The following is a 71,522-nucleotide window of genomic DNA, read 5'->3' as shown; positions in this document are numbered from 1 at the left end:
GTTGTGGGATATTGATGAGACATGAAACATTTTGAAGGATATTTTTGGAATTTTGTTGAAATTAGAGGAGATTTTGTGGGATGTTTCTGGAATTTGGTAGGGTTTTGAGAAGTTTTAGGGAATTTGGTGTGAGATTTTTGCCATTTTATGGGATTTTTCCTTAAATTTAGCGGGATGTATCTGGAATTCCGTGGGGGTTTTGTGGGATTTTGAGGGATATGGAGGAGACTTGAAGAATTTTGTGGGTTTTTTCTTAGATTGTGTGTAAATTTGTGCAGATTTTGTGGGATGTTTCTGGAATTTGGTAGAGTTTTGAGAAGTTTTAGGGAATTTGGTGGGAGTTTTCTGCAATTTTATGGGATTTTTCCTTAAATTTAGCAGGATGTATCTGGAATTACGTGGGGGTTTTGTGGAATTTTGAGAGATATGGAGGAGACAAGAAGAATTTTGTGGGTTTTTTCTTAAATTGTGTGGAAATTTGTGGAGATTTTGTGGGCTGTTTCTGGAATTTGGTAGAGTTTTGAGAAGATTTAGGGAATTTTGTGGGATTTTTCTGGAATGTTGTGGGATATTGATGAGACTTGAAGAATTTTGAAGGATATTTTTTGAATTTTGTAAAAATTGGAGGAGATTTTGTGGGATGTTTCTGGAATGTGGTAGAGTTTTGAGAAGATGTAGGGAATTTTGTAGGATTTTTTCAGAATGTTTTAGAATTTTTCCTTAAATTTTTTGGGATATTGAGTAGGTTATTTGGTATGTTTCTGGAATTTTGAGGGATTGGTTTGGAATGTTATGGAAATTTGAGGAGTTTTTGTGGGATGTTTCTGGAATTTGGTAGAGTTTTGGGAAGTTTTAGGGAATTTGGTGGGAGTTTTCTGCCTTTTTATGGGATTTTTCGTTAAATTTTGCGGGATGTTTCTGGAATTACGTGGGGGATTTGTGGAATTTTGAGAGATATGGAGGAGACTTGAAGAATTTTGTGGGTTTTTTCTTAGATTGTGTGGAAATTTGTGGAGATTTTGTAGGCTGTTTCAGGAATTTGGTAGGGTTTTGACAAGATTTAGGGAATTTTGTGGGAGTTTTCTGCAATTTTGTGGCATTTTTCTGCAATTTTGTGGGATATTTTCGGCATGTTGTGGGATTCTTCTGGAATGTTGTGGGATATTGATGAGACTTGAAGCATTTTGAAGGATATTTCTGGAATCGTGTGGAAATTGGAGGAGATTTTGTGGGATGTTTGAGAAATTTGGTAGGGTTTTGAGAAATTTAAGGGAATTTGGAGGGAGATTTCTGCCATTTTATGGGATTTTTCCTTAAATTTACGGGATGTTTCTGGAATTAAGTGGGGGTTTTGTGGAATTTTGAGGGATATTGAGGAGACAAGAAGAATTTTGTGGGATTTTTCTTAGATTGTGTGGAAATTTGTGGAGATTTTGTGGGCTGTTTCAGGAATTTGGTAGAGGTTGGAGAAGTTTTAGGGAATTTTGAGGGAGATTTCTGCAATTTTGTGGGATATTGAGGGAATTATGTGGGAGTTTTCTGCAATTTTGTGTGATTTTTTCAGAATGTTGTAGAATTTTTCCTTAAATTTTTTGGAATATTGAGGAGGTTTTTCTGTATGTTTCTGGAATTTTGTGGGATTGATTTGGAATGTTATGGAAATTGGAGGAGATTTTCTGGGGTATTTCTTGAATTTGGTGAGATTTGTAAGAATTTTGTGGAATTCAGAGGAGACTTGAAGAATTTTATGGGATTTTTCATAGATTGTGTAGAAATTTGTGGATGTTTTGTCGGCTGTTTCGGGAAATTTGGTAGGGTTTTGAGAAGATTTAGAGAAATTTGTGGGAGTTTTCTGCAATTTTGTGGATTTTTTTGCAGATTTGTGGAATTTTTTTGGAATGTTGTGGGACATTGATGAGATTGAAGAATTTGGAAGGATATTTCTGGAATTGTGTGGAAATTGGAGGAGATTGTTTGGGATATTTCTGGAATTTGGTGCCATTTTTAAGAATTTTGTGGAATTTTTAAGGAATTTTGTGGGATTCTGAGGAGACTTGAAGAATTTTGTGAGATTTTTCTTAGATTGTGTGGAAATTTGTGGAGATTTTGTCGGCTGTTTCTGGAATTTAGTAGGGTTTTGAGAAGATATAAGGAATTTTGTGGGAGTTTTCTGCGATTTTGTGGCATTTGTCTGCAATTTTGTGGGATTTTTTCGGCATGTTTTGGGATTCTTCTGGAATGTTGTGGGATATTGATGAGACTTGAAGAATTTGGAAGGATATTCCTGGAATTGTGTGGAAATTGGAGGAGATTTTTGTGGGATGTTTCAGAAATTTGGTAGGGTTTTGAGAAGTTTTAGGGAATTTGGTGTGAGATTTCTGCCATTTTATGGGACTTTTCTTTAAATTTTGCGGGATATATCTGGATTAACGTGGGGGTTTTGTGGAATTTTGGGGAATATGGAGGAGGCAAGAAGAATTTTGTGGGATTTTTCTTAGATTGTGTGGAAATTTGTGGAGATTTTGTGGGCTGTTTCAGGAATTTGGTAGAGTTTTGAGAAGTTTTCTGAAATTTTGTGGGAGTTTTCAGCAATTTTGTGGCATTTGTCTGCAATTTTTTGGCATTTTTTCGGCATGTTGTGGGATTCTTTCGGAATGTTGTGGGATATTGATGAGACTTGAAGAATTTTGAAGGATATTTTTGGAATTTTGTGGAAATTGGAGGAGATTTTGTGGGATGTTTGAGAAATTTGGTAGGGTTTTGAGAAGTTTTAGGGAATTTGGTGTGAGATTTTTGCCATTTTATGGGATTTTTCCTTAAATTTAGCGGGATGTATCAGGAATTGCGTGGGGGTTTTGTGGGATTTTGAGGGATATTGAGGAGACAAGAAGAATTTTGTGGGTTTTTTCTTAGATTGTGTGGAAATTTGTGGAGATTTTGTGGGATGTTTCTTGAATTTGGTAGAGTTTTGAGAAGTTTTCTGGAATTTTGTGGGAGTTTTCTGCAATTTTGTGGCATTTGTCTGCAATTTTTTGGCATTTTTTCGGCATGTTGTGGGATTCTTTCGGAATGTTGTTGGATTCTTCTGGAATGTTGTGGGATATTGATGAGACTTGAAGAATTTGAAAGGATATTTCTGGAATTGTGTGGAAATTGGAGGAGATTCTGTGGGATGTTTCTGGAATTTGGTAGGGTTTTGAGAAGATTTAGAGAATTTGGTGGGAGTTTTCTGCCATTTTATGGGATTTTTCCTTAAATTTTGCGGGATGTGTCTGGAATTGCGTGGGGCTTTTGTGCAATTTTGGAGAGATATGGAGGAGACTTGAAGAATTTTGTGGGAATTTTCTTAAATTGTGTGGGAATTGGAGGAGATTTTGTGGGCTGTTTCTGGAATTTGGTAGGGTTTTGAGAAGATATAAGGAATTTTGTGGGAGTTTTCTGCAATTTTGTGGCTTTTTTTGCAATTTTGTTGGATTTTTTTGTAATGTTGTGGGACATTGATGAGATTGAAGAATTTGGAAGGATATTTCTGGAATTGTGTGGAAATTGGAGGAGATTGTTTGGGATATTTCTGGAATTTGGTGCCATTTTTAAGAATTTTGTGGAATTTTTAAGGAATTTTGTGGGATTCTGAGGAGACTTGAAGAATTTTGTGAGATTTTTCTTAGATTGTGTGGAAATTTGTGGAGATTTTGTCGGCTGTTTCAGGAATTTGGTAGGGTTTTGAGAAGTTTTATTCAATTTTGTGGCATTTTTCTGCAATTTTGCGGGATTTTTTCGGTATGTTGTGGGATTCTTCTGGAATGTTGTGGGATATTGATGAGACTTGAAGAATTTGGAAGGATATTTCTGGAATTGTGTGGAAATTGGAGGAGATTTTCTGGGACGATTCTGGAATCTGGAAGAGTTTTGAGAAGATATAGGGAATTTGGTGGGAGTTTTCTGCCATTTTATGGGATTTTTCCTTAAATTTAGCGGGATGTATCTGGAATTACGTGGGGGTATTTTGGAATTTTGAGGGATATGGAGGAGACAAGAAGAATTTTGTGGGTTTTTCCTTAGATTGTGTGGAAATTTGTGGAGATTATGTGGGCTGTTTCAGGAATTTGGTAGAGTTTTGAGAAGATTTAGGGAAGTTTGTGGGAGTTTTCTGCAATTTTGTGGCATTTTTCTGCAATTTTATGGCATTTTTTCGGAATGTTGTGGGATATTGATGAGACGTGAAGAATTTTGAAGGATATTTTTGTAATTTTGTGGAAATTGGAGGAGATTTTGTGGGATGTTTCTGGAATTTGGTAGGGTTTTGAGAAGTTTTATGGTATTTGGTAGGAGATTTCTGCCATTTTATGGGATTTTTTATTAAATTTAGCGGGATGTTTATGGAATTGCGTGGGGGTTTTGTTGAATTTTGAGGGATATTGAGGAGACAAGAAGAATTTTGTGGGATTTTTCTTAGATTGTGTGGAAATTTGTGGAGATTTTATGGGATGTTTCTGGAATTTGGTAGAGTTTTGAGAAGTTTTCTGGAATTTTGTGGGAGTTTTCTGCAATTTTGTGGCATTTGTCTGCAGTTTTGTGGGATTTTTTCCGCATGTTGTGGGATTCTTCTGGAATGTTGTGGGATATTGATGAGACTTGAAGAATTTTGAAGGATATTTTTGGAATTTTGTGGAAATTGGAGGAGATTTTGTGGGATGTTTGAGAAATTTGGTAGGGTTTTGAGAAGTTTTAGGGAATTTGCTGTGAGATTTTTGCCATTTTATGGGATTTTTTATTAAATTTAGCGGGATGTATCAGGAATTGCGTGGGGGTTTTGTGGGATTTTGAGGGATATTGAGGAGACAAGAAGAATTTTGTGGGTTTTTTCTTAGATTGTGTGGAAATTTGTGGAGATTTTGTGGGATGTTTCTTGAATTTGGTAGAGTTTTGAGAAGTTTTCTGGAATTTTGTGGGAGTTTTCTGCAATTTTGTGGCATTTGTCTGCAATTTTTTGGCATTTTTTCGGCATGTTGTGGGATTCTTTCGGAATGTTGTTGGATTCTTCTGGAATGTTGTGGGATATTGATGAGACTTGAAGAATTTGAAAGGATATTTCTGGAATTGTGTGGAAATTGGAGGAGATTCTGTGGGATGTTTCTGGAATTTGGTAGGGTTTTGAGAAGATTTAGAGAATTTGGTGGGAGTTTTCTGCCATTTTATGGGATTTTTCCTTAAATTTTGCGGGATGTGTCTGGAATTGCGTGGGGCTTTTGTGCAATTTTGGAGAGATATGGAGGAGACTTGAAGAATTTTGTGGGAATTTTCTTAAATTGTGTGGGAATTGGAGGAGATTTTGTGGGCTGTTTCTGGAATTTGGTAGAGTTTTGAGAAGTTTTCTGAAATTTTGTGGGAGTTTTCAGCAATTTTGTGGCATTTGTCTGCAATTTTTTGGCATTTTTTCGGCATGTTGTGGGATTCTTTCGGAATGTTGTGGGATATTGATGAGACTTGAAGAATTTTGAAGGATATTTTTGGAATTTTGTGGAAATTGGAGGAGATTTTGTGGGATGTTTGAGAAATTTGGTAGGGTTTTGAGAAGTTTTAGGGAATTTGGTGTGAGATTTTTGCCATTTTATGGGATTTTTCCTTAAATTTAGCGGGATGTATCAGGAATTGCGTGGGGGTTTTGTGGGATTTTGAGGGATATTGAGGAGACAAGAAGAATTTTGTGGGTTTTTTCTTAGATTGTGTGGAAATTTGTGGAGATTTTGTGGGATGTTTCTTGAATTTGGTAGAGTTTTGAGAAGTTTTCTGGAATTTTGTGGGAGTTTTCTGCAATTTTGTGGCATTTGTCTGCAATTTTTTGGCATTTTTTCGGCATGTTGTGGGATTCTTTCGGAATGTTGTTGGATTCTTCTGGAATGTTGTGGGATATTGATGAGACTTGAAGAATTTGAAAGGATATTTCTGGAATTGTGTGGAAATTGGAGGAGATTCTGTGGGATGTTTCTGGAATTTGGTAGGGTTTTGAGAAGATTTAGAGAATTTGGTGGGAGTTTTCTGCCATTTTATGGGATTTTTCCTTAAATTTTGCGGGATGTGTCTGGAATTGCGTGGGGCTTTTGTGCAATTTTGGAGAGATATGGAGGAGACTTGAAGAATTTTGTGGGAATTTTCTTAAATTGTGTGGGAATTGGAGGAGATTTTGTGGGCTGTTTCTGGAATTTGGTAGGGTTTTGAGAAGATATAAGGAATTTTGTGGGAGTTTTCTGCAATTTTGTGGCTTTTTTTGCAATTTTGTTGGATTTTTTTGTAATGTTGTGGGACATTGATGAGATTGAAGAATTTGGAAGGATATTTCTGGAATTGTGTGGAAATTGGAGGAGATTGTTTGGGATATTTCTGGAATTTGGTGCCATTTTTAAGAATTTTGTGGAATTTTTAAGGAATTTTGTGGGATTCTGAGGAGACTTGAAGAATTTTGTGAGATTTTTCTTAGATTGTGTGGAAATTTGTGGAGATTTTGTCGGCTGTTTCAGGAATTTGGTAGGGTTTTGAGAAGTTTTATTCAATTTTGTGGCATTTTTCTGCAATTTTGCGGGATTTTTTCGGTATGTTGTGGGATTCTTCTGGAATGTTGTGGGATATTGATGAGACTTGAAGAATTTGGAAGGATATTTCTGGAATTGTGTGGAAATTGGAGGAGATTTTCTGGGACGATTCTGGAATCTGGAAGAGTTTTGAGAAGATATAGGGAATTTGGTGGGAGTTTTCTGCCATTTTATGGGATTTTTCCTTAAATTTAGCGGGATGTATCTGGAATTACGTGGGGGTATTGTGGAATTTTGAGGGATATGGAGGAGACAAGAAGAATTTTGTGGGTTTTTCCTTAGATTGTGTGGAAATTTGTGGAGATTATGTGGGCTGTTTCAGGAATTTGGTAGAGTTTTGAGAAGATTTAGGGAAGTTTGTGGGAGTTTTCTGCAATTTTGTGGCATTTTTCTGCAATTTTATGGCATTTTTTCGGAATGTTGTGGGATATTGATGAGACGTGAAGAATTTTGAAGGATATTTTTGTAATTTTGTGGAAATTGGAGGAGATTTTGTGGGATGTTTGAGAAATTTGGTAGGGTTTTGAGAAGTTTTAGGGAATTTGCTGTGAGATTTTTGCCATTTTATGGGATTTTTTATTAAATTTAGCGGGATGTATCAGGAATTGCGTGGGGGTTTTGTGGGATTTTGAGGGATTTTGAGGAGACAAGAAGAATTTTGTGGGTTTTTTCTTAGATTGTGTGGAAATTTGTGGAAATTTGGTGGGATGTTTCTTGAATTTGGTAGAGTTTTGAGAAGTTTTCTGGAATTTTGTGGGAGTTTTCTGCAATTTTGTGGCATTTGTCTGCAATTTTTTGGCATTTTTTCGGCATGTTGTGGGATTCTTTCGGAATGTTGTTGGATTCTTCTGGAATGTTGTGGGATATTGATGAGACTTGAAGAATTTGAAAGGATATTTCTGGAATTGTGTGGAAATTGGAGGAGATTCTGTGGGATGTTTCTGGAATTTGGTAGTGTTTTGAGAAGATTTAGAGAATTTGGTGGGAGTTTTCTGCCATTTTATGGGATTTTTCCTTAAATTTTGCGGGATGTGTCTGGAATTGCGTGGGGCTTTTGTGCAATTTTGGAGAGATATGGAGGAGACTTGAAGAATTTTGTGGGAATTTTCTTAAATTGTGTGGGAATTGGAGGAGATTTTGTGGGCTGTTTCTGGAATTTGGTAGAGTTTTGAGAAGTTTTCTGAAATTTTGTGGGAGTTTTCAGCAATTTTGTGGCATTTGTCTGCAATTTTTTGGCATTTTTTCGGCATGTTGTGGGATTCTTTCGGAATGTTGTGGGATATTGATGAGACTTGAAGAATTTTGAAGGATATTTTTGGAATTTTGTGGAAATTGGAGGAGATTTTGTGGGATGTTTGAGAAATTTGGTAGGGTTTTGAGAAGTTTTAGGGAATTTGGTGTGAGATTTTTGCCATTTTATGGGATTTTTCCTTAAATTTAGCGGGATGTATCAGGAATTGCGTGGGGGTTTTGTGGGATTTTGAGGGATATTGAGGAGACAAGAAGAATTTTGTGGGTTTTTTCTTAGATTGTGTGGAAATTTGTGGAGATTTTGTGGGATGTTTCTTGAATTTGGTAGAGTTTTGAGAAGTTTTCTGGAATTTTGTGGGAGTTTTCTGCAATTTTGTGGCATTTGTCTGCAATTTTTTGGCATTTTTTCGGCATGTTGTGGGATTCTTTCGGAATGTTGTTGGATTCTTCTGGAATGTTGTGGGATATTGATGAGACTTGAAGAATTTGAAAGGATATTTCTGGAATTGTGTGGAAATTGGAGGAGATTCTGTGGGATGTTTCTGGAATTTGGTAGGGTTTTGAGAAGATTTAGAGAATTTGGTGGGAGTTTTCTGCCATTTTATGGGATTTTTCCTTAAATTTTGCGGGATGTGTCTGGAATTGCGTGGGGCTTTTGTGCAATTTTGGAGAGATATGGAGGAGACTTGAAGAATTTTGTGGGAATTTTCTTAAATTGTGTGGGAATTGGAGGAGATTTTGTGGGCTGTTTCTGGAATTTGGTAGGGTTTTGAGAAGATATAAGGAATTTTGTGGGAGTTTTCTGCAATTTTGTGGCTTTTTTTGCAATTTTGTTGGATTTTTTTGTAATGTTGTGGGACATTGATGAGATTGAAGAATTTGGAAGGATATTTCTGGAATTGTGTGGAAATTGGAGGAGATTGTTTGGGATATTTCTGGAATTTGGTGCCATTTTTAAGAATTTTGTGGAATTTTTAAGGAATTTTGTGGGATTCTGAGGAGACTTGAAGAATTTTGTGAGATTTTTCTTAGATTGTGTGGAAATTTGTGGAGATTTTGTCGGCTGTTTCAGGAATTTGGTAGGGTTTTGAGAAGTTTTATTCAATTTTGTGGCATTTTTCTGCAATTTTGCGGGATTTTTTCGGTATGTTGTGGGATTCTTCTGGAATGTTGTGGGATATTGATGAGACTTGAAGAATTTGGAAGGATATTTCTGGAATTGTGTGGAAATTGGAGGAGATTTTCTGGGACGATTCTGGAATCTGGAAGAGTTTTGAGAAGATATAGGGAATTTGGTGGGAGTTTTCTGCCATTTTATGGGATTTTTCCTTAAATTTAGCGGGATGTATCTGGAATTACGTGGGGGTATTTTGGAATTTTGAGGGATATGGAGGAGACAAGAAGAATTTTGTGGGTTTTTCCTTAGATTGTGTGGAAATTTGTGGAGATTATGTGGGCTGTTTCAGGAATTTGGTAGAGTTTTGAGAAGATTTAGGGAAGTTTGTGGGAGTTTTCTGCAATTTTGTGGCATTTTTCTGCAATTTTATGGCATTTTTTCGGAATGTTGTGGGATATTGATGAGACGTGAAGAATTTTGAAGGATATTTTTGTAATTTTGTGGAAATTGGAGGAGATTTTGTGGGATGTTTCTGGAATTTGGTAGGGTTTTGAGAAGTTTTATGGTATTTGGTAGGAGATTTCTGCCATTTTATGGGATTTTTTATTAAATTTAGCGGGATGTTTATGGAATTGCGTGGGGGTTTTGTTGAATTTTGAGGGATATTGAGGAGACAAGAAGAATTTTGTGGGATTTTTCTTAGATTGTGTGGAAATTTGTGGAGATTTTATGGGATGTTTCTGGAATTTGGTAGAGTTTTGAGAAGTTTTCTGGAATTTTGTGGGAGTTTTCTGCAATTTTGTGGCATTTGTCTGCAGTTTTGTGGGATTTTTTCCGCATGTTGTGGGATTCTTCTGGAATGTTGTGGGATATTGATGAGACTTGAAGAATTTTGAAGGATATTTTTGGAATTTTGTGGAAATTGGAGGAGATTTTGTGGGATGTTTGAGAAATTTGGTAGGGTTTTGAGAAGTTTTAGGGAATTTGCTGTGAGATTTTTGCCATTTTATGGGATTTTTTATTAAATTTAGCGGGATGTATCAGGAATTGCGTGGGGGTTTTGTGGGATTTTGAGGGATATTGAGGAGACAAGAAGAATTTTGTGGGTTTTTTCTTAGATTGTGTGGAAATTTGTGGAGATTTTGTGGGATGTTTCTTGAATTTGGTAGAGTTTTGAGAAGTTTTCTGGAATTTTGTGGGAGTTTTCTGCAATTTTGTGGCATTTGTCTGCAATTTTTTGGCATTTTTTCGGCATGTTGTGGGATTCTTTCGGAATGTTGTTGGATTCTTCTGGAATGTTGTGGGATATTGATGAGACTTGAAGAATTTGAAAGGATATTTCTGGAATTGTGTGGAAATTGGAGGAGATTCTGTGGGATGTTTCTGGAATTTGGTAGGGTTTTGAGAAGATTTAGAGAATTTGGTGGGAGTTTTCTGCCATTTTATGGGATTTTTCCTTAAATTTTGCGGGATGTGTCTGGAATTGCGTGGGGCTTTTGTGCAATTTTGGAGAGATATGGAGGAGACTTGAAGAATTTTGTGGGAATTTTCTTAAATTGTGTGGGAATTGGAGGAGATTTTGTGGGCTGTTTCTGGAATTTGGTAGGGTTTTGAGAAGATATAAGGAATTTTGTGGGAGTTTTCTGCAATTTTGTGGCTTTTTTTGCAATTTTGTTGGATTTTTTTGTAATGTTGTGGGACATTGATGAGATTGAAGAATTTGGAAGGATATTTCTGGAATTGTGTGGAAATTGGAGGAGATTGTTTGGGATATTTCTGGAATTTGGTGCCATTTTTAAGAATTTTGTGGAATTTTTAAGGAATTTTGTGGGATTCTGAGGAGACTTGAAGAATTTTGTGAGATTTTTCTTAGATTGTGTGGAAATTTGTGGAGATTTTGTCGGCTGTTTCAGGAATTTGGTAGGGTTTTGAGAAGTTTTATTCAATTTTGTGGCATTTTTCTGCAATTTTGCGGGATTTTTTCGGTATGTTGTGGGATTCTTCTGGAATGTTGTGGGATATTGATGAGACTTGAAGAATTTGGAAGGATATTTCTGGAATTGTGTGGAAATTGGAGGAGATTTTCTGGGACGATTCTGGAATCTGGAAGAGTTTTGAGAAGATATAGGGAATTTGGTGGGAGTTTTCTGCCATTTTATGGGATTTTTCCTTAAATTTAGCGGGATGTATCTGGAATTACGTGGGGGTATTGTGGAATTTTGAGGGATATGGAGGAGACAAGAAGAATTTTGTGGGTTTTTCCTTAGATTGTGTGGAAATTTGTGGAGATTATGTGGGCTGTTTCAGGAATTTGGTAGAGTTTTGAGAAGATTTAGGGAAGTTTGTGGGAGTTTTCTGCAATTTTGTGGCATTTTTCTGCAATTTTATGGCATTTTTTCGGAATGTTGTGGGATATTGATGAGACGTGAAGAATTTTGAAGGATATTTTTGTAATTTTGTGGAAATTGGAGGAGATTTTGTGGGATGTTTGAGAAATTTGGTAGGGTTTTGAGAAGTTTTAGGGAATTTGCTGTGAGATTTTTGCCATTTTATGGGATTTTTTATTAAATTTAGCGGGATGTATCAGGAATTGCGTGGGGGTTTTGTGAGATTTTGAGGGATATTGAGGAGACAAGAAGAATTTTGTGGGTTTTTTCTTAGATTGTGTGGAAATTTGTGGAGATTTTGTGGGATGTTTCTTGAATTTGGTAGAGTTTTGAGAAGTTTTCTGGAATTTTGTGGGAGTTTTCTGCAATTTTGTGGCATTTGTCTGCAATTTTTTGGCATTTTTTCGGCATGTTGTGGGATTCTTTCGGAATGTTGTTGGATTCTTCTGGAATGTTGTGGGATATTGATGAGACTTGAAGAATTTGAAAGGATATTTCTGGAATTGTGTGGAAATTGGAGGAGATTCTGTGGGATGTTTCTGGAATTTGGTAGGGTTTTGAGAAGTTTTATGGTATTTGGTAGGAGATTTCTGCCATTTTATGGGATTTTTTATTAAATTTAGCGGGATGTTTATGGAATTGCGTGGGGGTTTTGTTGAATTTTGAGGGATATTGAGGAGACAAGAAGAATTTTGTGGGATTTTTCTTAGATTGTGTGGAAATTTGTGGAGATTTTATGGGATGTTTCTGGAATTTGGTAGAGTTTTGAGAAGTTTTCTGGAATTTTGTGGGAGTTTTCTGCAATTTTGTGGCATTTGTCTGCAGTTTTGTGGGATTTTTTCCGCATGTTGTGGGATTCTTCTGGAATGTTGTGGGATATTGATGAGACTTGAAGAATTTTGAAGGATATTTTTGGAATTTTGTGGAAATTGGAGGAGATTTTGTGGGATGTTTGAGAAATTTGGTAGGGTTTTGAGAAGTTTTAGGGAATTTGCTGTGAGATTTTTGCCATTTTATGGGATTTTTTATTAAATTTAGCGGGATGTATCAGGAATTGCGTGGGGGTTTTGTGAGATTTTGAGGGATATTGAGGAGACAAGAAGAATTTTGTGGGTTTTTTCTTAGATTGTGTGGAAATTTGTGGAGATTTTGTGGGATGTTTCTTGAATTTGGTAGAGTTTTGAGAAGTTTTCTGGAATTTTGTGGGAGTTTTCTGCAATTTTGTGGCATTTGTCTGCAATTTTTTGGCATTTTTTCGGCATGTTGTGGGATTCTTTCGGAATGTTGTTGGATTCTTCTGGAATGTTGTGGGATATTGATGAGACTTGAAGAATTTGAAAGGATATTTCTGGAATTGTGTGGAAATTGGAGGAGATTCTGTGGGATGTTTCTGGAATTTGGTAGGGTTTTGAGAAGATTTAGAGAATTTGGTGGGAGTTTTCTGCCATTTTATGGGATTTTTCCTTAAATTTTGCGGGATGTGTCTGGAATTGCGTGGGGCTTTTGTGCAATTTTGGAGAGATATGGAGGAGACTTGAAGAATTTTGTGGGAATTTTCTTAAATTGTGTGGGAATTGGAGGAGATTTTGTGGGCTGTTTCTGGAATTTGGTAGGGTTTTGAGAAGATATAAGGAATTTTGTGGGAGTTTTCTGCAATTTTGTGGCTTTTTTTGCAATTTTGTTGGATTTTTTTGTAATGTTGTGGGACATTGATGAGATTGAAGAATTTGGAAGGATATTTCTGGAATTGTGTGGAAATTGGAGGAGATTGTTTGGGATATTTCTGGAATTTGGTGCCATTTTTAAGAATTTTGTGGAATTTTTAAGGAATTTTGTGGGATTCTGAGGAGACTTGAAGAATTTTGTGAGATTTTTCTTAGATTGTGTGGAAATTTGTGGAGATTTTGTCGGCTGTTTCAGGAATTTGGTAGGGTTTTGAGAAGTTTTATTCAATTTTGTGGCATTTTTCTGCAATTTTGCGGGATTTTTTCGGTATGTTGTGGGATTCTTCTGGAATGTTGTGGGATATTGATGAGACTTGAAGAATTTGGAAGGATATTTCTGGAATTGTGTGGAAATTGGAGGAGATTTTCTGGGACGATTCTGGAATCTGGAAGAGTTTTGAGAAGATATAGGGAATTTGGTGGGAGTTTTCTGCCATTTTATGGGATTTTTCCTTAAATTTAGCGGGATGTATCTGGAATTACGTGGGGGTATTGTGGAATTTTGAGGGATATGGAGGAGACAAGAAGAATTTTGTGGGTTTTTCCTTAGATTGTGTGGAAATTTGTGGAGATTATGTGGGCTGTTTCAGGAATTTGGTAGAGTTTTGAGAAGATTTAGGGAAGTTTGTGGGAGTTTTCTGCAATTTTGTGGCATTTTTCTGCAATTTTATGGCATTTTTTCGGAATGTTGTGGGATATTGATGAGACGTGAAGAATTTTGAAGGATATTTTTGTAATTTTGTGGAAATTGGAGGAGATTTTGTGGGATGTTTGAGAAATTTGGTAGGGTTTTGAGAAGTTTTAGGGAATTTGCTGTGAGATTTTTGCCATTTTATGGGATTTTTTATTAAATTTAGCGGGATGTATCAGGAATTGCGTGGGGGTTTTGTGAGATTTTGAGGGATATTGAGGAGACAAGAAGAATTTTGTGGGTTTTTTCTTAGATTGTGTGGAAATTTGTGGAGATTTTGTGGGATGTTTCTTGAATTTGGTAGAGTTTTGAGAAGTTTTCTGGAATTTTGTGGGAGTTTTCTGCAATTTTGTGGCATTTGTCTGCAATTTTTTGGCATTTTTTCGGCATGTTGTGGGATTCTTTCGGAATGTTGTTGGATTCTTCTGGAATGTTGTGGGATATTGATGAGACTTGAAGAATTTGAAAGGATATTTCTGGAATTGTGTGGAAATTGGAGGAGATTCTGTGGGATGTTTCTGGAATTTGGTAGGGTTTTGAGAAGATTTAGAGAATTTGGTGGGAGTTTTCTGCCATTTTATGGGATTTTTCCTTAAATTTTGCGGGATGTGTCTGGAATTGCGTGGGGCTTTTGTGCAATTTTGGAGAGATATGGAGGAGACTTGAAGAATTTTGTGGGAATTTTCTTAAATTGTGTGGGAATTGGAGGAGATTTTGTGGGCTGTTTCTGGAATTTGGTAGGGTTTTGAGAAGATATAAGGAATTTTGTGGGAGTTTTCTGCAATTTTGTGGCTTTTTTTGCAATTTTGTTGGATTTTTTTGTAATGTTGTGGGACATTGATGAGATTGAAGAATTTGGAAGGATATTTCTGGAATTGTGTGGAAATTGGAGGAGATTGTTTGGGATATTTCTGGAATTTGGTGCCATTTTTAAGAATTTTGTGGAATTTTTAAGGAATTTTGTGGGATTCTGAGGAGACTTGAAGAATTTTGTGAGATTTTTCTTAGATTGTGTGGAAATTTGTGGAGATTTTGTCGGCTGTTTCAGGAATTTGGTAGGGTTTTGAGAAGTTTTATTCAATTTTGTGGCATTTTTCTGCAATTTTGCGGGATTTTTTCGGTATGTTGTGGGATTCTTCTGGAATGTTGTGGGATATTGATGAGACTTGAAGAATTTGGAAGGATATTTCTGGAATTGTGTGGAAATTGGAGGAGATTTTCTGGGACGATTCTGGAATCTGGAAGAGTTTTGAGAAGATATAGGGAATTTGGTGGGAGTTTTCTGCCATTTTATGGGATTTTTCCTTAAATTTAGCGGGATGTATCTGGAATTACGTGGGGGTATTGTGGAATTTTGAGGGATATGGAGGAGACAAGAAGAATTTTGTGGGTTTTTCCTTAGATTGTGTGGAAATTTGTGGAGATTATGTGGGCTGTTTCAGGAATTTGGTAGAGTTTTGAGAAGATTTAGGGAAGTTTGTGGGAGTTTTCTGCAATTTTGTGGCATTTTTCTGCAATTTTATGGCATTTTTTCGGAATGTTGTGGGATATTGATGAGACGTGAAGAATTTTGAAGGATATTTTTGTAATTTTGTGGAAATTGGAGGAGATTTTGTGGGATGTTTGAGAAATTTGGTAGGGTTTTGAGAAGTTTTAGGGAATTTGCTGTGAGATTTTTGCCATTTTATGGGATTTTTTATTAAATTTAGCGGGATGTATCAGGAATTGCGTGGGGGTTTTGTGAGATTTTGAGGGATATTGAGGAGACAAGAAGAATTTTGTGGGTTTTTTCTTAGATTGTGTGGAAATTTGTGGAGATTTTGTGGGATGTTTCTTGAATTTGGTAGAGTTTTGAGAAGTTTTCTGGAATTTTGTGGGAGTTTTCTGCAATTTTGTGGCATTTGTCTGCAATTTTTTGGCATTTTTTCGGCATGTTGTGGGATTCTTTCGGAATGTTGTTGGATTCTTCTGGAATGTTGTGGGATATTGATGAGACTTGAAGAATTTGAAAGGATATTTCTGGAATTGTGTGGAAATTGGAGGAGATTCTGTGGGATGTTTCTGGAATTTGGTAGGGTTTTGAGAAGTTTTATGGTATTTGGTAGGAGATTTCTGCCATTTTATGGGATTTTTTATTAAATTTAGCGGGATGTTTATGGAATTGCGTGGGGGTTTTGTTGAATTTTGAGGGATATTGAGGAGACAAGAAGAATTTTGTGGGATTTTTCTTAGATTGTGTGGAAATTTGTGGAGATTTTATGGGATGTTTCTGGAATTTGGTAGAGTTTTGAGAAGTTTTCTGGAATTTTGTGGGAGTTTTCTGCAATTTTGTGGCATTTGTCTGCAGTTTTGTGGGATTTTTTCCGCATGTTGTGGGATTCTTCTGGAATGTTGTGGGATATTGATGAGACTTGAAGAATTTTGAAGGATATTTTTGGAATTTTGTGGAAATTGGAGGAGATTTTGTGGGATGTTTGAGAAATTTGGTAGGGTTTTGAGAAGTTTTAGGGAATTTGCTGTGAGATTTTTGCCATTTTATGGGATTTTTTATTAAATTTAGCGGGATGTATCAGGAATTGCGTGGGGGTTTTGTGGGATTTTGAGGGATATTGAGGAGACAAGAAGAATTTTGTGGGTTTTTTCTTAGATTGTGTGGAAATTTGTGGAGATTTTGTGGGATGTTTCTTGAATTTGGTAGAGTTTTGAGAAGTTTTCTGGAATTTTGTGGGAGTTTTCTGCAATTTTGTGGCATTTGTCTGCAATTTTTTGGCATTTTTTCGGCATGTTGTGGGATTCTTTCGGAATGTTGTTGGATTCTTCTGGAATGTTGTGGGATATTGATGAGACTTGAAGAATTTGAAAGGATATTTCTGGAATTGTGTGGAAATTGGAGGAGATTCTGTGGGATGTTTCTGGAATTTGGTAGGGTTTTGAGAAGATTTAGAGAATTTGGTGGGAGTTTTCTGCCATTTTATGGGATTTTTCCTTAAATTTTGCGGGATGTGTCTGGAATTGCGTGGGGCTTTTGTGCAATTTTGGAGAGATATGGAGGAGACTTGAAGAATTTTGTGGGAATTTTCTTAAATTGTGTGGGAATTGGAGGAGATTTTGTGGGCTGTTTCTGGAATTTGGTAGGGTTTTGAGAAGATATAAGGAATTTTGTGGGAGTTTTCTGCAATTTTGTGGCTTTTTTTGCAATTTTGTTGGATTTTTTTGTAATGTTGTGGGACATTGATGAGATTGAAGAATTTGGAAGGATATTTCTGGAATTGTGTGGAAATTGGAGGAGATTGTTTGGGATATTTCTGGAATTTGGTGCCATTTTTAAGAATTTTGTGGAATTTTTAAGGAATTTTGTGGGATTCTGAGGAGACTTGAAGAATTTTGTGAGATTTTTCTTAGATTGTGTGGAAATTTGTGGAGATTTTGTCGGCTGTTTCAGGAATTTGGTAGGGTTTTGAGAAGTTTTATTCAATTTTGTGGCATTTTTCTGCAATTTTGCGGGATTTTTTCGGTATGTTGTGGGATTCTTCTGGAATGTTGTGGGATATTGATGAGACTTGAAGAATTTGGAAGGATATTTCTGGAATTGTGTGGAAATTGGAGGAGATTTTCTGGGACGATTCTGGAATCTGGAAGAGTTTTGAGAAGATATAGGGAATTTGGTGGGAGTTTTCTGCCATTTTATGGGATTTTTCCTTAAATTTAGCGGGATGTGTCTGGAATTACGTGGGGGTATTGTGGAATTTTGAGGGATATGGAGGAGACAAGAAGAATTTTGTGGGTTTTTCCTTAGATTGTGTGGAAATTTGTGGAGATTATGTGGGCTGTTTCAGGAATTTGGTAGAGTTTTGAGAAGATTTAGGGAAGTTTGTGGGAGTTTTCTGCAATTTTGTGGCATTTTTCTGCAATTTTATGGCATTTTTTCGGAATGTTGTGGGATATTGATGAGACGTGAAGAATTTTGAAGGATATTTTTGTAATTTTGTGGAAATTGGAGGAGATTTTGTGGGATGTTTCTGGAATTTGGTAGGGTTTTGAGAAGTTCTATGGTATTTGGTAGGAGATTTCTGCCATTTTATGGGATTTTTTATTAAATTTAGCGGGATGTTTATGGAATTGCGTGGGGGTTTTGTTGAATTTTGAGGGATATTGAGGAGACAAGAAGAATTTTGTGGGATTTTTCTTAGATTGTGTGGAAATTTGTGGAGATTTTATGGGATGTTTCTGGAATTTGGTAGAGTTTTGAGAAGTTTTCTGGAATTTTGTGGGAGTTTTCAGCAATTTTGTGGCATTTGTCTGCAATTTTGTGGGATTTTTTCCGCATGTTGTGGGATTCTTCTGGAATGTTGTGGGATATTGATGAGACTTGAAGAATTTTGAAGGATATTTTTGGAATTTTGTGGAAATTGGAGGAGATTTTGTGGGATGTTTGAGAAATTTGGTAGGGTTTTGAGAAGTTTTAGGGAATTTGCTGTGAGATTTTTGCCATTTTATGGGATTTTTTATTAAATTTAGCGGGATGTATCAGGAATTGCGTGGGGGTTTTGTGGGATTTTGAGGGATATTGAGGAGACAAGAAGAATTTTGTGGGTTTTTTCTTAGATTGTGTGGAAATTTGTGGAGATTTTGTGGGATGTTTCTTGAATTTGGTAGAGTTTTGAGAAGTTTTCTGGAATTTTGTGGGAGTTTTCTGCAATTTTGTGGCATTTGTCTGCAATTTTTTGGCATTTTTTCGGCATGTTGTGGGATTCTTTCGGAATGTTGTTGGATTCTTCTGGAATGTTGTGGGATATTGATGAGACTTGAAGAATTTGAAAGGATATTTCTGGAATTGTGTGGAAATTGGAGGAGATTCTGTGGGATGTTTCTGGAATTTGGTAGGGTTTTGAGAAGATTTAGAGAATTTGGTGGGAGTTTTCTGCCATTTTATGGGATTTTTCCTTAAATTTTGCGGGATGTTTATGGAATTGCGTGGGGGTTTTGTTGAATTTTGAGGGATATTGAGGAGACAAGAAGAATTTTGTGGGATTTTTCTTAGATTGTGTGGAAATTTGTGGAGATTTTATGGGATGTTTCTGGAATTTGGTAGAGTTTTGAGAAGTTTTCTGGAATTTTGTGGGAGTTTTCAGCAATTTTGTGGCATTTGTCTGCAATTTTGTGGGATTTTTTCCGCATGTTGTGGGATTCTTCTGGAATGTTGTGGGATATTGATGAGACTTGCAGAATTTTGAAGGATATTTTTGGAATTTTGTGGAAATTGGAGGAGATTTTGTGGGATGTTTGAGAAATTTGGTAGGGTTCTAGAAGTTTTAGGGAATTTGGTGTGAGATTTTTGCCATTTTATGGGATTTTTTATTAAATTTAGCGGGATGTATCAGGAATTGCGTGGGGGTTTTGTGGGATTTTGAGGGATATTGAGGAGACAAGAAGAATTTTGTGGGTTTTTTCTTAGATTGTGTGGAAATTTGTGGAGATTTTGTGGGATGTTTCTTGAATTTGGTAGAGTTTTGAGAAGTTTTCTGGAATTTTGTGGGAGTTTTCTGCAATTTTGTGGCATTTGTCTGCAATTTTTTGGCATTTTTTCGGCATGTTGTGGGATTCTTTCGGAATGTTGTTGGATTCTTCTGGAATGTTGTGGGATATTGATGAGACTTGAAGAATTTGAAAGGATATTTCTGGAATTGTGTGGAAATTGGAGGAGATTCTGTGGGATGTTTCTGGAATTTGGTAGGGTTTTGAGAAGATTTAGAGAATTTGGTGGGAGTTTTCTGCCATTTTATGGGATTTTTCCTTAAATTTTGCGGGATGTTTATGGAATTGCGTGGGGGTTTTGTTGAATTTTGAGGGATATTGAGGAGACAAGAAGAATTTTGTGGGATTTTTCTTAGATTGTGTGGAAATTTGTGGAGATTTTATGGGATGTTTCTGGAATTTGGTAGAGTTTTGAGAAGTTTTCTGGAATTTTGTGGGAGTTTTCAGCAATTTTGTGGCATTTGTCTGCAATTTTGTGGGATTTTTTCCGCATGTTGTGGGATTCTTCTGGAATGTTGTGGGATATTGATGAGACTTGAAGAATTTTGAAGGATATTTTTGGAATTTTGTGGAAATTGGAGGAGATTTTGTGGGATGTTTGAGAAATTTGGTAGGGTTTTGAGAAGTTTTAGGGAATTTGCTGTGAGATTTTTGCCATTTTATGGGATTTTTTATTAAATTTAGCGGGATGTATCAGGAATTGCGTGGGGGTTTTGTGGGATTTTGAGGGATATTGAGGAGACAAGAAGAATTTTGTGGGTTTTTTCTTAGATTGTGTGGAAATTTGTGGAGATTTTGTGGGATGTTTCTTGAATTTGGTAGAGTTTTGAGAAGTTTTCTGGAATTTTGTGGGAGTTTTCTGCAATTTTGTGGCATTTGTCTGCAATTTTTTGGCATTTTTTCGGCATGTTGTGGGATTCTTTCGGAATGTCGTTGGATTCTTCTGGAATGTTGTGGGATATTGATGAGACTTGAAGAATTTGAAAGGATATTTCTGGAATTGTGTGGAAATTGGAGGAGATTCTGTGGGATGTTTCTGGAATTTGGTAGGGTTTTGAGAAGATTTAGAGAATTTGTGGGAGTTTTCTGCCATTTTATGGGATTTTTCCTTAAATTTTGCGGGATGTGTCTGGAATTGCGTGGGGCTTTTGTGCAATTTTGGAGAGATATGGAGGAGACTTGAAGAATTTTGTGGGAATTTTCTTAAATTGTGTGGGAATTTGTGGAGATTTTATGGGATGTTTCTGGAATTTGGTAGAGTTTTGAGAAGTTTTCTGGAATTTTGTGGGAGTTTTCAGCAATTTTGTGGCATTTGTCTGCAATTTTGTGGGATTTTTTCCGCATGTTGTGGGATTCTTCTGGAATGTTGTGGGATATTGATGAGACTTGAAGAATTTTGAAGGATATTTTTGGAATTTTGTGGAAATTGGAGGAGATTTTGTGGGATGTTTGAGAAATTTGGTAGGGTTTTGAGAAGTTTTAGGGAATTTGCTGTGAGATTTTTGCCATTTTATGGGATTTTTTATTAAATTTAGCGGGATGTATCAGGAATTGCGTGGGAGTTTTGTGGGATTTTGAGGGATATTGAGGAGACAAGAAGAATTTTGTGGGTTTTTTCTTAGATTGTGTGGAAATTTGTGGAGATTTTGTGGGATGTTTCTTGAATTTGGTAGAGTTTTGAGAAGTTTTCTGGAATTTTGTGGGAGTTTTCTGCAATTTTGTGGCATTTGTCTGCAATTTTTTGGCATTTTTTCGGCATGTTGTGGGATTCTTTCGGAATGTCGTTGGATTCTTCTGGAATGTTGTGGGATATTGATGAGACTTGAAGAATTTGAAAGGATATTTCTGGAATTGTGTGGAAATTGGAGGAGATTCTGTGGGATGTTTCTGGAATTTGGTAGGGTTTTGAGAAGATTTAGAGAATTTGGTGGGAGTTTTCTGCCATTTTATGGGATTTTTCCTTAAATTTTGCGGGATGTTTATGGAATTGCGTGGGGGTTTTGTTGAATTTTGAGGGATATTGAGGAGACAAGAAGAATTTTGTGGGATTTTTCTTAGATTGTGTGGAAATTTGTGGAGATTTTATGGGATGTTTCTGGAATTTGGTAGAGTTTTGAGAAGTTTTCTGGAATTTTGTGGGAGTTTTCAGCAATTTTGTGGCATTTGTCTGCAATTTTGTGGGATTTTTTCCGCATGTTGTGGGATTCTTCTGGAATGTTGTGGGATATTGATGAGACTTGAAGAATTTTGAAGGATATTTTTGGAATTTTGTGGAAATTGGAGGAGATTTTGTGGGATGTTTGAGAAATTTGGTAGGGTTTTGAGAAGTTTTAGGGAATTTGCTGTGAGATTTTTGCCATTTTATGGGATTTTTTATTAAATTTAGCGGGATGTATCAGGAATTGCGTGGGGGTTTTGTGGGATTTTGAGGGATATTGAGGAGACAAGAAGAATTTTGTGGGTTTTTTCTTAGATTGTGTGGAAATTTGTGGAGATTTTGTGGGATGTTTCTTGAATTTGGTAGAGTTTTGAGAAGTTTTCTGGAATTTTGTGGGAGTTTTCTGCAATTTTGTGGCATTTGTCTGCAATTTTTTGGCATTTTTTCGGCATGTTGTGGGATTCTTTCGGAATGTTGTTGGATTCTTCTGGAATGTTGTGGGATATTGATGAGACTTGAAGAATTTGAAAGGATATTTCTGGAATTGTGTGGAAATTGGAGGAGATTCTGTGGGATGTTTCTGGAATTTGGTAGGGTTTTGAGAAGATTTAGAGAATTTGGTGGGAGTTTTCTGCCATTTTATGGGATTTTTCCTTAAATTTTGCGGGATGTTTATGGAATTGCGTGGGGGTTTTGTTGAATTTTGAGGGATATTGAGGAGACAAGAAGAATTTTGTGGGATTTTTCTTAGATTGTGTGGAAATTTGTGGAGATTTTATGGGATGTTTCTGGAATTTGGTAGAGTTTTGAGAAGTTTTCTGGAATTTTGTGGGAGTTTTCAGCAATTTTGTGGCATTTGTCTGCAATTTTTTGGCATTTTTTCCGCATGTTGTGGGATTCTTCTGGAATGTTGTGGGATATTGATGAGACTTGAAGAATTTTGAAGGATATTTTTGGAATTTTGTGGAAATTGGAGGAGATTTTGTGGGATGTTTGAGAAATTTGGTAGGGTTTTGAGAAGTTTTAGGGAATTTGCTGTGAGATTTTTGCCATTTTATGGGATTTTTTATTAAATTTAGCGGGATGTATCAGGAATTGCGTGGGGGTTTTGTGGGATTTTGAGGGATATTGAGGAGACAAGAAGAATTTTGTGGGATTTTTCTTAGATTGTGTGGAAATTTGTGGAGATTTTGTGGGATGTTTCTTGAATTTGGTAGAGTTTTGAGAAGTTTTCTGGAATTTTGTGGGAGTTTTCTGCAATTTTGTGGCATTTGTCTGCAATTTTTTGGCATTTTTTCGGCATGTTGTGGGATTCTTTCGGAATGTTGTTGGATTCTTCTGGAATGTTGTGGGATATTGATGAGACTTGAAGAATTTGAAAGGATATTTCTGGAATTGTGTGGAAATTGGAGGAGATTCTGTGGGATGTTTCTGGAATTTGGTAGGGTTTTGAGAAGATTTAGAGAATTTGGTGGGAGTTTTCTGCCATTTTATGGGATTTTTCCTTAAATTTTGCGGGATGTGTCTGGAATTGCGTGGGGCTTTTGTGCAATTTTGGAGAGATATGGAGGAGACTTGAAGAATTTTGTGGGAATTTTCTTAAATTGTGTGGGAATTGGAGGAGATTTTGTGGGCTGTTTCTGGAATTTGGTAGGGTTTTGAGAAGATATAAGGAATTTTGTGGGAGTTTTCTGCAATTTTGTGGCTTTTTTTGCAATTTTGTTGGATTTTTTTGTAATGTTGTGGGACATTGATGAGATTGAAGAATTTGGAAGGATATTTCTGGAATTGTGTGGAAATTGGAGGAGATTGTTTGGGATATTTCTGGAATTTGGTGCCATTTTTAAGAATTTTGTGGAATTTTTAAGGAATTTTGTGGGATTCTGAGGAGACTTGAAGAATTTTGTGAGATTTTTCTTAGATTGTGTGGAAATTTGTGGAGATTTTGTCGGCTGTTTCAGGAATTTGGTAGGGTTTTGAGAAGTTTTATTCAATTTTGTGGCATTTTTCTGCAATTTTGCGGGATTTTTTCGGTATGTTGTGGGATTCTTCTGGAATGTTGTGGGATATTGATGAGACTTGAAGAATTTGGAAGGATATTTCTGGAATTGTGTGGAAATTGGAGGAGATTTTCTGGGACGATTCTGGAATCTGGAAGAGTTTTGAGAAGATATAGGGAATTTGGTGGGAGTTTTCTGCCATTTTATGGGATTTTTCCTTAAATTTAGCGGGATGTATCTGGAATTACGTGGGGGTATTGTGGAATTTTGAGGGATATGGAGGAGACTTGAAGAATTTTGTGGGTTTTTCCTTAGATTGTGTGGAAATTTGTGGAGATTATGTGGGCTGTTTCAGGAATTTGGTAGAGTTTTGAGAAGATTTAGGGAAGTTTGTGGGAGTTTTCTGCAATTTTGTGGCATTTTTCTGCAATTTTATGGCATTTTTTCGGAATGTTGTGGGATATTGATGAGACGTGAAGAATTTTGAAGGATATTTTTGTAATTTTGTGGAAATTGGAGGAGATTTTGTGGGATGTTTCTGGAATTTGGTAGGGTTTTGAGAAGTTTTATGGTATTTGGTAGGAGATTTCTGCCATTTTATGGGATTTTTTTTTAAATTTAGCGGGATGTTTATGGAATTGCGTGGGGGTTTTGTTGAATTTTGAGGGATATTGAGGAGACAAGAAGAATTTTGTGGGATTTTTCTTAGATTGTGTGGAAATTTGTGGAGATTTTATGGGATGTTTCTGGAATTTGGTAGAGTTTTGAGAAGTTTTCTGGAATTTTGTGGGAGTTTTCAGCAATTTTGTGGCATTTGTCTGCAATTTTGTGGGATTTTTTCCGCATGTTGTGGGATTCTTCTGGAATGTTGTGGGATATTGATGAGACTTGAAGAATTTTGAAGGATATTTTTGGAATTTTGTGGAAATTGGAGGAGATTTTGTGGGATGTTTGAGAAATTTGGTAGGGTTTTGAGAAGTTTTAGGGAATTTGCTGTGAGATTTTTGCCATTTTATGGGATTTTTTATTAAATTTAGCGGGATGTATCAGGAATTGCGTGGGGGTTTTGTGGGATTTTGAGGGATATTGAGGAGACAAGAAGAATTTTGTGGGTTTTTTCTTAGATTGTGTGGAAATTTGTGGAGATTTTGTGGGATGTTTCTTGAATTTGGTAGAGTTTTGAGAAGTTTTCTGGAATTTTGTGGGAGTTTTCTGCAATTTTGTGGCATTTGTCTGCAATTTTTTGGCATTTTTTCGGCATGTTGTGGGATTCTTTCGGAATGTCGTTGGATTCTTCTGGAATGTTGTGGGATATTGATGAGACTTGAAGAATTTGAAAGGATATTTCTGGAATTGTGTGGAAATTGGAGGAGATTCTGTGGGATGTTTCTGGAATTTGGTAGGGTTTTGAGAAGATTTAGAGAATTTGGTGGGAGTTTTCTGCCATTTTATGGGATTTTTCCTTAAATTTTGCGGGATGTTTATGGAATTGCGTGGGGGTTTTGTTGAATTTTGAGGGATATTGAGGAGACAAGAAGAATTTTGTGGGATTTTTCTTAGATTGTGTGGAAATTTGTGGAGATTTTATGGGATGTTTCTGGAATTTGGTAGAGTTTTGAGAAGTTTTCTGGAATTTTGTGGGAGTTTTCAGCAATTTTGTGGCATTTGTCTGCAATTTTGTGGGATTTTTTCCGCATGTTGTGGGATTCTTCTGGAATGTTGTGGGATATTGATGAGACTTGAAGAATTTTGAAGGATATTTTTGGAATTTTGTGGAAATTGGAGGAGATTTTGTGGGATGTTTGAGAAATTTGGTAGGGTTTTGAGAAGTTTTAGGGAATTTGCTGTGAGATTTTTGCCATTTTATGGGATTTTTTATTAAATTTAGCGGGATGTATCAGGAATTGCGTGGGGGTTTTGTGGGATTTTGAGGGATATTGAGGAGACAAGAAGAATTTTGTGGGTTTTTTCTTAGATTGTGTGGAAATTTGTGGAGATTTTGTGGGATGTTTCTTGAATTTGGTAGAGTTTTGAGAAGTTTTCTGGAATTTTGTGGGAGTTTTCTGCAATTTTGTGGCATTTGTCTGCAATTTTTTGGCATTTTTTCGGCATGTTGTGGGATTCTTTCGGAATGTCGTTGGATTCTTCTGGAATGTTGTGGGATATTGATGAGACTTGAAGAATTTGAAAGGATATTTCTGGAATTGTGTGGAAATTGGAGGAGATTCTGTGGGATGTTTCTGGAATTTGGTAGGGTTTTGAGAAGATTTAGAGAATTTGGTGGGAGTTTTCTGCCATTTTATGGGATTTTTCCTTAAATTTTGCGGGATGTTTATGGAATTGCGTGGGGGTTTTGTTGAATTTTGAGGGATATTGAGGAGACAAGAAGAATTTTGTGGGATTTTTCTTAGATTGTGTGGAAATTTGTGGAGATTTTATGGGATGTTTCTGGAATTTGGTAGAGTTTTGAGAAGTTTTCTGGAATTTTGTGGGAGTTTTCAGCAATTTTGTGGCATTTGTCTGCAATTTTTTGGCATTTTTTCCGCATGTTGTGGGATTCTTCTGGAATGTTGTGGGATATTGATGAGACTTGCAGAATTTTGAAGGATATTTTTGGAATTTTGTGGAAATTGGAGGAGATTTTGTGGGATGTTTGAGAAATTTGGTAGGGTTTTGAGAAGTTTTAGGGAATTTGGTGTGAGATTTTTGCCATTTTATGGGATTTTTTATTAAATTTAGCGGGATGTATCAGGAATTGCGTGGGGGTTTTGTGGGATTTTGAGGGATATTGAGGAGACAAGAAGAATTTTGTGGGTTTTTTCTTAGATTGTGTGGAAATTTGTGGAGATTTTGTGGGATGTTTCTTGAATTTGGTAGAGTTTTGAGAAGTTTTCTGGAATTTTGTGGGAGTTTTCTGCAATTTTGTGGCATTTGTCTGCAATTTTTTGGCATTTTTTCGGCATGTTGTGGGATTCTTTCGGAATGTTGTTGGATTCTTCTGGAATGTTGTGGGATATTGATGAGACTTGAAGAATTTGAAAGGATATTTCTGGAATTGTGTGGAAATTGGAGGAGATTCTGTGGGATGTTTCTGGAATTTGGTAGGGTTTTGAGAAGATTTAGAGAATTTGGTGGGAGTTTTCTGCCATTTTATGGGATTTTTCCTTAAATTTTGCGGGATGTGTCTGGAATTGCGTGGGGGTTTTGTTGAATTTTGAGGGATATTGAGGAGACAAGAAGAATTTTGTGGGATTTTTCTTAGATTGTGTGGAAATTTGTGGAGATTTTATGGGATGTTTCTGGAATTTGGTAGAGTTTTGAGAAGTTTTCTGGAATTTTGTGGGAGTTTTCAGCAATTTTGTGGCATTTGTCTGCAATTTTGTGGGATTTTTTCCGCATGTTGTGGGATTCTTCTGGAATGTTGTGGGATATTGATGAGACTTGAAGAATTTTGAAGGATATTTTTGGAATTTTGTGGAAATTGGAGGAGATTTTGTGGGATGTTTGAGAAATTTGGTAGGGTTTTGAGAAGTTTTAGGGAATTTGCTGTGAGATTTTTGCCATTTTATGGGATTTTTTATTAAATTTAGCGGGATGTATCAGGAATTGCGTGGGGGTTTTGTGGGATTTTGAGGGATATTGAGGAGACAAGAAGAATTTTGTGGGTTTTTTCTTAGATTGTGTGGAAATTTGTGGAGATTTTGTGGGATGTTTCTTGAATTTGGTAGAGTTTTGAGAAGTTTTCTGGAATTTTGTGGGAGTTTTCTGCAATTTTGTGGCATTTGTCTGCAATTTCTTGGCATTTTTTCGGCATGTTGTGGGATTCTTTCGGAATGTCGTTGGATTCTTCTGGAATGTTGTGGGATATTGATGAGACTTGAAGAATTTGAAAGGATATTTCTGGAATTGTGTGGAAATTGGAGGAGATTCTGTGGGATGTTTCTGGAATTTGGTAGGGTTTTGAGAAGATTTAGAGAATTTGTGGGAGTTTTCTGCCATTTTATGGGATTTTTCCTTAAATTTTGCGGGATGTGTCTGGAATTGCGTGGGGCTTTTGTGCAATTTTGGAGAGATATGGAGGAGACTTGAAGAATTTTGTGGGAATTTTCTTAAATTGTGTGGGAATTTGTGGAGATTTTATGGGATGTTTCTGGAATTTGGTAGAGTTTTGAGAAGTTTTCTGGAATTTTGTGGGAGTTTTCAGCAATTTTGTGGCATTTGTCTGCAATTTTGTGGGATTTTTTCCGCATGTTGTGGGATTCTTCTGGAATGTTGTGGGATATTGATGAGACTTGAAGAATTTTGAAGGATATTTTTGGAATTTTGTGGAAATTGGAGGAGATTTTGTGGGATGTTTGAGAAATTTGGTAGGGTTTTGAGAAGTTTTAGGGAATTTGCTGTGAGATTTTTGCCATTTTATGGGATTTTTTATTAAATTTAGCGGGATGTATCAGGAATTGCGTGGGAGTTTTGTGGGATTTTGAGGGATATTGAGGAGACAAGAAGAATTTTGTGGGTTTTTTCTTAGATTGTGTGGAAATTTGTGGAGATTTTGTGGGATGTTTCTTGAATTTGGTAGAGTTTTGAGAAGTTTTCTGGAATTTTGTGGGAGTTTTCTGCAATTTTGTGGCATTTGTCTGCAATTTTTTGGCATTTTTTCGGCATGTTGTGGGATTCTTTCGGAATGTCGTTGGATTCTTCTGGAATGTTGTGGGATATTGATGAGACTTGAAGAATTTGAAAGGATATTTCTGGAATTGTGTGGAAATTGGAGGAGATTCTGTGGGATGTTTCTGGAATTTGGTAGGGTTTTGAGAAGATTTAGAGAATTTGGTGGGAGTTTTCTGCCATTTTATGGGATTTTTCCTTAAATTTTGCGGGATGTTTATGGAATTGCGTGGGGGTTTTGTTGAATTTTGAGGGATATTGAGGAGACAAGAAGAATTTTGTGGGATTTTTCTTAGATTGTGTGGAAATTTGTGGAGATTTTATGGGATGTTTCTGGAATTTGGTAGAGTTTTGAGAAGTTTTCTGGAATTTTGTGGGAGTTTTCAGCAATTTTGTGGCATTTGTCTGCAATTTTGTGGGATTTTTTCCGCATGTTGTGGGATTCTTCTGGAATGTTGTGGGATATTGATGAGACTTGAAGAATTTTGAAGGATATTTTTGGAATTTTGTGGAAATTGGAGGAGATTTTGTGGGATGTTTGAGAAATTTGGTAGGGTTTTGAGAAGTTTTAGGGAATTTGCTGTGAGATTTTTGCCATTTTATGGGATTTTTTATTAAATTTAGCGGGATGTATCAGGAATTGCGTGGGGGTTTTGTGGGATTTTGAGGGATATTGAGGAGACAAGAAGAATTTTGTGGGTTTTTTCTTAGATTGTGTGGAAATTTGTGGAGATTTTGTGGGATGTTTCTTGAATTTGGTAGAGTTTTGAGAAGTTTTCTGGAATTTTGTGGGAGTTTTCTGCAATTTTGTGGCATTTGTCTGCAATTTTTTGGCATTTTTTCGGCATGTTGTGGGATTCTTTCGGAATGTTGTTGGATTCTTCTGGAATGTTGTGGGATATTGATGAGACTTGAAGAATTTGAAAGGATATTTCTGGAATTGTGTGGAAATTGGAGGAGATTCTGTGGGATGTTTCTGGAATTTGGTAGGGTTTTGAGAAGATTTAGAGAATTTGGTGGGAGTTTTCTGCCATTTTATGGGATTTTTCCTTAAATTTTGCGGGATGTTTATGGAATTGCGTGGGGGTTTTGTTGAATTTTGAGGGATATTGAGGAGACAAGAAGAATTTTGTGGGATTTTTCTTAGATTGTGTGGAAATTTGTGGAGATTTTATGGGATGTTTCTGGAATTTGGTAGAGTTTTGAGAAGTTTTCTGGAATTTTGTGGGAGTTTTCAGCAATTTTGTGGCATTTGTCTGCAATTTTTTGGCATTTTTTCCGCATGTTGTGGGATTCTTCTGGAATGTTGTGGGATATTGATGAGACTTGAAGAATTTTGAAGGATATTTTTGGAATTTTGTGGAAATTGGAGGAGATTTTGTGGGATGTTTGAGAAATTTGGTAGGGTTTTGAGAAGTTTTAGGGAATTTGCTGTGAGATTTTTGCCATTTTATGGGATTTTTTATTAAATTTAGCGGGATGTATCAGGAATTGCGTGGGGGTTTTGTGGGATTTTGAGGGATATTGAGGAGACAAGAAGAATTTTGTGGGATTTTTCTTAGATTGTGTGGAAATTTGTGGAGATTTTGTGGGATGTTTCTTGAATTTGGTAGAGTTTTGAGAAGTTTTCTGGAATTTTGTGGGAGTTTTCTGCAATTTTGTGGCATTTGTCTGCAATTTTTTGGCATTTTTTCGGCATGTTGTGGGATTCTTTCGGAATGTTGTTGGATTCTTCTGGAATGTTGTGGGATATTGATGAGACTTGAAGAATTTGAAAGGATATTTCTGGAATTGTGTGGAAATTGGAGGAGATTCTGTGGGATGTTTCTGGAATTTGGTAGGGTTTTGAGAAGATTTAGAGAATTTGGTGGGAGTTTTCTGCCATTTTATGGGATTTTTCCTTAAATTTTGCGGGATGTGTCTGGAATTGCGTGGGGCTTTTGTGCAATTTTGGAGAGATATGGAGGAGACTTGAAGAATTTTGTGGGAATTTTCTTAAATTGTGTGGGAATTGGAGGAGATTTTGTGGGCTGTTTCTGGAATTTGGTAGGGTTTTGAGAAGATATAAGGAATTTTGTGGGAGTTTTCTGCAATTTTGTGGCTTTTTTTGCAATTTTGTTGGATTTTTTTGTAATGTTGTGGGACATTGATGAGATTGAAGAATTTGGAAGGATATTTCTGGAATTGTGTGGAAATTGGAGGAGATTGTTTGGGATATTTCTGGAATTTGGTGCCATTTTTAAGAATTTTGTGGAATTTTTAAGGAATTTTGTGGGATTCTGAGGAGACTTGAAGAATTTTGTGAGATTTTTCTTAGATTGTGTGGAAATTTGTGGAGATTTTGTCGGCTGTTTCAGGAATTTGGTAGGGTTTTGAGAAGTTTTATTCAATTTTGTGGCATTTTTCTGCAATTTTGCGGGATTTTTTCGGTATGTTGTGGGATTCTTCTGGAATGTTGTGGGATATTGATGAGACTTGAAGAATTTGGAAGGATATTTCTGGAATTGTGTGGAAATTGGAGGAGATTTTCTGGGACGATTCTGGAATCTGGAAGAGTTTTGAGAAGATATAGGGAATTTGGTGGGAGTTTTCTGCCATTTTATGGGATTTTTCCTTAAATTTAGCGGGATGTATCTGGAATTACGTGGGGGTATTGTGGAATTTTGAGGGATATGGAGGAGACTTGAAGAATTTTGTGGGTTTTTCCTTAGATTGTGTGGAAATTTGTGGAGATTATGTGGGCTGTTTCAGGAATTTGGTAGAGTTTTGAGAAGATTTAGGGAAGTTTGTGGGAGTTTTCTGCAATTTTGTGGCATTTTTCTGCAATTTTATGGCATTTTTTCGGAATGTTGTGGGATATTGATGAGACGTGAAGAATTTTGAAGGATATTTTTGTAATTTTGTGGAAATTGGAGGAGATTTTGTGGGATGTTTCTGGAATTTGGTAGGGTTTTGAGAAGTTTTATGGTATTTGGTAGGAGATTTCTGCCATTTTATGGGATTTTTTTTTAAATTTAGCGGGATGTTTATGGAATTGCGTGGGGGTTTTGTTGAATTTTGAGGGATATTGAGGAGACAAGAAGAATTTTGTGGGATTTTTCTTAGATTGTGTGGAAATTTGTGGAGATTTTATGGGATGTTTCTGGAATTTGGTAGAGTTTTGAGAAGTTTTCTGGAATTTTGTGGGAGTTTTCAGCAATTTTGTGGCATTTGTCTGCAATTTTGTGGGATTTTTTCCGCATGTTGTGGGATTCTTCTGGAATGTTGTGGGATATTGATGAGACTTGAAGAATTTTGAAGGATATTTTTGGAATTTTGTGGAAATTGGAGGAGATTTTGTGGGATGTTTGAGAAATTTGGTAGGGTTTTGAGAAGTTTTAGGGAATTTGCTGTGAGATTTTTGCCATTTTATGGGATTTTTTATTAAATTTAGCGGGATGTATCAGGAATTGCGTGGGGGTTTTGTGGGATTTTGAGGGATATTGAGGAGACAAGAAGAATTTTGTGGGTTTTTTCTTAGATTGTGTGGAAATTTGTGGAGATTTTGTGGGATGTTTCTTGAATTTGGTAGAGTTTTGAGAAGTTTTCTGGAATTTTGTGGGAGTTTTCTGCAATTTTGTGGCATTTGTCTGCAATTTTTTGGCATTTTTTCGGCATGTTGTGGGATTCTTTCGGAATGTCGTTGGATTCTTCTGGAATGTTGTGGGATATTGATGAGACTTGAAGAATTTGAAAGGATATTTCTGGAATTGTGTGGAAATTGGAGGAGATTCTGTGGGATGTTTCTGGAATTTGGTAGGGTTTTGAGAAGATTTAGAGAATTTGGTGGGAGTTTTCTGCCATTTTATGGGATTTTTCCTTAAATTTTGCGGGATGTTTATGGAATTGCGTGGGGGTTTTGTTGAATTTTGAGGGATATTGAGGAGACAAGAAGAATTTTGTGGGATTTTTCTTAGATTGTGTGGAAATTTGTGGAGATTTTATGGGATGTTTCTGGAATTTGGTAGAGTTTTGAGAAGTTTTCTGGAATTTTGTGGGAGTTTTCAGCAATTTTGTGGCATTTGTCTGCAATTTTGTGGGATTTTTTCCGCATGTTGTGGGATTCTTCTGGAATGTTGTGGGATATTGATGAGACTTGAAGAATTTTGAAGGATATTTTTGGAATTTTGTGGAAATTGGAGGAGATTTTGTGGGATGTTTGAGAAATTTGGTAGGGTTTTGAGAAGTTTTAGGGAATTTGCTGTGAGATTTTTGCCATTTTATGGGATTTTTTATTAAATTTAGCGGGATGTATCAGGAATTGCGTGGGGGTTTTGTGGGATTTTGAGGGATATTGAGGAGACAAGAAGAATTTTGTGGGTTTTTTCTTAGATTGTGTGGAAATTTGTGGAGATTTTGTGGGATGTTTCTTGAATTTGGTAGAGTTTTGAGAAGTTTTCTGGAATTTTGTGGGAGTTTTCTGCAATTTTGTGGCATTTGTCTGCAATTTTTTGGCATTTTTTCGGCATGTTGTGGGATTCTTTCGGAATGTCGTTGGATTCTTCTGGAATGTTGTGGGATATTGATGAGACTTGAAGAATTTGAAAGGATATTTCTGGAATTGTGTGGAAATTGGAGGAGATTCTGTGGGATGTTTCTGGAATTTGGTAGGGTTTTGAGAAGATTTAGAGAATTTGGTGGGAGTTTTCTGCCATTTTATGGGATTTTTCCTTAAATTTTGCGGGATGTTTATGGAATTGCGTGGGGGTTTTGTTGAATTTTGAGGGATATTGAGGAGACAAGAAGAATTTTGTGGGATTTTTCTTAGATTGTGTGGAAATTTGTGGAGATTTTATGGGATGTTTCTGGAATTTGGTAGAGTTTTGAGAAGTTTTCTGGAATTTTGTGGGAGTTTTCAGCAATTTTGTGGCATTTGTCTGCAATTTTTTGGCATTTTTTCCGCATGTTGTGGGATTCTTCTGGAATGTTGTGGGATATTGATGAGACTTGCAGAATTTTGAAGGATATTTTTGGAATTTTGTGGAAATTGGAGGAGATTTTGTGGGATGTTTGAGAAATTTGGTAGGGTTTTGAGAAGTTTTAGGGAATTTGGTGTGAGATTTTTGCCATTTTATGGGATTTTTTATTAAATTTAGCGGGATGTATCAGGAATTGCGTGGGGGTTTTGTGGGATTTTGAGGGATATTGAGGAGACAAGAAGAATTTTGTGGGTTTTTTCTTAGATTGTGTGGAAATTTGTGGAGATTTTGTGGGATGTTTCTTGAATTTGGTAGAGTTTTGAGAAGTTTTCTGGAATTTTGTGGGAGTTTTCTGCAATTTTGTGGCATTTGTCTGCAATTTTTTGGCATTTTTTCGGCATGTTGTGGGATTCTTTCGGAATGTTGTTGGATTCTTCTGGAATGTTGTGGGATATTGATGAGACTTGAAGAATTTGAAAGGATATTTCTGGAATTGTGTGGAAATTGGAGGAGATTCTGTGGGATGTTTCTGGAATTTGGTAGGGTTTTGAGAAGATTTAGAGAATTTGGTGGGAGTTTTCTGCCATTTTATGGGATTTTTCCTTAAATTTTGCGGGATGTGTCTGGAATTGCGTGGGGCTTTTGTGCAATTTTGGAGAGATATGGAGGAGACTTGAAGAATTTTGTGGGAATTTTCTTAAATTGTGTGGGAATTGGAGGAGATTTTGTGGGCTGTTTCTGGAATTTGGTAGAGTTTTGAGAAGTTTTCTGAAATTTTGTGGGAGTTTTCAGCAATTTTGTGGCATTTGTCTGCAATTTTTTGGCATTTTTTCGGCATGTTGTGGGATTCTTTCGGAATGTTGTGGGATATTGATGAGACTTGAAGAATTTTGAAGGATATTTTTGGAATTTTGTGGAAATTGGAGGAGATTTTGTGGGATGTTTCTGGAATTTGGTAGGGTTTTGAGAAGTTTTATGGTATTTGGTAGGAGATTTCTGCCATTTTATGGGATTTTTTTTTAAATTTAGCGGGATGTTTATGGAATTGCGTGGGGGTTTTGTTGAATTTTGAGGGATATTGAGGAGACAAGAAGAATTTTGTGGGTTTTTTCTTAGATTGTGTGGAAATTTGTGGAGGTTTTGTGGGATGTTTCTTGAATTTGGTAGAGTTTTGAGAAGTTTTCTGGAATTTTGTGGGAGTTTTCTGCAATTTTGTGGCATTTGTCTGCAATTTTTTGGCATTTTTTCGGCATGTTGTGGGATTCTTTCGGAATGTTGTTGGATTCTTCTGGAATGTTGTGGGATATTGATGAGACTTGAAGAATTTGAAAGGATATTTCTGGAATTGTGTGGAAATTGGAGGAGATTCTGTGGGATGTTTCTGGAATTTGGTAGGGTTTTGAGAAGATTTAGAGAATTTGGTGGGAGTTTTCTGCCATTTTATGGGATTTTTCCTTAAATTTTGCGGGATGTGTCTGGAATTGCGTGGGGCTTTTGTGCAATTTTGGAGAGATATGGAGGAGACAAGAAGAATTTTGTGGGTTTTTCCTTAGATTGTGTGGAAATTTGTGGAGATTATGTGGGCTGTTTCAGGAATTTGGTAGAGTTTTGAGAAGATTTAGGGAAGTTTGTGGGAGTTTTCTGCAATTTTGTGGCATTTTTCTGCAATTTTATGGCATTTTTTCGGAATGTTGTGGGATATTGATGAGACGTGAAGAATTTTGAAGGATATTTTTGTAATTTTGTGGAAATTGGAGGAGATTTTGTGGGATGTTTCTGGAATTTGGTAGGGTTTTGAGAAGTTTTATGGTATTTGGTAGGAGATTTCTGCCATTTTATGGGATTTTTTATTAAATTTAGCGGGATGTTTATGGAATTGCGTGGGGGTTTTGTTGAATTTTGAGGGATATTGAGGAGACAAGAAGAATTTTGTGGGATTTTTCTTAGATTGTGTGGAAATTTGTGGAGATTTTATGGGATGTTTCTGGAATTTGGTAGAGTTTTGAGAAGTTTTCTGGAATTTTGTGGGAGTTTTCAGCAATTTTGTGGCATTTGTCTGCAATTTTGTGGGATTTTTTCCGCATGTTGTGGGATTCTTCTGGAATGTTGTGGGATATTGATGAGACTTGAAGAATTTTGAAGGATATTTTTGGAATTTTGTGGAAATTGGAGGAGATTTTGTGGGATGTTTGAGAAATTTGGTAGGGTTTTGAGAAGTTTTAGGGAATTTGGTGTGAGATTTTTGCCATTTTATGGGATTTTTCCTTAAATTTAGCGGGATGTATCAGGAATTGCGTGGGGGTTTTGTGGGATTTTGAGGGATATTGAGGAGACAAGAAGAATTTTGTGGGTTTTTTCTTAGATTGTGTGGAAATTTGTGGAGATTTTGTGGGATGTTTCTTGAATTTGGTAGAGTTTTGAGAAGTTTTCTGGAATTTTGTGGGAGTTTTCTGCAATTTTGTGGCATTTGTCTGCAATTTTTTGGCATTTTTTCGGCATGTTGTGGGATTCTTTCGGAATGTTGTTGGATTCTTCTGGAATGTTGTGGGATATTGATGAGACTTGAAGAATTTGAAAGGATATTTCTGGAATTGTGTGGAAATTGGAGGAGATTCTGTGGGATGTTTCTGGAATTTGGTAGGGTTTTGAGAAGATTTAGAGAATTTGGTGGGAGTTTTCTGCCATTTTATGGGATTTTTCCTTAAATTTTGCGGGATGTGTCTGGAATTGCGTGGGGCTTTTGTGCAATTTTGGAGAGATATGGAGGAGACTTGAAGAATTTTGTGGGAATTTTCTTAAATTGTGTGGGAATTGGAGGAGATTTTGTGGGCTGTTTCTGGAATTTAGTAGGGTTTTGAGAAGATATAGGGAATTTTGTGGGAGTTTTCAGCAATTTTGTGGCATTTGTCTGCAATTTTTTGGCATTTTTTCGGCATGTTGTGGGATTCTTTCGGAATGTTGTGGGATATTGATGAGACTTGAAGAATTTTGAAGGATATTTTTGGAATTTTGTGGAAATTGGAGGAGATTTTGTGGGATGTTTGAGAAATTTGGTAGGGTTTTGAGAAGTTTTAGGGAATTTGGTGTGAGATTTTTGCCATTTTATGGGATTTTTCCTTAAATTTAGCGGGATGTATCAGGAATTGCGTGGGGGTTTTGTGGGATTTTGAGGGATATTGAGGAGACAAGAAGAATTTTGTGGGTTTTTTCTTAGATTGTGTGGAAATTTGTGGAGATTTTGTGGGATGTTTCTTGAATTTGGTAGAGTTTTGAGAAGTTTTCTGGAATTTTGTGGGAGTTTTCTGCAATTTTGTGGCATTTGTCTGCAATTTTTTGGCATTTTTTCGGCATGTTGTGGGATTCTTTCGGAATGTTGTTGGATTCTTCTGGAATGTTGTGGGATATTGATGAGACTTGAAGAATTTGAAAGGATATTTCTGGAATTGTGTGGAAATTGGAGGAGATTCTGTGGGATGTTTCTGGAATTTGGTAGGGTTTTGAGAAGATTTAGAGAATTTGGTGGGAGTTTTCTGCCATTTTATGGGATTTTTCCTTAAATTTTGCGGGATGTTTATGGAATTGCGTGGGGGTTTTGTTGAATTTTGAGGGATATTGAGGAGACAAGAAGAATTTTGTGGGATTTTTCTTAGATTGTGTGGAAATTTGTGGAGATTTTATGGGATGTTTCTGGAATTTGGTAGAGTTTTGAGAAGTTTTCTGGAATTTTGTGGGAGTTTTCAGCAATTTTGTGGCATTTGTCTGCAATTTTTTGGCATTTTTTCCGCATGTTGTGGGATTCTTCTGGAATGTTGTGGGATATTGATGAGACTTGAAGAATTTTGAAGGATATTTTTGGAATTTTGTGGAAATTGGAGGAGATTTTGTGGGATGTTTGAGAAATTTGGTAGGGTTTTGAGAAGTTTTAGGGAATTTGCTGTGAGATTTTTGCCATTTTATGGGATTTTTCCTTAAATTTAGCGGGATGTATCAGGAATTGCGTGGGGGTTTTGTGGGATTTTGAGGGATATTGAGGAGACAAGAAGAATTTTGTGGGTTTTTTCTTAGATTGTGTGGAAATTTGTGGAGATTTTGTGGGATGTTTCTTGAATTTGGTAGAGTTTTGAGAAGTTTTCTGGAATTTTGTGGGAGTTTTCAGCAATTTTGTGGCATTTGTCTGCAATTTTTTGGCATTTTTTCGGCATGTTGTGGGATTCTTTCGGAATGTTGTTGGATTCTTCTGGAATGTTGTGGGATATTGATGAGACTTGAAGAATTTGAAAGGATATTTCTGGAATTGTGTGGAAATTGGAGGAGATTCTGTGGGATGTTTCTGGAATTTGGTAGGGTTTTGAGAAGATTTAGAGAATTTGGTGGGAGTTTTCTGCCATTTTATGGGATTTTTCCTTAAATTTTGCGGGATGTGTCTGGAATTGCGTGGGGCTTTTGTGCAATTTTGGAGAGATATGGAGGAGACTTGAAGAATTTTGTGGGAATTTTCTTAAATTGTGTGGGAATTGGAGGAGATTTTGTGGGCTGTTTCTGGAATTTGGTAGGGTTTTGAGAAGATATAAGGAATTTTGTGGGAGTTTTCTGCAATTTTGTGGCTTTTTTTGCAATTTTGTTGGATTTTTTTGTAATGTTGTGGGACATTGATGAGATTGAAGAATTTGGAAGGATATTTCTGGAATTGTGTGGAAATTGGAGGAGATTGTTTGGGATATTTCTGGAATTTGGTGCCATTTTTAAGAATTTTGTGGAATTTTTAAGGAATTTTGTGGGATTCTGAGGAGACTTGAAGAATTTTGTGAGATTTTTCTTAGATTGTGTGGAAATTTGTGGAGATTTTGTCGGCTGTTTCAGGAATTTGGTAGGGTTTTGAGAAGTTTTATTCAATTTTGTGGCATTTTTCTGCAATTTTGCGGGATTTTTTCGGTATGTTGTGGGATTCTTCTGGAATGTTGTGGGATATTGATGAGACTTGAAGAATTTGGAAGGATATTTCTGGAATTGTGTGGAAATTGGAGGAGATTTTCTGGGACGATTCTGGAATCTGGAAGAGTTTTGAGAAGATATAGGGAATTTGGTGGGAGTTTTCTGCCATTTTATGGGATTTTTCCTTAAATTTAGCGGGATGTATCTGGAATTACGTGGGGGTATTGTGGAATTTTGAGGGATATGGAGGAGACAAGAAGAATTTTGTGGGTTTTTCCTTAGATTGTGTGGAAATTTGTGGAGATTATGTGGGCTGTTTCAGGAATTTGGTAGAGTTTTGAGAAGATTTAGGGAAGTTTGTGGGAGTTTTCTGCAATTTTGTGGCATTTTTCTGCAATTTTATGGCATTTTTTCGGAATGTTGTGGGATATTGATGAGACGTGAAGAATTTTGAAGGATATTTTTGTAATTTTGTGGAAATTGGAGGAGATTTTGTGGGATGTTTCTGGAATTTGGTAGGGTTTTGAGAAGTTTTATGGTATTTGGTAGGAGATTTCTGCCATTTTATGGGATTTTTTATTAAATTTAGCGGGATGTTTATGGAATTGCGTGGGGGTTTTGTTGAATTTTGAGGGATATTGAGGAGACAAGAAGAATTTTGTGGGATTTTTCTTAGATTGTGTGGAAATTTGTGGAGATTTTATGGGATGTTTCTGGAATTTGGTAGAGTTTTGAGAAGTTTTCTGGAATTTTGTGGGAGTTTTCAGCAATTTTGTGGCATTTGTCTGCAATTTTGTGGGATTTTTTCCGCATGTTGTGGGATTCTTCTGGAATGTTGTGGGATATTGATGAGACTTGAAGAATTTTGAAGGATATTTTTGGAATTTTGTGGAAATTGGAGGAGATTTTGTGGGATGTTTGAGAAATTTGGTAGGGTTTTGAGAAGTTTTAGGGAATTTGCTGTGAGATTTTTGCCATTTTATGGGATTTTTCCTTAAATTTAGCGGGATGTATCAGGAATTGCGTGGGGGTTTTGTGGGATTTTGAGGGATATTGAGGAGACAAGAAGAATTTTGTGGGTTTTTTCTTAGATTGTGTGGAAATTTGTGGAGATTTTGTGGGATGTTTCTTGAATTTGGTAGAGTTTTGAGAAGTTTTCTGGAATTTTGTGGGAGTTTTCTGCAATTTTGTGGCATTTGTCTGCAATTTTTTGGCATTTTTTCGGCATGTTGTGGGATTCTTTCGGAATGTCGTTGGATTCTTCTGGAATGTTGTGGGATATTGATGAGACTTGAAGAATTTGAAAGGATATTTCTGGAATTGTGTGGAAATTGGAGGAGATTCTGTGGGATGTTTCTGGAATTTGGTAGGGTTTTGAGAAGATTTAGAGAATTTGGTGGGAGTTTTCTGCCATTTTATGGGATTTTTCCTTAAATTTTGCGGGATGTTTATGGAATTGCGTGGGGGTTTTGTTGAATTTTGAGGGATATTGAGGAGACAAGAAGAATTTTGTGGGATTTTTCTTAGATTGTGTGGAAATTTGTGGAGATTTTATGGGATGTTTCTGGAATTTGGTAGAGTTTTGAGAAGTTTTCTGGAATTTTGTGGGAGTTTTCAGCAATTTTGTGGCATTTGTCTGCAATTTTTTGGCATTTTTTCCGCATGTTGTGGGATTCTTCTGGAATGTTGTGGGATATTGATGAGACTTGCAGAATTTTGAAGGATATTTTTGGAATTTTGTGGAAATTGGAGGAGATTTTGTGGGATGTTTGAGAAATTTGGTAGGGTTTTGAGAAGTTTTAGGGAATTTGGTGTGAGATTTTTGCCATTTTATGGGATTTTTTATTAAATTTAGCGGGATGTATCAGGAATTGCGTGGGGGTTTTGTGGGATTTTGAGGGATATTGAGGAGACAAGAAGAATTTTGTGGGTTTTTTCTTAGATTGTGTGGAAATTTGTGGAGATTTTGTGGGATGTTTCTTGAATTTGGTAGAGTTTTGAGAAGTTTTCTGGAATTTTGTGGGAGTTTTCTGCAATTTTGTGGCATTTGTCTGCAATTTTTTGGCATTTTTTCGGCATGTTGTGGGATTCTTTCGGAATGTTGTTGGATTCTTCTGGAATGTTGTGGGATATTGATGAGACTTGAAGAATTTGAAAGGATATTTCTGGAATTGTGTGGAAATTGGAGGAGATTCTGTGGGATGTTTCTGGAATTTGGTAGGGTTTTGAGAAGATTTAGAGAATTTGGTGGGAGTTTTCTGCCATTTTATGGGATTTTTCCTTAAATTTTGCGGATGTGTCTGGAATTGCGTGGGGCTTTTGTGCAATTTTGGAGAGATATGGAGGAGACTTGAAGAATTTTGTGGGAATTTTCTTAAATTGTGTGGGAATTGGAGGAGATTTTGTGGGCTGTTTCTGGAATTTGGTAGAGTTTTGAGAAGTTTTCTGAAATTTTGTGGGAGTTTTCAGCAATTTTGTGGCATTTGTCTGCAATTTTTTGGCATTTTTTCGGCATGTTGTGGGATTCTTTCGGAATGTTGTGGGATATTGATGAGACTTGAAGAATTTTGAAGGATATTTTTGGAATTTTGTGGAAATTGGAGGAGATTTTGTGGGATGTTTGAGAAATTTGGTAGGGTTTTGAGAAGTTTTAGGGAATTTGGTGTGAGATTTTTGCCATTTTATGGGATTTTTCCTTAAATTTAGCGGGATGTATCAGGAATTGCGTGGGGGTTTTGTGGGATTTTGAGGGATATTGAGGAGACAAGAAGAATTTTGTGGGTTTTTTCTTAGATTGTGTGGAAATTTGTGGAGATTTTGTGGGATGTTTCTTGAATTTGGTAGAGTTTTGAGAAGTTTTCTGGAATTTTGTGGGAGTTTTCTGCAATTTTGTGGCATTTGTCTGCAATTTTTTGGCATTTTTTCGGCATGTTGTGGGATTCTTTCGGAATGTCGTTGGATTCTTCTGGAATGTTGTGGGATATTGATGAGACTTGAAGAATTTGAAAGGATATTTCTGGAATTGTGTGGAAATTGGAGGAGATTCTGTGGGATGTTTCTGGAATTTGGTAGGGTTTTGAGAAGATTTAGAGAATTTGGTGGGAGTTTTCTGCCATTTTATGGGATTTTTCCTTAAATTTTGCGGGATGTGTCTGGAATTGCGTGGGGCTTTTGTGCAATTTTGGAGAGATATGGAGGAGACTTGAAGAATTTTGTGGGAATTTTCTTAAATTGTGTGGGAATTGGAGGAGATTTTGTGGGCTGTTTCTGGAATTTGGTAGGGTTTTGAGAAGATATAAGGAATTTTGTGGGAGTTTTCTGCAATTTTGTGGCTTTTTTTGCAATTTTGTTGGATTTTTTTGTAATGTTGTGGGACATTGATGAGATTGAAGAATTTGGAAGGATATTTCTGGAATTGTGTGGAAATTGGAGGAGATTGTTTGGGATATTTCTGGAATTTGGTGCCATTTTTAAGAATTTTGTGGAATTTTTAAGGAATTTTGTGGGATTCTGAGGAGACTTGAAGAATTTTGTGAGATTTTTCTTAGATTGTGTGGAAATTTGTGGAGATTTTGTCGGCTGTTTCAGGAATTTGGTAGGGTTTTGAGAAGTTTTATTCAATTTTGTGGCATTTTTCTGCAATTTTGCGGGATTTTTTCGGTATGTTGTGGGATTCTTCTGGAATGTTGTGGGATATTGATGAGACTTGAAGAATTTGGAAGGATATTTCTGGAATTGTGTGGAAATTGGAGGAGATTTTCTGGGACGATTCTGGAATCTGGAAGAGTTTTGAGAAGATATAGGGAATTTGGTGGGAGTTTTCTGCCATTTTATGGGATTTTTCCTTAAATTTAGCGGGATGTATCTGGAATTACGTGGGGGTATTGTGGAATTTTGAGGGATATGGAGGAGACAAGAAGAATTTTGTGGGTTTTTTCTTAGATTGTGTGGAAATTTGTGGAGATTATGTGGGCTGTTTCAGGAATTTGGTAGAATTTTGAGAAGATTTAGGGAAGTTTGTGGGAGTTTTCTGCAATTTTGTGGCATTTTTCTGCAATTTTATGGCATTTTTTCGGAATGTTGTGGGATATTGATGAGACGTGAAGAATTTTGAAGGATATTTTTGTAATTTTGTGGAAATTGGAGGAGATTTTGTGGGATGTTTCTGGAATTTGGTAGGGTTTTGAGAAGTTTTATGGTATTTGGTAGGAGATTTCTGCCATTTTATGGGATTTTTTATTAAATTTAGCGGGATGTTTATGGAATTGCGTGGGGGTTTTGTTGAATTTTGAGGGATATTGAGGAGACAAGAAGAATTTTGTGGGATTTTTCTTAGATTGTGTGGAAATTTGTGGAGATTTTATGGGATGTTTCTGGAATTTGGTAGAGTTTTGAGAAGTTTTCTGGAATTTTGTGGGAGTTTTCAGCAATTTTGTGGCATTTGTCTGCAATTTTTTGGCATTTTTTCCGCATGTTGTGGGATTCTTCTGGAATGTTGTGGGATATTGATGAGACTTGAAGAATTTTGAAGGATATTTTTGGAATTTTGTGGAAATTGGAGGAGATTTTGTGGGATGTTTGAGAAATTTGGTAGGGTTTTGAGAAGTTTTAGGGAATTTGCTGTGAGATTTTTGCCATTTTATGGGATTTTTCCTTAAATTTAGCGGGATGTATAAGGAATTGCGTGGGGGTTTTGTGGGATTTTGAGGGATATTGAGGAGACAAGAAGAATTTTGTGGGTTTTTTCTTAGATTGTGTGGAAATTTGTGGAGATTTTGTGGGATGTTTCTTGAATTTGGTAGAGTTTTGAGAAGTTTTCTGGAATTTTGTGGGAGTTTTCTGCAATTTTGTGGCATTTGTCTGCAATTTTTTGGCATTTTTTCGGCATGTTGTGGGATTCTTTCGGAATGTCGTTGGATTCTTCTGGAATGTTGTTGGATATTGATGAGACTTGAAGAATTTGAAAGGATATTTCTGGAATTGTGTGGAAATTGGAGGAGATTCTGTGGGATGTTTCTGGAATTTGGTAGGGTTTTGAGAAGATTTAGAGAATTTGGTGGGAGTTTTCTGCCATTTTATGGGATTTTTCCTTAAATTTTGCGGGATGTATCTGGAATTACGTGGGGGTATTGTGGAATTTTGAGGGATATGGAGGAGACAAGAAGAATTTTGTGGGTTTTTTCTTAGATTGTGTGGAAATTTGTGGAGATTATGTGGGCTGTTTCAGGAATTTGGTAGAATTTTGAGAAGATTTAGGGAAGTTTGTGGGAGTTTTCTGCAATTTTGTGGCATTTTTCTGCAATTTTATGGCATTTTTTCGGAATGTTGTGGGATATTGATGAGACGTGAAGAATTTTGAAGGATATTTTTGTAATTTTGTGGAAATTGGAGGAGATTTTGTGGGATGTTTCTGGAATTTGGTAGGGTTTTGAGAAGTTTTATGGTATTTGGTAGGAGATTTCTGCCATTTTATGGGATTTTTTATTAAATTTAGCGGGATGTTTATGGAATTGCGTGGGGGTTTTGTTGAATTTTGAGGGATATTGAGGAGACAAGAAGAATTTTGTGGGATTTTTCTTAGATTGTGTGGAAATTTGTGGAGATTTTATGGGATGTTTCTGGAATTTGGTAGAGTTTTGAGAAGTTTTCTGGAATTTTGTGGGAGTTTTCAGCAATTTTGTGGCATTTGTCTGCAATTTTTTGGCATTTTTTCCGCATGTTGTGGGATTCTTCTGGAATGTTGTGGGATATTGATGAGACTTGAAGAATTTTGAAGGATATTTTTGGAATTTTGTGGAAATTGGAGGAGATTTTGTGGGATGTTTGAGAAATTTGGTAGGGTTTTGAGAAGTTTTAGGGAATTTGCTGTGAGATTTTTGCCATTTTATGGGATTTTTCCTTAAATTTAGCGGGATGTATAAGGAATTGCGTGGGGGTTTTGTGGGATTTTGAGGGATATTGAGGAGACAAGAAGAATTTTGTGGGTTTTTTCTTAGATTGTGTGGAAATTTGTGGAGATTTTGTGGGATGTTTCTTGAATTTGGTAGAGTTTTGAGAAGTTTTCTGGAATTTTGTGGGAGTTTTCTGCAATTTTGTGGCATTTGTCTGCAATTTTTTGGCATTTTTTCGGCATGTTGTGGGATTCTTTCGGAATGTTGTTGGATTCTTCTGGAATGTTGTGGGATATTGATGAGACTTGAAGAATTTGAAAGGATATTTCTGGAATTGTGTGGAAATTGGAGGAGATTCTGTGGGATGTTTCTGGAATTTGGTAGGGTTTTGAGAAGATTTAGAGAATTTGGTGGGAGTTTTCTGCCATTTTATGGGATTTTTCCTTAAATTTTGCGGGATGTGTCTGGAATTGCGTGGGGCTTTTGTGCAATTTTGGAGAGATATGGAGGAGACTTGAAGAATTTTGTGGGAATTTTCTTAAATTGTGTGGGAATTGGAGGAGATTTTGTGGGCTGTTTCTTGAATTTGGTAGAGTTTTGAGAAGTTTTCTGAAATTTTGTGGGAGTTTTCAGCAATTTTGTGGCATTTGTCTGCAATTTTTTGGCATTTTTTCGGCATGTTGTGGGATTCTTTCGGAATGTTGTGGGATATTGATGAGACTTGAAGAATTTTGAAGGATATTTTTGGAATTTTGTGGAAATTGGAGGAGATTTTGTGGGATGTTTGAGAAATTTGGTAGGGTTTTGAGAAGTTTTAGGGAATTTGGTGTGAGATTTTTGCCATTTTATGGGATTTTTCCTTAAATTTAGCGGGATGTATCAGGAATTGCGTGGGGGTTTTGTGGGATTTTGAGGGATATTGAGGAGACAAGAAGAATTTTGTGGGTTTTTTCTTAGATTGTGTGGAAATTTGTGGAGATTTTGTGGGATGTTTCTTGAATTTGGTAGAGTTTTGAGAAGTTTTCTGGAATTTTGTGGGAGTTTTCTGCAATTTTGTGGCATTTGTCTGCAATTTTTTGGCATTTTTTCGGCATGTTGTGGGATTCTTTCGGAATGTTGTTGGATTCTTCTGGAATGTTGTGGGATATTGATGAGACTTGAAGAATTTGAAAGGATATTTCTGGAATTGTGTGGAAATTGGAGGAGATTCTGTGGGATGTTTCTGGAATTTGGTAGGGTTTTGAGAAGATTTAGAGAATTTGGTGGGAGTTTTCTGCCATTTTATGGGATTTTTCCTTAAATTTTGCGGGATGTGTCTGGAATTACGTGGGGCTTTTGTGCAATTTTGGAGAGATATGGAGGAGACTTGAAGAATTTTGTGGGAATTTTCTTAAATTGTGTGGGAATTGGAGGAGATTTTGTGGGCTGTTTCTGGAATTTGGTAGGGTTTTGAGAAGATATAAGGAATTTTGTGGGAGTTTTCTGCAATTTTGTGGCTTTTTTTGCAATTTTGTTGGATTTTTTTGTAATGTTGTGGGACATTGATGAGATTGAAGAATTTGGAAGGATATTTCTGGAATTGTGTGGAAATTGGAGGAGATTGTTTGGGATATTTCTGGAATTTGGTGCCATTTTTAAGAATTTTGTGGAATTTTTAAGGAATTTTGTGGGATTCTGAGGAGACTTGAAGAATTTTGTGAGATTTTTCTTAGATTGTGTGGAAATTTGTGGAGATTTTGTCGGCTGTTTCAGGAATTTGGTAGGGTTTTGAGAAGTTTTATTCAATTTTGTGGCATTTTTCTGCAATTTTGCGGGATTTTTTCGGTATGTTGTGGGATTCTTCTGGAATGTTGTGGGATATTGATGAGACTTGAAGAATTTGGAAGGATATTTCTGGAATTGTGTGGAAATTGGAGGAGATTTTCTGGGACGATTCTGGAATCTGGAAGAGTTTTGAGAAGATATAGGGAATTTGGTGGGAGTTTTCTGCCATTTTATGGGATTTTTCCTTAAATTTAGCGGGATGTATCTGGAATTACGTGGGGGTATTGTGGAATTTTGAGGGATATGGAGGAGACAAGAAGAATTTTGTGGGTTTTTTCTTAGATTGTGTGGAAATTTGTGGAGATTATGTGGGCTGTTTCAGGAATTTGGTAGAATTTTGAGAAGATTTAGGGAAGTTTGTGGGAGTTTTCTGCAATTTTGTGGCATTTTTCTGCAATTTTATGGCATTTTTTCGGAATGTTGTGGGATATTGATGAGACGTGAAGAATTTTGAAGGATATTTTTGTAATTTTGTGGAAATTGGAGGAGATTTTGTGGGATGTTTCTGGAATTTGGTAGGGTTTTGAGAAGTTTTATGGTATTTGGTAGGAGATTTCTGCCATTTTATGGGATTTTTTATTAAATTTAGCGGGATGTTTATGGAATTGCGTGGGGGTTTTGTTGAATTTTGAGGGATATTGAGGAGACAAGAAGAATTTTGTGGGATTTTTCTTAGATTGTGTGGAAATTTGTGGAGATTTTATGGGATGTTTCTGGAATTTGGTAGAGTTTTGAGAAGTTTTCTGGAATTTTGTGGGAGTTTTCAGCAATTTTGTGGCATTTGTCTGCAATTTTTTGGCATTTTTTCCGCATGTTGTGGGATTCTTCTGGAATGTTGTGGGATATTGATGAGACTTGAAGAATTTTGAAGGATATTTTTGGAATTTTGTGGAAATTGGAGGAGATTTTGTGGGATGTTTGAGAAATTTGGTAGGGTTTTGAGAAGTTTTAGGGAATTTGCTGTGAGATTTTTGCCATTTTATGGGATTTTTCCTTAAATTTAGCGGGATGTATAAGGAATTGCGTGGGGGTTTTGTGGGATTTTGAGGGATATTGAGGAGACAAGAAGAATTTTGTGGGTTTTTTCTTAGATTGTGTGGAAATTTGTGGAGATTTTGTGGGATGTTTCTTGAATTTGGTAGAGTTTTGAGAAGTTTTCTGGAATTTTGTGGGAGTTTTCTGCAATTTTGTGGCATTTGTCTGCAATTTTTTGGCATTTTTTCGGCATGTTGTGGGATTCTTTCGGAATGTCGTTGGATTCTTCTGGAATGTTGTTGGATATTGATGAGACTTGAAGAATTTGAAAGGATATTTCTGGAATTGTGTGGAAATTGGAGGAGATTCTGTGGGATGTTTCTGGAATTTGGTAGGGTTTTGAGAAGATTTAGAGAATTTGGTGGGAGTTTTCTGCCATTTTATGGGATTTTTCCTTAAATTTTGCGGGATGTATCTGGAATTACGTGGGGGTATTGTGGAATTTTGAGGGATATGGAGGAGACAAGAAGAATTTTGTGGGTTTTTTCTTAGATTGTGTGGAAATTTGTGGAGATTATGTGGGCTGTTTCAGGAATTTGGTAGAATTTTGAGAAGATTTAGGGAAGTTTGTGGGAGTTTTCTGCAATTTTGTGGCATTTTTCTGCAATTTTATGGCATTTTTTCGGAATGTTGTGGGATATTGATGAGACGTGAAGAATTTTGAAGGATATTTTTGTAATTTTGTGGAAATTGGAGGAGATTTTGTGGGATGTTTCTGGAATTTGGTAGGGTTTTGAGAAGTTTTATGGTATTTGGTAGGAGATTTCTGCCATTTTATGGGATTTTTTATTAAATTTAGCGGGATGTTTATGGAATTGCGTGGGGGTTTTGTTGAATTTTGAGGGATATTGAGGAGACAAGAAGAATTTTGTGGGATTTTTCTTAGATTGTGTGGAAATTTGTGGAGATTTTATGGGATGTTTCTGGAATTTGGTAGAGTTTTGAGAAGTTTTCTGGAATTTTGTGGGAGTTTTCAGCAATTTTGTGGCATTTGTCTGCAATTTTTTGGCATTTTTTCCGCATGTTGTGGGATTCTTCTGGAATGTTGTGGGATATTGATGAGACTTGAAGAATTTTGAAGGATATTTTTGGAATTTTGTGGAAATTGGAGGAGATTTTGTGGGATGTTTGAGAAATTTGGTAGGGTTTTGAGAAGTTTTAGGGAATTTGCTGTGAGATTTTTGCCATTTTATGGGATTTTTCCTTAAATTTAGCGGGATGTATAAGGAATTGCGTGGGGGTTTTGTGGGATTTTGAGGGATATTGAGGAGACAAGAAGAATTTTGTGGGTTTTTTCTTAGATTGTGTGGAAATTTGTGGAGATTTTGTGGGATGTTTCTTGAATTTGGTAGAGTTTTGAGAAGTTTTCTGGAATTTTGTGGGAGTTTTCTGCAATTTTGTGGCATTTGTCTGCAATTTTTTGGCATTTTTTCGGCATGTTGTGGGATTCTTTCGGAATGTTGTTGGATTCTTCTGGAATGTTGTGGGATATTGATGAGACTTGAAGAATTTGAAAGGATATTTCTGGAATTGTGTGGAAATTGGAGGAGATTCTGTGGGATGTTTCTGGAATTTGGTAGGGTTTTGAGAAGATTTAGAGAATTTGGTGGGAGTTTTCTGCCATTTTATGGGATTTTTCCTTAAATTTTGCGGGATGTGTCTGGAATTGCGTGGGGCTTTTGTGCAATTTTGGAGAGATATGGAGGAGACTTGAAGAATTTTGTGGGAATTTTCTTAAATTGTGTGGGAATTGGAGGAGATTTTGTGGGCTGTTTCTGGAATTTGGTAGAGTTTTGAGAAGTTTTCTGAAATTTTGTGGGAGTTTTCAGCAATTTTGTGGCATTTGTCTGCAATTTTTTGGCATTTTTTCGGCATGTTGTGGGATTCTTTCGGAATGTTGTGGGATATTGATGAGACTTGAAGAATTTTGAAGGATATTTTTGGAATTTTGTGGAAATTGGAGGAGATTTTGTGGGATGTTTGAGAAATTTGGTAGGGTTTTGAGAAGTTTTAGGGAATTTGGTGTGAGATTTTTGCCATTTTATGGGATTTTTCCTTAAATTTAGCGGGATGTATCAGGAATTGCGTGGGGGTTTTGTGGGATTTTGAGGGATATTGAGGAGACAAGAAGAATTTTGTGGGTTTTTTCTTAGATTGTGTGGAAATTTGTGGAGATTTTGTGGGATGTTTCTTGAATTTGGTAGAGTTTTGAGAAGTTTTCTGGAATTTTGTGGGAGTTTTCTGCAATTTTGTGGCATTTGTCTGCAATTTTTTGGCATTTTTTCGGCATGTTGTGGGATTCTTTCGGAATGTTGTTGGATTCTTCTGGAATGTTGTGGGATATTGATGAGACTTGAAGAATTTGAAAGGATATTTCTGGAATTGTGTGGAAATTGGAGGAGATTCTGTGGGATGTTTCTGGAATTTGGTAGGGTTTTGAGAAGATTTAGAGAATTTGGTGGGAGTTTTCTGCCATTTTATGGGATTTTTCCTTAAATTTTGCGGGATGTGTCTGGAATTGCGTGGGGCTTTTGTGCAATTTTGGAGAGATATGGAGGAGACTTGAAGAATTTTGTGGGAATTTTCTTAAATTGTGTGGGAATTGGAGGAGATTTTGTGGGCTGTTTCTGGAATTTGGTAGGGTTTTGAGAAGATATAAGGAATTTTGTGGGAGTTTTCTGCAATTTTGTGGCTTTTTTTGCAATTTTGTTGGATTTTTTTGTAATGTTGTGGGACATTGATGAGATTGAAGAATTTGGAAGGATATTTCTGGAATTGTGTGGAAATTGGAGGAGATTGTTTGGGATATTTCTGGAATTTGGTGCCATTTTTAAGAATTTTGTGGAATTTTTAAGGAATTTTGTGGGATTCTGAGGAGACTTGAAGAATTTTGTGAGATTTTTCTTAGATTGTGTGGAAATTTGTGGAGATTTTGTCGGCTGTTTCAGGAATTTGGTAGGGTTTTGAGAAGTTTTATTCAATTTTGTGGCATTTTTCTGCAATTTTGCGGGATTTTTTCGGTATGTTGTGGGATTCTTCTGGAATGTTGTGGGATATTGATGAGACTTGAAGAATTTGGAAGGATATTTCTGGAATTGTGTGGAAATTGGAGGAGATTTTCTGGGACGATTCTGGAATCTGGAAGAGTTTTGAGAAGATATAGGGAATTTGGTGGGAGTTTTCTGCCATTTTATGGGATTTTTCCTTAAATTTAGCGGGATGTATCTGGAATTACGTGGGGGTATTGTGGAATTTTGAGGGATATGGAGGAGACAAGAAGAATTTTGTGGGTTTTTTCTTAGATTGTGTGGAAATTTGTGGAGATTATGTGGGCTGTTTCAGGAATTTGGTAGAGTTTTGAGAAGATTTAGGGAAGTTTGTGGGAGTTTTCTGCAATTTTGTGGCATTTTTCTGCAATTTTATGGCATTTTTTCGGAATGTTGTGGGATATTGATGAGACGTGAAGAATTTTGAAGGATATTTTTGTAATTTTGTGGAAATTGGAGGAGATTTTGTGGGATGTTTCTGGAATTTGGTAGGGTTTTGAGAAGTTTTATGGTATTTGGTAGGAGATTTCTGCCATTTTATGGGATTTTTTATTAAATTTAGCGGGATGTTTATGGAATTGCGTGGGGGTTTTGTTGAATTTTGAGGGATATTGAGGAGACAAGAAGAATTTTGTGGGATTTTTCTTAGATTGTGTGGAAATTTGTGGAGATTTTATGGGATGTTTCTGGAATTTGGTAGAGTTTTGAGAAGTTTTCTGGAATTTTGTGGGAGTTTTCAGCAATTTTGTGGCATTTGTCTGCAATTTTTTGGCATTTTTTCGGCATGTTGTGGGATTCTTTCGGAATGTTGTGGGATATTGATGAGACTTGAAGAATTTTGAAGGATATTTTTGGAATTTTGTGGAAATTGGAGGAGATTTTGTGGGATGTTTGAGAAATTTGGTAGGGTTTTGAGAAGTTTTAGGGAATTTGGTGTGAGATTTTTGCCATTTTATGGGATTTTTCCTTAAATTTAGCGGGATGTATCAGGAATTGCGTGGGGGTTTTGTGGGATTTTGAGGGATATTGAGGAGACAAGAAGAATTTTGTGGGTTTTTTCTTAGATTGTGTGGAAATTTGTGGAGATTTTGTGGGATGTTTCTTGAATTTGGTAGAGTTTTGAGAAGTTTTCTGGAATTTTGTGGGAGTTTTCTGCAATTTTGTGGCATTTGTCTGCAATTTTTTGGCATTTTTTCGGCATGTTGTGGGATTCTTTCGGAATGTCGTTGGATTCTTCTAGAAATGTTGTGGGATATTGATGAGACTTGAAGAATTTGAAAGGATATTTCTGGAATTGTGTGGAAATTGGAGGAGATTCTGTGGGATGTTTCTGGAATTTGGTAGGGTTTTGAGAAGATTTAGAGAATTTGGTGGGAGTTTTCTGCCATTTTATGGGATTTTTCCTTAAATTTTGCGGGATGTGTCTGGAATTGCGTGGGGGTTTTGTTGAATTTTGAGGGATATTGAGGAGACAAGAAGAATTTTGTGGGATTTTTCTTAGATTGTGTGGAAATTTGTGGAGATTTTATGGGATGTTTCTGGAATTTGGTAGAGTTTTGAGAAGTTTTCTGGAATTTTGTGGGAGTTTTCAGCAATTTTGTGGCATTTGTCTGCAATTTTGTGGGATTTTTTCCGCATGTTGTGGGATTCTTCTGGAATGTTGTGGGATATTGATGAGACTTGAAGAATTTTGAAGGATATTTTTGGAATTTTGTGGAAATTGGAGGAGATTTTGTGGGATGTTTGAGAAATTTGGTAGGGTTTTGAGAAGTTTTAGGGAATTTGGTGTGAGATTTTTGCCATTTTATGGGATTTTTCCTTAAATTTAGCGGGATGTATCAGGAATTGCGTGGGGGTTTTGTGGGATTTTGAGGGATATTGAGGAGACAAGAAGAATTTTGTGGGTTTTTTCTTAGATTGTGTGGAAATTTGTGGAGATTTTGTGGGATGTTTCTTGAATTTGGTAGAGTTTTGAGAAGTTTTCTGGAATTTTGTGGGAGTTTTCTGCAATTTTGTGGCATTTGTCTGCAATTTTTTGGCATTTTTTCGGCATGTTGTGGGATTCTTTCGGAATGTCGTTGGATTCTTCTAGAAATGTTGTGGGATATTGATGAGACTTGAAGAATTTGAAAGGATATTTCTGGAATTGTGTGGAAATTGGAGGAGATTCTGTGGGATGTTTCTGGAATTTGGTAGGGTTTTGAGAAGATTTAGAGAATTTGGTGGGAGTTTTCTGCCATTTTATGGGATTTTTCCTTAAATTTTGCGGGATGTGTCTGGAATTACGTGGGGCTTTTGTGCAATTTTGGAGAGATATGGAGGAGACTTGAAGAATTTTGTGGGATTTTTCTTAGATTGTGTGGAAATTTGTGGAGATTTTATGGGATGTTTCTGGAATTTGGTAGAGTTTTGAGAAGTTTTCTGGAATTTTGTGGGAGTTTTCAGCAATTTTGTGGCATTTGTCTGCAATTTTGTGGGATTTTTTCCGCATGTTGTGGGATTCTTTCGGAATGTTGTTGGATTCTTCTGGAATGTTGTGGGATATTGATGAGACTTGAAGAATTTGAAAGGATATTTCTGGAATTGTGTGGAAATTGGAGGAGATTCTGTGGGATGTTTCTGGAATTTGGTAGGGTTTTGAGAAGATTTAGAGAATTTGGTGGGAGTTTTCTGCCATTTTATGGGATTTTTCCTTAAATTTTGCGGGATGTGTCTGGAATTACGTGGGGCTTTTGTGCAATTTTGGAGAGATATGGAGGAGACTTGAAGAATTTTGTGGGAATTTTCTTAAATTGTGTGGGAATTGGAGGAGATTTTGTGGGCTGTTTCTGGAATTTAGTAGGGTTTTGAGAAGATATAGGGAATTTTGTGGGAGTTTTCTGCAATTTTGTGGCTTTTTTTGCAATTTTGTTGGATTTTTTTGTAATGTTGTGGGACATTGATGAGATTGAAGAATTTGGAAGGATATTTCTGGAATTGTGTGGAAATTGGAGGAGATTGTTTGGGATATTTCTGGAATTTGGTGCCATTTTTAAGAATTTTGTGGAATTTTTAAGGAATTTTGTGGGATTCTGAGGAGACTTGAAGAATTTTGTGAGATTTTTCTTAGATTGTGTGGAAATTTGTGGAGATTTTGTCGGCTGTTTCAGGAATTTGGTAGGGTTTTGAGAAGTTTTATTCAATTTTGTGGCATTTTTCTGCAATTTTGCGGGATTTTTTCGGCATGTTGTGGAATTCTTCTGGAATGTTGTGGGATATTGATGAGACTTGAAGAATTTGGAAGGATATTTCTGGAATTGTGTGGAAATTGGAGGAGATTTTCTGGGACGATTCTGGAATCTGGAAGAGTTTTGAGAAGATATAGGGAATTTGGTGGGAGTTTTCTGCCATTTTATGGGATTTTTCCTTAAATTTAGCGGGATGTATCTGGAATTACGTGGGGGTATTGTGGAATTTTGAGGGATATGGAGGAGACAAGAAGAATTTTGTGGGTTTTTCCTTAGATTGTGTGGAAATTTGTGGAGATTATGTGGGCTGTTTCAGGAATTTGGTAGAGTTTTGAGAAGATTTAGGGAAGTTTGTGGGAGTTTTCTGCAATTTTGTGGCATTTTTCTGCAATTTTATGGCATTTTTTCGGAATGTTGTGGGATATTGATGAGACGTGAAGAATTTTGAAGGATATTTTTGTAATTTTGTGGAAATTGGAGGAGATTTTGTGGGATGTTTCTGGAATTTGGTAGGGTTTTGAGAAGTTTTATGGTATTTGGTAGGAGATTTCTGCCATTTTATGGGATTTTTTTTTAAATTTAGCGGGATGTTTATGGAATTGCGTGGGGGTTTTGTTGAATTTTGAGGGATATTGAGGAGACAAGAAGAATTTTGTGGGATTTTTCTTAGATTGTGTGGAAATTTGTGGAGATTTTATGGGATGTTTCTGGAATTTGGTAGAGTTTTGAGAAGTTTTCTGGAATTTTGTGGGAGTTTTCTGCAATTTTGTGGCATTTGTCTGCAATTTTGTGGGATTTTTTCGGCATGTTTTGGGATTCTTCTGGAATGTTGTGGGATATTGATGAGACTTGAAGAATTTGGAAGGATATTCCTGGAATTGTGTGGAAATTGGAGGAGATTTTTGTGGGATGTTTCAGAAATTTGGTAGGGTTTTGAGAAGTTTTAGGGAATTTGGTGGGAGATTTCTGCCATTTTATGGGACTTTTCTTTAAATTTTGCGGGATATATCTGGATTAACGTGGGGGTTTTGTGGAATTTTGGGGAATATGGAGGAGGCAAGAAGAACTTTGTGGGATTATTCTTAGATTGTGTGGAAATTTGTGGAGATTATGTGGGCTGTTTCAGGAATTTGGTAGAGTTTTGAGAAGATTTAGGGAAGTTTGTGAAAGTTTTCTGCAATTTTGTGGCATTTTTCTGCAATTTTATGGCATTTTTTCGGAATGTTGTGGGATATTGATGAGACGTGAAGAATTTTGAAGGATATTTTTGTAATTTTGTGGAAATTGGAGGAGATTTTGTGGGATGTTTCTGGAATTTGGTAGGGTTTTGAGAAGTTTTATGGTATTTGGTAGGAGATTTCTGCCATTTTATGGGATTTTTTATTAAATTTAGCGGGATGTTTATGGAATTGCGTGGGGGTTTTGTTGAATTTTGAGGGATATTGAGGAGACAAGAAGAATTTTGTGGGATTTTTCTTAGATTGTGTGGAAATTTGTGGAGATTTTATGGGATGTTTCTGGAATTTGGTAGAGTTTTGAGAAGTTTTCTGGAATTTTGTGGGAGTTTTCAGCAATTTTGTGGCATTTGTCTGCAATTTTGTGGGATTTTTTCCGCATGTTGTGGGATTCTTCTGGAATGTTGTGGGATATTGATGAGACTTGAAGAATTTTGAAGGATATTTTTGGAATTTTGTGGAAATTGGAGGAGATTTTGTGGGATGTTTGAGAAATTTGGTAGGGTTTTGAGAAGTTTTAGGGAATTTGGTGTGAGATTTTTGCCATTTTATGGGATTTTTCCTTAAATTTAACGGGATGTATCAGGAATTGCGTGGGGGTTTTGTGGGATTTTGAGGGATATTGAGGAGACAAGAAGAATTTTGTGGGTTTTTTCTTAGATTGTGTGGAAATTTGTGGAGATTTTGTGGGATGTTTCTTGAATTTGGTAGAGTTTTGAGAAGTTTTCTGGAATTTTGTGGGAGTTTTCTGCAATTTTGTGGCATTTGTCTGCAATTTTTTGGCATTTTTTCGGCATGTTGTGGGATTCTTTCGGAATGTCGTTGGATTCTTCTAGAAATGTTGTGGGATATTGATGAGACTTGAAGAATTTGAAAGGATATTTCTGGAATTGTGTGGAAATTGGAGGAGATTCTGTGGGATGTTTCTGGAATTTGGTAGGGTTTTGAGAAGATTTAGAGAATTTGGTGGGAGTTTTCTGCCATTTTATGGGATTTTTCCTTAAATTTTGCGGGATGTGTCTGGAATTGCGTGGGGGTTTTGTTGAATTTTGAGGGATATTGAGGAGACAAGAAGAATTTTGTGGGATTTTTCTTAGATTGTGTGGAAATTTGTGGAGATTTTATGGGATGTTTCTGGAATTTGGTAGAGTTTTGAGAAGTTTTCTGGAATTTTGTGGGAGTTTTCAGCAATTTTGTGGCATTTGTCTGCAATTTTGTGGGATTTTTTCCGCATGTTGTGGGATTCTTCTGGAATGTTGTGGGATATTGATGAGACTTGAAGAATTTTGAAGGATATTTTTGGAATTTTGTGGAAATTGGAGGAGATTTTGTGGGATGTTTGAGAAATTTGGTAGGGTTTTGAGAAGTTTTAGGGAATTTGGTGTGAGATTTTTGCCATTTTATGGGATTTTTTATTAAATTTAGCGGGATGTATCAGGAATTGCGTGGGGGTTTTGTGGGATTTTGAGGGATATTGAGGAGACAAGAAGAATTTTGTGGGTTTTTTCTTAGATTGTGTGGAAATTTGTGGAGATTTTGTGGGATGTTTCTTGAATTTGGTAGAGTTTTGAGAAGTTTTCTGGAATTTTGTGGGAGTTTTCTGCAATTTTGTGGCATTTGTCTGCAATTTTTTGGCATTTTTTCGGCATGTTGTGGGATTCTTTCGGAATGTTGTTGGATTCTTCTGGAATGTTGTGGGATATTGATGAGACTTGAAGAATTTGAAAGGATATTTCTGGAATTGTGTGGAAATTGGAGGAGATTCTGTGGGATGTTTCTGGAATTTGGTAGGGTTTTGAGAAGATTTAGAGAATTTGGTGGGAGTTTTCTGCCATTTTATGGGATTTTTCCTTAAATTTTGCGGGATGTGTCTGGAATTACGTGGGGCTTTTGTGCAATTTTGGAGAGATATGGAGGAGACTTGAAGAATTTTGTGGGAATTTTCTTAAATTGTGTGGGAATTGGAGGAGATTTTGTGGGCTGTTTCTGGAATTTAGTAGGGTTTTGAGAAGATATAGGGAATTTTGTGGGAGTTTTCTGCAATTTTGTGGCTTTTTTTGCAATTTTGTTGGATTTTTTTGTAATGTTGTGGGACATTGATGAGATTGAAGAATTTGGAAGGATATTTCTGGAATTGTGTGGAAATTGGAGGAGATTGTTTGGGATATTTCTGGAATTTGGTGCCATTTTTAAGAATTTTGTGGAATTTTTAAGGAATTTTGTGGGATTCTGAGGAGACTTGAAGAATTTTGTGAGATTTTTCGTAGATTGTGTGGAAATTTGTGGAGATTTTGTCGGCTGTTTCAGGAATTTGGTAGGGTTTTGAGAAGTTTTATTCAATTTTGTGGCATTTTTCTGCAATTTTGCGGGATTTTTTCGGCATGTTGTGGGATTCTTCTGGAATGTTGTGGGATATTGATGAGACTTGAAGAATTTGGAAGGATATTTCTGGAATTGTGTGGAAATTGGAGGAGATTTTCTGGGACGATTCTGGAATCTGGAAGAGTTTTGAGAAGATATAGGGAAGTTTGTGGGAGTTTTCTGCAATTTTGTGGCATTTTTCTGCAATTTTATGGCATTTTTTCGGAATGTTGTGGGATATTGATGAGACGTGAAGAATTTTGAAGGATATTTTTGTAATTTTGTGGAAATTGGAGGAGATTTTGTCGGATGTTTCTGGAATTTGGTAGGGTTTTGAGAAGTTTTATGGTATTTGGTAGGAGATTTCTGCCATTTTATGGGATTTTTTATTAAATTTAGCGGGATGTTTATGGAATTGCGTGGGGGTTTTGTTGAATTTTGAGGGATATTGAGGAGACAAGAAGAATTTTGTGGGATTTTTCTTAGATTGTGTGGAAATTTGTGGAGATTTTATGGGATGTTTCTGGAATTTGGTAGAGTTTTGAGAAGTTTTCTGGAATTTTGTGGGAGTTTTCTGCAATTTTGTGGCATTTGTCTGCAATTTTGTGGGATTTTTTCGGCATGTTTTGGGATTCTTCTGGAATGTTGTGGGATATTGATGAGACTTGAAGAATTTGGAAGGATATTCCTGGAATTGTGTGGAAATTGGAGGAGATTTTTGTGGGATGTTTCAGAAATTTGGTAGGGTTTTGAGAAGTTTTAGGGAATTTGGTGGGAGATTTCTGCCATTTTATGGGACTTTTCTTTAAATTTTGCGGGATATATCTGGATTAACGTGGGGGTTTTGTGGAATTTTGGGGAATATGGAGGAGGCAAGAAGAACTTTGTGGGATTATTCTTAGATTGTGTGGAAATTTGTGGAGATTTTGTGGGCTGTTTCAGGAATTTGGTAGAGTTTTGAGAAGTTTTCTGAAATTTTGTGGGAGTTTTCAGCAATTTTGTGGCATTTGTCTGCAATTTTGTGGGATTTTTTCCGCATGTTGTGGGATTCTTCTGGAATGTTGTGGGATATTGATGAGACTTGAAGAATTTTGAAGGATATTTTTGGAATTTTGTGGAAATTGGAGGAGATTTTGTGGGATGTTTGAGAAATTTGGTAGGGTTTTGAGAAGTTTTAGGGAATTTGGTGTGAGATTTTTGCCATTTTATGGGATTTTTCCTTAAATTTAGCGGGATGTATCAGGAATTGCGTGGGGGTTTTGTGGGATTTTGAGGGATATTGAGGAGACAAGAAGAATTTTGTGGGTTTTTTCTTAGATTGTGTGGAAATTTGTGGAGATTTTGTGGGATGTTTCTTGAATTTGGTAGAGTTTTGAGAAGTTTTCTGGAATTTTGTGGGAGTTTTCTGCAATTTTGTGGCATTTGTCTGCAATTTTTTGGCATTTTTTCGGCATGTTGTGGGATTCTTTCGGAATGTTGTTGGATTCTTCTGGAATGTTGTGGGATATTGATGAGACTTGAAGAATTTGAAAGGATATTTCTGGAATTGTGTGGAAATTGGAGGAGATTCTGTGGGATGTTTCTGGAATTTGGTAGGGTTTTGAGAAGATTTAGAGAATTTGGTGGGAGTTTTCTGCCATTTTATGGGATTTTTCCTTAAATTTTGCGGGATGTGTCTGGAATTACGTGGGGCTTTTGTGCAATTTTGGAGAGATATGGAGGAGACTTGAAGAATTTTGTGGGAATTTTCTTAAATTGTGTGGGAATTGGAGGAGATTTTGTGGGCTGTTTCTGGAATTTAGTAGGGTTTTGAGAAGATATAGGGAATTTTGTGGGAGTTTTCTGCAATTTTGTGGCTTTTTTTGCAATTTTGTTGGATTTTTTTGTAATGTTGTGGGACATTGATGAGATTGAAGAATTTGGAAGGATATTTCTGGAATTGTGTGGAAATTGGAGGAGATTGTTTGGGATATTTCTGGAATTTGGTGCCATTTTTAAGAATTTTGTGGAATTTTTAAGGAATTTTGTGGGATTCTGAGGAGACTTGAAGAATTTTGTGAGATTTTTCTTAGATTGTGTGGAAATTTGTGGAGATTTTGTCGGCTGTTTCAGGAATTTGGTAGGGTTTTGAGAAGTTTTATTCAATTTTGTGGCATTTTTCTGCAATTTTGCGGGATTTTTTCGGCATGTTGTGGGATTCTTCTGGAATGTTGTGGGATATTGATGAGACTTGAAGAATTTGGAAGGATATTTCTGGAATTGTGTGGAAATTGGAGGAGATTTTCTGGGACGATTCTGGAATCTGGAAGAGTTTTGAGAAGATATAGGGAATTTGGTGGGAGTTTTCTGCCATTTTATGGGATTTTTCCTTAAATTTAGCGGGATGTATCTGGAATTACGTGGGGGTATTGTGGAATTTTGAGGGATATGGAGGAGACAAGAAGAATTTTGTGGGTTTTTTCTTAGATTGTGTGGAAATTTGTGGAGATTATGTGGGCTGTTTCAGGAATTTGGTAGAGTTTTGAGAAGATTTAGGGAAGTTTGTGGGAGTTTTCAGCAATTTTGTGGCATTTTTCTGCAATTTTATGGCATTTTTTCGGAATGTTGTGGGATATTGATGAGACTTGAAGAATTTTGAAGGATATTTTTGGAATTTTGTGGAAATTGGAGGAGATTTTGTGGGATGTTTGAGAAATTTGGTAGGGTTTTGAGAAGTTTTAGGGAATTTGGTGTGAGATTTTTGCCATTTTATGGGATTTTTCCTTAAATTTAGCGGGATGTATCAGGAATTGCGTGGGGGTTTTGTGGGATTTTGAGGGATATTGAGGAGACAAGAAGAATTTTGTGGGTTTTTTCTTAGATTGTGTGGAAATTTGTGGAGATTTTGTGGGATGTTTCTTGAATTTGGTAGAGTTTTGAGAAGTTTTCTGGAATTTTGTGGGAGTTTTCTGCAATTTTGTGGCATTTGTCTGCAATTTTTTGGCATTTTTTCGGCATGTTGTGGGATTCTTTCGGAATGTTGTTGGATTCTTCTGGAATGTTGTGGGATATTGATGAGACTTGAAGAATTTGAAAGGATATTTCTGGAATTGTGTGGAAATTGGAGGAGATTCTGTGGGATGTTTCTGGAATTTGGTAGGGTTTTGAGAAGATTTAGAGAATTTGGTGGGAGTTTTCTGCCATTTTATGGGATTTTTCCTTAAATTTTGCGGGATGTGTCTGGAATTACGTGGGGCTTTTGTGCAATTTTGGAGAGATATGGAGGAGACTTGAAGAATTTTGTGGGAATTTTCTTAAATTGTGTGGGAATTGGAGGAGATTTTGTGGGCTGTTTCTGGAATTTAGTAGGGTTTTGAGAAGATATAGGGAATTTTGTGGGAGTTTTCTGCAATTTTGTGGCTTTTTTTGCAATTTTGTTGGATTTTTTTGTAATGTTGTGGGACATTGATGAGATTGAAGAATTTGGAAGGATATTTCTGGAATTGTGTGGAAATTGGAGGAGATTGTTTGGGATATTTCTGGAATTTGGTGCCATTTTTAAGAATTTTGTGGAATTTTTAAGGAATTTTGTGGGATTCTGAGGAGACTTGAAGAATTTTGTGAGATTTTTCTTAGATTGTGTGGAAATTTGTGGAGATTTTGTCGGCTGTTTCAGGAATTTGGTAGGGTTTTGAGAAGTTTTATTCAATTTTGTGGCATTTTTCTGCAATTTTGCGGGATTTTTTCGGCATGTTGTGGGATTCTTCTGGAATGTTGTGGGATATTGATGAGACTTGAAGAATTTGGAAGGATATTTCTGGAATTGTGTGGAAATTGGAGGAGATTTTCTGGGACGATTCTGGAATCTGGAAGAGTTTTGAGAAGATATAGGGAATTTGGTGGGAGTTTTCTGCCATTTTATGGGATTTTTCCTTAAATTTAGCGGGATGTATCAGGAATTGCGTGGGGGTTTTGTGGGATTTTGAGGGATATTGAGGAGACAAGAAGAATTTTGTGGGTTTTTCCTTAGATTGTGTGGAAATTTGTGGAGATTATGTGGGCTGTTTCAGGAATTTGGTAGAGTTTTGAGAAGATTTAGGGAAGTTTGTGGGAGTTTTCTGCAATTTTGTGGCATTTTTCTGCAATTTTATGGCATTTTTTCGGAATGTTGTGGGATATTGATGAGACGTGAAGAATTTTGAAGGATATTTTTGTAATTTTGTGGAAATTGGAGGAGATTTTGTGGGATGTTTCTGGAATTTGGTAGGGTTTTGAGAAGTTTTATGGTATTTGGTAGGAGATTTCTGCCATTTTATGGGATTTTTTATTAAATTTAGCGGGATGTTTATGGAATTGCGTGGGGGTTTTGTTGAATTTTGAGGGATATTGAGGAGACAAGAAGAATTTTGTGGGATTTTTCTTAGATTGTGTGGAAATTTGTGGAGATTTTATGGGATGTTTCTGGAATTTGGTAGAGTTTTGAGAAGTTTTCTGGAATTTTGTGGGAGTTTTCTGCAATTTTGTGGCATTTGTCTGCAATTTTGTGGGATTTTTTCGGCATGTTTTGGGATTCTTCTGGAATGTTGTGGGATATTGATGAGACTTGAAGAATTTGGAAGGATATTCCTGGAATTGTGTGGAAATTGGAGGAGATTTTTGTGGGATGTTTCAGAAATTTGGTAGGGTTTTGAGAAGTTTTAGGGAATTTGGTGGGAGATTTCTGCCATTTTATGGGACTTTTCTTTAAATTTTGCGGGATATATCTGGATTAACGTGGGGGTTTTGTGGAATTTTGGGGAATATGGAGGAGGCAAGAAGAACTTTGTGGGATTATTCTTAGATTGTGTGGAAATTTGTGGAGATTTTGTGGGCTGTTTCAGGAATTTGGTAGAGTTTTGAGAAGTTTTCTGAAATTTTGTGGGAGTTTTCAGCAATTTTGTGGCATTTGTCTGCAATTTTGTGGGATTTTTTCCGCATGTTGTGGGATTCTTCTGGAATGTTGTGGGATATTGATGAGACTTGAAGAATTTTGAAGGATATTTTTGGAATTTTGTGGAAATTGGAGGAGATTTTGTGGGATGTTTCAGAAATTTGGTAGGGTTTTGAGAAGTTTTAGGGAATTTGGTGTGAGATTTTTGCCATTTTATGGGATTTTTCCTTAAATTTAGCGGGATGTATCAGGAATTGCGTGGGGGTTTTGTGGGATTTTGAGGGATATTGAGGAGACAAGAAGAATTTTGTGGGTTTTTTCTTAGATTGTGTGGAAATTTGTGGAGATTTTGTGGGATGTTTCTTGAATTTGGTAGAGTTTTGAGAAGTTTTCTGGAATTTTGTGGGAGTTTTCTGCAATTTTGTGGCATTTGTCTGCAATTTTTTGGCATTTTTTCGGCATGTTGTGGGATTCTTTCGGAATGTTGTTGGATTCTTCTGGAATGTTGTGGGATATTGATGAGACTTGAAGAATTTGAAAGGATATTTCTGGAATTGTGTGGAAATTGGAGGAGATTCTGTGGGATGTTTCTGGAATTTGGTAGGGTTTTGAGAAGATTTAGAGAATTTGGTGGGAGTTTTCTGCCATTTTATGGGATTTTTCCTTAAATTTTGCGGGATGTGTCTGGAATTACGTGGGGCTTTTGTGCAATTTTGGAGAGATATGGAGGAGACTTGAAGAATTTTGTGGGAATTTTCTTAAATTGTGTGGGAATTGGAGGAGATTTTGTGGGCTGTTTCTGGAATTTAGTAGGGTTTTGAGAAGATATAGGGAATTTTGTGGGAGTTTTCTGCAATTTTGTGGCTTTTTTTGCAATTTTGTTGGATTTTTTTGTAATGTTGTGGGACATTGATGAGATTGAAGAATTTGGAAGGATATTTCTGGAATTGTGTGGAAATTGGAGGAGATTGTTTGGGATATTTCTGGAATTTGGTGCCATTTTTAAGAATTTTGTGGAATTTTTAAGGAATTTTGTGGGATTCTGAGGAGACTTGAAGAATTTTGTGAGATTTTTCTTAGATTGTGTGGAAATTTGTGGAGATTTTGTCGGCTGTTTCAGGAATTTGGTAGGGTTTTGAGAAGTTTTATTCAATTTTGTGGCATTTTTCTGCAATTTTGCGGGATTTTTTCGGCATGTTGTGGGATTCTTCTGGAATGTTGTGGGATATTGATGAGACTTGAAGAATTTGGAAGGATATTTCTGGAATTGTGTGGAAATTGGAGGAGATTTTCTGGGACGATTCTGGAATCTGGAAGAGTTTTGAGAAGATATAGGGAATTTGGTGGGAGTTTTCTGCCATTTTATGGGATTTTTCCTTAAATTTAGCGGGATGTATCAGGAATTGCGTGGGGGTTTTGTGGGATTTTGAGGGATATTGAGGAGACAAGAAGAATTTTGTGGGTTTTTCCTTAGATTGTGTGGAAATTTGTGGAGATTATGTGGGCTGTTTCAGGAATTTGGTAGAGTTTTGAGAAGATTTAGGGAAGTTTGTGGGAGTTTTCTGCAATTTTGTGGCATTTTTCTGCAATTTTATGGCATTTTTTCGGAATGTTGTGGGATATTGATGAGACGTGAAGAATTTTGAAGGATATTTTTGTAATTTTGTGGAAATTGGAGGAGATTTTGTGGGATGTTTCTGGAATTTGGTAGGGTTTTGAGAAGTTTTATGGTATTTGGTAGGAGATTTCTGCCATTTTATGGGATTTTTTTTTAAATTTAGCGGGATGTTTATGGAATTGCGTGGGGGTTTTGTTGAATTTTGAGGGATATTGAGGAGACAAGAAGAATTTTGTGGGATTTTTCTTAGATTGTGTGGAAATTTGTGGAGATTTTATGGGATGTTTCTGGAATTTGGTAGAGTTTTGAGAAGTTTTCTGGAATTTTGTGGGAGTTTTCAGCAATTTTGTGGCATTTGTCTGCAATTTTGTGGGATTTTTTCGGCATGTTTTGGGATTCTTCTGGAATGTTGTGGGATATTGATGAGACTTGAAGAATTTGGAAGGATATTCCTGGAATTGTGTGGAAATTGGAGGAGATTTTTGTGGGATGTTTCAGAAATTTGGTAGGGTTTTGAGAAGTTTTAGGGAATTTGGTGGGAGATTTCTGCCATTTTATGGGACTTTTCTTTAAATTTTGCGGGATATATCTGGATTAACGTGGGGGTTTTGTGGAATTTTGGGGAATATGGAGGAGGCAAGAAGAACTTTGTGGGATTATTCTTAGATTGTGTGGAAATTTGTGGAGATTTTGTGGGCTGTTTCAGGAATTTGGTAGAGTTTTGAGAAGTTTTCTGAAATTTTGTGGGAGTTTTCAGCAATTTTGTGGCATTTGTCTGCAATTTTGTGGGATTTTCTTCCGCATGTTGTGGGATTCTTCTGGAATGTTGTGGGATATTGATGAGACTTGAAGAATTTTGAAGGATATTTTTGGAATTTTGTGGAAATTGGAGGAGATTTTGTGGGATGTTTGAGAAATTTGGTAGGGTTTTGAGAAGTTTTAGGGAATTTGGTGTGAGATTTTTGCCATTTTATGGGATTTTTCCTTAAATTTAGCGGGATGTATCAGGAATTGCGTGGGGGTTTTGTGGGATTTTGAGGGATATTGAGGAGACAAGAAGAATTTTGTGGGTTTTTCCTTAGATTGTGTGGAAATTTGTGGAGATTATGTGGGCTGTTTCAGGAATTTGGTAGAGTTTTGAGAAGATTTAGGGAAGTTTGTGGGAGTTTTCTGCAATTTTGTGGCATTTTTCTGCAATTTTATGGCATTTTTTCGGAATGTTGTGGGATATTGATGAGACGTGAAGAATTTTGAAGGATATTTTTGTAATTTTGTGGAAATTGGAGGAGATTTTGTGGGATGTTTCTGGAATTTGGTAGGGTTTTGAGAAGTTTTATGGTATTTGGTAGGAGATTTCTGCCATTTTATGGGATTTTTTTTTAAATTTAGCGGGATGTTTATGGAATTGCGTGGGGGTTTTGTTGAATTTTGAGGGATATTGAGGAGACAAGAAGAATTTTGTGGGATTTTTCTTAGATTGTGTGGAAATTTGTGGAGATTTTATGGGATGTTTCTGGAATTTGGTAGAGTTTTGAGAAGTTTTCTGGAATTTTGTGGGAGTTTTCTGCAATTTTGTGGCATTTGTCTGCAATTTTGTGGGATTTTTTCGGTATGTTTTGGGATTCTTCTGGAATGTTGTGGGATATTGATGAGACTTGAAGAATTTGGAAGGATATTCCTGGAATTGTGTGGAAATTGGAGGAGATTTTTGTGGGATGTTTCAGAAATTTGGTAGGGTTTTGAGAAGTTTTAGGGAATTTGGTGGGAGATTTCTGCCATTTTATGGGACTTTTCTTTAAATTTTGCGGGATATATCTGGATTAACGTGGGGGTTTTGTGGAATTTTGGGGAATATGGAGGAGGCAAGAAGAACTTTGTGGGATTATTCTTAGATTGTGTGGAAATTTGTGGAGATTTTGTGGGCTGTTTCAGGAATTTGGTAGAGTTTTGAGAAGTTTTCTGAAATTTTGTGGGAGTTTTCAGCAATTTTGTGGCATTTGTCTGCAATTTTGTGGGATTTTTTCCGCATGTTGTGGGATTCTTCTGGAATGTTGTGGGATATTGATGAGACTTGAAGAATTTTGAAGGATATTTTTGGAATTTTGTGGAAATTGGAGGAGATTTTGTGGGATGTTTGAGAAATTTGGTAGGGTTTTGAGAAGTTTTAGGGAATTTGGTGTGAGATTTTTGCCATTTTATGGGATTTTTCCTTAAATTTAGCGGGATGTATCAGGAATTGCGTGGGGGTTTTGTGGGATTTTGAGGGATATTGAGGAGACAAGAAGAATTTTGTGGGTTTTTCCTTAGATTGTGTGGAAATTTGTGGAGATTATGTGGGCTGTTTCAGGAATTTGGTAGAGTTTTGAGAAGATTTAGGGAAGTTTGTGGGAGTTTTCTGCAATTTTGTGGCATTTTTCTGCAATTTTTTGGCATTTTTTCGGCATGTTGTGGGATTCTTTCGGAATGTTGTTGGATTCTTCTGGAATGTTGTGGGATATTGATGAGACTTGAAGAATTTGAAAGGATATTTCTGGAATTGTGTGGAAATTGGAGGAGATTCTGTGGGATGTTTCTGGAATTTGGTAGGGTTTTGAGAAGATTTAGAGAATTTGGTGGGAGTTTTCTGCCATTTTATGGGATTTTTCCTTAAATTTTGCGGGATGTGTCTGGAATTACGTGGGGCTTTTGTGCAATTTTGGAGAGATATGGAGGAGACTTGAAGAATTTTGTGGGAATTTTCTTAAATTGTGTGGGAATTGGAGGAGATTTTGTGGGCTGTTTCTGGAATTTAGTAGGGTTTTGAGAAGATATAGGGAATTTTGTGGGAGTTTTCTGCAATTTTGTGGCTTTTTTTGCAATTTTGTTGGATTTTTTTGTAATGTTGTGGGACATTGATGAGATTGAAGAATTTGGAAGGATATTTCTGGAATTGTGTGGAAATTGGAGGAGATTGTTTGGGATATTTCTGGAATTTGGTGCCATTTTTAAGAATTTTGTGGAATTTTTAAGGAATTTTGTGGGATTCTGAGGAGACTTGAAGAATTTTGTGAGATTTTTCTTAGATTGTGTGGAAATTTGTGGAGATTTTGTCGGCTGTTTCAGGAATTTGGTAGGGTTTTGAGAAGTTTTATTCAATTTTGTGGCATTTTTCTGCAATTTTGCGGGATTTTTTCGGCATGTTGTGGGATTCTTCTGGAATGTTGTGGGATATTGATGAGACTTGAAGAATTTGGAAGGATATTTCTGGAATTGTGTGGAAATTGGAGGAGATTTTCTGGGACGATTCTGGAATCTGGAAGAGTTTTGAGAAGATATAGGGAATTTGGTGGGAGTTTTCTGCCATTTTATGGGATTTTTCCTTAAATTTAGCGGGATGTATCTGGAATTACGTGGGGGTATTGTGGAATTTTGAGGGATATGGAGGAGACAAGAAGAATTTTGTGGGTTTTTCCTTAGATTGTGTGGAAATTTGTGGAGATTATGTGGGCTGTTTCAGGAATTTGGTAGAGTTTTGAGAAGATTTAGGGAAGTTTGTGGGAGTTTTCTGCAATTTTGTGGCATTTTTCTGCAATTTTATGGCATTTTTTCGGAATGTTGTGGGATATTGATGAGACGTGAAGAATTTTGAAGGATATTTTTGTAATTTTGTGGAAATTGGAGGAGATTTTGTGGGATGTTTCTGGAATTTGGTAGGGTTTTGAGAAGTTTTATGGTATTTGGTAGGAGATTTCTGCCATTTTATGGGATTTTTTATTAAATTTAGCGGGATGTTTATGGAATTGCGTGGGGGTTTTGTTGAATTTTGAGGGATATTGAGGAGACAAGAAGAATTTTGTGGGATTTTTCTTAGATTGTGTGGAAATTTGTGGAGATTTTATGGGATGTTTCTGGAATTTGGTAGAGTTTTGAGAAGTTTTCTGGAATTTTGTGGGAGTTTTCTGCAATTTTGTGGCATTTGTCTGCAATTTTGTGGGATTTTTTCGGCATGTTTTGGGATTCTTCTGGAATGTTGTGGGATATTGATGAGACTTGAAGAATTTGGAAGGATATTCCTGGAATTGTGTGGAAATTGGAGGAGATTTTTGTGGGATGTTTCAGAAATTTGGTAGGGTTTTGAGAAGTTTTAGGGAATTTGGTGGGAGATTTCTGCCATTTTATGGGACTTTTCTTTAAATTTTGCGGGATATATCTGGATTAACGTGGGGGTTTTGTGGAATTTTGGGGAATATGGAGGAGGCAAGAAGAACTTTGTGGGATTATTCTTAGATTGTGTGGAAATTTGTGGAGATTTTGTGGGCTGTTTCAGGAATTTGGTAGAGTTTTGAGAAGTTTTCTGAAATTTTGTGGGAGTTTTCAGCAATTTTGTGGCATTTGTCTGCAATTTTGTGGGATTTTTTCCGCATGTTGTGGGATTCTTCTGGAATGTTGTGGGATATTGATGAGACTTGAAGAATTTTGAAGGATATTTTTGGAATTTTGTGGAAATTGGAGGAGATTTTGTGGGATGTTTGAGAAATTTGGTAGGGTTTTGAGAAGTTTTAGGGAATTTGGTGTGAGATTTTTGCCATTTTATGGGATTTTTCCTTAAATTTAGCGGGATGTATCAGGAATTGCGTGGGGGTTTTGTGGGATTTTGAGGGATATTGAGGAGACAAGAAGAATTTTGTGGGTTTTTCCTTAGATTGTGTGGAAATTTGTGGAGATTATGTGGGCTGTTTCAGGAATTTGGTAGAGTTTTGAGAAGATTTAGGGAAGTTTGTGGGAGTTTTCTGCAATTTTGTGGCATTTTTCTGCAATTTTATGGCATTTTTTCGGAATGTTGTGGGATATTGATGAGACGTGAAGAATTTTGAAGGATATTTTTGTAATTTTGTGGAAATTGGAGGAGATTTTGTGGGATGTTTCTGGAATTTGGTAGGGTTTTGAGAAGTTTTATGGTATTTGGTAGGAGATTTCTGCCATTTTATGGGATTTTTTATTAAATTTAGCGGGATGTTTATGGAATTGCGTGGGGGTTTTGTTGAATTTTGAGGGATATTGAGGAGACAAGAAGAATTTTGTGGGATTTTTCTTAGATTGTGTGGAAATTTGTGGAGATTTTATGGGATGTTTCTGGAATTTGGTAGAGTTTTGAGAAGTTTTCTGGAATTTTGTGGGAGTTTTCTGCAATTTTGTGGCATTTGTCTGCAATTTTGTGGGATTTTTTCGGCATGTTTTGGGATTCTTCTGGAATGTTGTGGGATATTGATGAGACTTGAAGAATTTGGAAGGATATTCCTGGAATTGTGTGGAAATTGGAGGAGATTTTTGTGGGATGTTTCAGAAATTTGGTAGGGTTTTGAGAAGTTTTAGGGAATTTGGTGGGAGATTTCTGCCATTTTATGGGACTTTTCTTTAAATTTTGCGGGATATATCTGGATTAACGTGGGGGTTTTGTGGAATTTTGGGGAATATGGAGGAGGCAAGAAGAACTTTGTGGGATTATTCTTAGATTGTGTGGAAATTTGTGGAGATTTTGTGGGCTGTTTCAGGAATTTGGTAGAGTTTTGAGAAGTTTTCTGAAATTTTGTGGGAGTTTTCAGCAATTTTGTGGCATTTGTCTGCAATTTTGTGGGATTTTTTCCGCATGTTGTGGGATTCTTCTGGAATGTTGTGGGATATTGATGAGACTTGAAGAATTTTGAAGGATATTTTTGGAATTTTGTGGAAATTGGAGGAGATTTTGTGGGATGTTTGAGAAATTTGGTAGGGTTTTGAGAAGTTTTAGGGAATTTGGTGTGAGATTTTTGCCATTTTATGGGATTTTTCCTTACATTTAGCGGGATGTATCAGGAATTGCGTGGGGGTTTTGTGGGATTTTGAGGGATATTGAGGAGACAAGAAGAATTTTGTGGGTTTTTTCTTAGATTGTGTGGAAATTTGTGGAGATTTTGTGGGATGTTTCTTGAATTTGGTAGAGTTTTGAGAAGTTTTCTGGAATTTTGTGGGAGTTTTCTGCAATTTTGTGGCATTTGTCTGCAATTTTTTGGCATTTTTTCGGCATGTTGTGGGATTCTTTCGGAATGTTGTTGGATTCTTCTGGAATGTTGTGGGATATTGATGAGACTTGAAGAATTTGAAAGGATATTTCTGGAATTGTGTGGAAATTGGAGGAGATTCTGTGGGATGTTTCTGGAATTTGGTAGGGTTTTGAGAAGATTTAGAGAATTTGGTGGGAGTTTTCTGCCATTTTATGGGATTTTTCCTTAAATTTTGCGGGATGTGTCTGGAATTACGTGGGGCTTTTGTGCAATTTTGGAGAGATATGGAGGAGACTTGAAGAATTTTGTGGGAATTTTCTTAAATTGTGTGGGAATTGGAGGAGATTTTGTGGGCTGTTTCTGGAATTTAGTAGGGTTTTGAGAAGATATAGGGAATTTTGTGGGAGTTTTCTGCAATTTTGTGGCTTTTTTTGCAATTTTGTTGGATTTTTTTGTAATGTTGTGGGACATTGATGAGATTGAAGAATTTGGAAGGATATTTCTGGAATTGTGTGGAAATTGGAGGAGATTGTTTGGGATATTTCTGGAATTTGGTGCCATTTTTAAGAATTTTGTGGAATTTTTAAGGAATTTTGTGGGATTCTGAGGAGACTTGAAGAATTTTGTGAGATTTTTCTTAGATTGTGTGGAAATTTGTGGAGATTTTGTCGGCTGTTTCAGGAATTTGGTAGGGTTTTGAGAAGTTTTATTCAATTTTGTGGCATTTTTCTGCAATTTTGCGGGATTTTTTCGGCATGTTGTGGGATTCTTCTGGAATGTTGTGGGATATTGATGAGACTTGAAGAATTTGGAAGGATATTTCTGGAATTGTGTGGAAATTGGAGGAGATTTTCTGGGACGATTCTGGAATCTGGAAGAGTTTTGAGAAGATATAGGGAATTTGGTGGGAGTTTTCTGCCATTTTATGGGATTTTTCCTTAAATTTAGCGGGATGTATCTGGAATTACGTGGGGGTATTGTGGAATTTTGAGGGATATGGAGGAGACAAGAAGAATTTTGTGGGTTTTTCCTTAGATTGTGTGGAAATTTGTGGAGATTATGTGGGCTGTTTCAGGAATTTGGTAGAGTTTTGAGAAGATTTAGGGAAGTTTGTGGGAGTTTTCTGCAATTTTGTGGCATTTTTCTGCAATTTTATGGCATTTTTTCGGAATGTTGTGGGATATTGATGAGACGTGAAGAATTTTGAAGGATATTTTTGTAATTTTGTGGAAATTGGAGGAGATTTTGTGGGATGTTTCTGGAATTTGGTAGGGTTTTGAGAAGTTTTATGGTATTTGGTAGGAGATTTCTGCCATTTTATGGGATTTTTTATTAAATTTAGCGGGATGTTTATGGAATTGCGTGGGGGTTTTGTTGAATTTTGAGGGATATTGAGGAGACAAGAAGAATTTTGTGGGATTTTTCTTAGATTGTGTGGAAATTTGTGGAGATTTTATGGGATGTTTCTGGAATTTGGTAGAGTTTTGAGAAGTTTTCTGGAATTTTGTGGGAGTTTTCTGCAATTTTGTGGCATTTGTCTGCAATTTTGTGGGATTTTTTCGGCATGTTTTGGGATTCTTCTGGAATGTTGTGGGATATTGATGAGACTTGAAGAATTTGGAAGGATATTCCTGGAATTGTGTGGAAATTGGAGGAGATTTTTGTGGGATGTTTCAGAAATTTGGTAGGGTTTTGAGAAGTTTTAGGGAATTTGGTGGGAGATTTCTGCCATTTTATGGGACTTTTCTTTAAATTTTGCGGGATATATCTGGATTAACGTGGGGGTTTTGTGGAATTTTGGGGAATATGGAGGAGGCAAGAAGAACTTTGTGGGATTATTCTTAGATTGTGTGGAAATTTGTGGAGATTTTGTGGGCTGTTTCAGGAATTTGGTAGAGTTTTGAGAAGTTTTCTGAAATTTTGTGGGAGTTTTCAGCAATTTTGTGGCATTTGTCTGCAATTTTGTGGGATTTTTTCCGCATGTTGTGGGATTCTTCTGGAATGTTGTGGGATATTGATGAGACTTGAAGAATTTTGAAGGATATTTTTGGAATTTTGTGGAAATTGGAGGAGATTTTGTGGGATGTTTCAGAAATTTGGTAGGGTTTTGAGAAGTTTTAGGGAATTTGGTGTGAGATTTTTGCCATTTTATGGGATTTTTCCTTAAATTTAGCGGGATGTATCAGGAATTGTGTGGGGGTTTTGTGGGATTTTGAGGGATATTGAGGAGACAAGAAGAATTTTGTGGGTTTTTTCTTAGATTGTGTGGAAATTTGTGGAGATTTTGTGGGATGTTTCTTGAATTTGGTAGAGTTTTGAGAAGTTTTCTGGAATTTTGTGGGAG

This window comes from Cyanistes caeruleus, unplaced genomic scaffold (genome assembly GCF_971803275.1).
Source record: "Cyanistes caeruleus unplaced genomic scaffold, bCyaCae1.hap1.1 HAP1_SCAFFOLD_107, whole genome shotgun sequence".
In the NCBI taxonomy this organism is placed as follows: domain Eukaryota; kingdom Metazoa; phylum Chordata; class Aves; order Passeriformes; family Paridae; genus Cyanistes; species Cyanistes caeruleus.
Note: the sequence above shows the minus strand (reverse complement) of the source record.